This window comes from Lolium rigidum, chromosome 1, assembly GCF_022539505.1.
Source record: "Lolium rigidum isolate FL_2022 chromosome 1, APGP_CSIRO_Lrig_0.1, whole genome shotgun sequence".
NCBI classification, from domain to species: domain Eukaryota; kingdom Viridiplantae; phylum Streptophyta; class Magnoliopsida; order Poales; family Poaceae; genus Lolium; species Lolium rigidum.
This window is the reverse complement of record NC_061508.1, coordinates 221,976,577-222,047,753: the sequence shown is the minus strand read 5'-3', so window position 1 is coordinate 222,047,753 and position 71,177 is coordinate 221,976,577. Positions and strand designations below refer to the sequence as shown.

At 45.7% G+C, this 71,177-nt stretch overlaps 4 protein-coding genes across 5 annotated transcripts; 2 read left to right on the top strand and 2 right to left on the bottom strand.

Moving 5' to 3' along the window:
• Positions 1-2,644: 2,644 nt before the first annotated feature.
• Positions 2,645-4,879, bottom strand: LOC124683200 (L-type lectin-domain containing receptor kinase IX.1-like). The gene is made up of 2 exons (XM_047217762.1): positions 3,458-4,879; positions 2,645-3,356 (listed from the first exon to the last, which is right to left on the bottom strand). The coding sequence occupies exons 1-2, from the start codon at positions 4,837-4,839 to the stop codon at positions 2,645-2,647; spliced, it is 2,094 nt and encodes a 697-aa protein (XP_047073718.1). The 5' UTR covers positions 4,840-4,879.
• An 812-nt stretch (positions 4,880-5,691) lies between these two features.
• LOC124655250 (protein NONRESPONDING TO OXYLIPINS 2, mitochondrial-like) lies at positions 5,692-7,309 on the bottom strand. The gene is made up of 3 exons (XM_047194177.1): positions 7,188-7,309; positions 6,962-7,083; positions 5,692-6,049 (listed from the first exon to the last, which is right to left on the bottom strand). Exons 1-3 carry the CDS (start codon positions 7,307-7,309, stop codon positions 6,030-6,032), a joined length of 264 nt encoding a protein of 87 aa, XP_047050133.1. The 3' UTR covers positions 5,692-6,029.
• A 34,714-nt stretch (positions 7,310-42,023) lies between these two features.
• Positions 42,024-46,030, top strand: LOC124690543 (serine/threonine protein phosphatase 2A 57 kDa regulatory subunit B' theta isoform-like). Of its 2 annotated transcripts, none has more exons than XM_047223918.1 (3): positions 42,024-42,359; positions 42,447-43,730; positions 45,238-46,030. In XM_047223918.1, the coding sequence occupies exons 2-3, from the start codon at positions 42,522-42,524 to the stop codon at positions 45,571-45,573; spliced, it is 1,545 nt and encodes a 514-aa protein (XP_047079874.1). In that variant the 5' UTR covers positions 42,024-42,359; positions 42,447-42,521; the 3' UTR covers positions 45,574-46,030. The 2 variants fall into 2 exon arrangements, with proteins under 2 accessions (XP_047079874.1, XP_047079882.1); XM_047223926.1 differs by having other exon boundaries at positions 42,024-42,364.
• A 1,465-nt stretch (positions 46,031-47,495) lies between these two features.
• On the top strand, positions 47,496-49,250 carry LOC124655239 (inactive anthranilate O-methyltransferase 1-like). Its single transcript, XM_047194169.1, has 5 exons — positions 47,496-47,551; positions 47,773-47,887; positions 48,073-48,456; positions 48,546-48,812; positions 48,900-49,250. The coding sequence occupies exons 2-5, from the start codon at positions 47,813-47,815 to the stop codon at positions 49,248-49,250; spliced, it is 1,077 nt and encodes a 358-aa protein (XP_047050125.1). The 5' UTR covers positions 47,496-47,551; positions 47,773-47,812.
• Positions 49,251-71,177: the final 21,927 nt, after the last annotated feature.

The following is a 71,177-nucleotide window of genomic DNA, read 5'->3' as shown; positions in this document are numbered from 1 at the left end:
TGTTGATAATTGCTAGGTGGAGGTATCGGTGGGTCAGCTGTTTGTTTTGTGACGGCTCACTTGTGTTTCCTGAAATCTTAGGACCCGATTTCTTATTATTTGTTCCGAGACTGAGCGCTCTAACCACACATGGGTATATTTATTGGGTCTCTCTTGATCACCACCGAAATCTACAACTTTGTCCAGTGGCCACAACTAGTTTGCAATGTTTACTTTTGGTTCTTCCATGCGTGCAAGCTTGCTCCTTGTTTACTTTGGGGAAGCCCCGGTGAGCCTTGTATCCCTTGTTCTTGTACGCACCAATATGATGCGGAGCCTATGCGAAGTGGGACATCCTCCCCTGTGAGAGGTGATGGTCCACCTAGCACGTTTTGACGCACATAGCTAGTTCCGCTTCAGAGATATGGCCGGACTTCGATACAAATTTAACTTAGTTAGGTGGCTTTTTAGACATTGTTGTGGTGAAGGAGCGTGGGTGTCGTGATATCCTTCCCATGCTCGTTTCGATTGATCGTGCGTGTGAGCATATTTAGGCACCGCTGCAGGGTTAAATCTTTTTAAAAAGTCGTGTCCGTGGTTATGGACAACTTGGAGCTGTATAACTCTATCATAGACAACTTACACACTTCTTTGTTCATTAATAATAACTTGCGTAATAAATTAGCATAACCTCAATAATAAATGGTTAAAACTTATCAACTGTGTGAGGGTCCTTGCAAGTACTTTCTACAATTTTGACTTTAAATTTTTTACATTAAAATTCGTAGTTAAAAAAGACACGCTTTCTTATGATTTCTTTGAATGCGAACCCAAATGTATCGATTTTGTGCGGTCTACAAACTATTCACTGGTCAACGTTAGAGACTTGAAATGTCGACGCAAATCAACCATGGCCCATGGGAGTACTCTGGGTGAGGTAAACATGCAGCTTGCGCACGCACACACACATACGGAGGAATCCAAAACTGAGAAAAAACTTTTATTTACATGAGAGCATCTTGATTCTTGAGAGCCACCACTAGTCAATTAGTACAACCTATGCAGAAGGTAGGAAACACGAAACAATCAATTACGCGGGCGCGCAGGCGATGCAGGCGAGGTAGAAGAAGACGGCGGAGGAGCCATCACCGGCGGCGCCACCGCCGGCCAGGTAGCTCCGCTTGAACCTTCCCCGCTCTCCGGCCTCGCTGACGCTGCACCGCAGCATCTTCCTCTTGATCGCCGCGATGGCCTCTCCGCAACCTTGCCGCCGGTGCCTCCTCCTCCTCCCCTCCGTGGCGGCGGCAGCTTCATTGCCGTCACCGTGCCGGAGCCTGTGCACCATTGCTGTACTGTACGTGGAGTGGATTTGTTCGTCACCTCACCGCGTGTTGCTAGATGCTAGCTGTTCGTTGTGAAGGAGACCACCACGCGGTGCAGCTTTTATAAGCTGCCGGCGAGGCCTGCGCCGTGCGTGCCCGTGCCGTGCACCCGGTTTTGGCCGGTTAACTTAAAGATTCCTCCGGGAGGCATGTGACAGGTGACATTTGTCCCCTGCTGCTCTCCGTGCTTGCGTGCATCTGGTTTGACGTGTGAATTATTTTTACTGATTCTGCGGATTTGGCTTCTCTGAATAATTCTGGTACATCTGCAGGCAGTAGTTCCTCCTGGATCCACTGGATCAGCTCTTCTTGAAATGATGTGCTTCTAGGATTAACCTATTTGAATATGCTGTGGCAGGCTTCAGTTATCGAGGCAAAGTCGTCCCAAATCTGTTGCATCACTTGCATGTATGGATCTTGGCGTGGCAGAGAAACCGACAATTAAACTAGTAAGCAAGCACCGTGTTGACCTTCAGATCTTAACCTCGGTTTTGCTAGCCGATTTGGGTCGCTTCATCGATCACGACCAGGAAGCTTAACTAACCTCTCTTCCCGTGCATGGAGCCCTTTGTCAGAGAATTGAACGCCTCACAGGCACGACCATGCACACTCGCCGCCATTAAACCCAGGTAATAACGGGGCACGATGCCGACGGGCCGGTGCACCTTCATTGCATTGCATGCGATGGATGATGGATCTGAGATCGGAGTGCACGCGCCGACCGTGGCTGCCGTAACAGTCATTAAACATGAATCAGATGCGGCAGCGCCTGCGTGTGGCAGTGGCATCCGAGAGAGGTCACCATGGCAATGGCAGTGGCAGAGGCATCCGAGGGAAACCAGGGAGACCGAGATTGGGAAGCTCACGACGTACGGCAGATGTGTGGCCGATGGAGATCTGGGGCTTGGAATATCGAATTCTAAGAAAGCCCAAATCAAGCAGGGATAGAACTGCCATTGATGTGGGCACATTTTCGTTCGTGCTCGACATTTCAGTTCAGGGTTAAGCCATGAACAAAGGAAGAGTCATATATTTTCTTCAGTCAGTATAATATAACACAAAGAGGAGGACATTTCAGACATCCATCCCAGGAACATGGCCACCAAAAAGAGAATCATCCTAACGCAAATATTAATGTTGCAGAGCAAAACAATCAGTCCATCTGTTCTCCATCATAGTAGTTGCCGCTGCTGGCCTCGAGCAGGGCTATCTGGACGTGAAGATCCAAGAAGAACCTGACCAGCCGAAAGCCCCGACGATCTCGACATGGCCCAAGCCGGTGCTCAGGCCCTGGGCATCACGACTGGCTGTGGCCCCGTGAAGCCGCTCGTCGTTGATGATCGCGTCACGGTGGACGTCGACATCCCTGCAGAAGACGACGACGACTGCCCGTCCCACGGGGCCATTGGCGGCGCATAGGTCGGCACGGGCATCTTGGACGGCAGCAAGGGCAGCTGCTTGGCATCCTTCGAGTGCAGCGTGGCCATGGCCGTTCTGATGGATGGCCGCGCGCTCGGGTCCGGGTGCGCGCACCATAGCCCTACGACCATCACGCGCTCCGCCTCCGCTTTGTCGTAGTGGCCGTCCAGCCGTTGGTCGACAGCTTCGAGAACGCCTCCCTGGCCGTAAAGGTCCCAGACCCACTCCGCCAGCCGGAAGACGCCTCTCTTCTTGTCCAGCGTGCTCATCGGCTTCGTCCCGCACGCCACCTCCAGCAGGACCACGCCGAAGCTGTATATGTCAGACTCGGAGCTGGCACGGCTTGTGATCAGGCACTGCGGGTCCACGTAGCCCGGCGTCCCCGATACCACGGTCATCGTCTTCAGCCCGACGGTGTGGTCGATGAACCTCGCGAGCCCGAAGTCGCCTAGCTTGGCGCCGAAGGACTCGTCCAGCATCACGTTGCTCGGCTTGATGTCGCGGTGCACCACACACTGGTCCCATTCCTCGTGGAGGTAGAGCAGCGAAGAGCCAAGATCGAGCACTATCTTCATCCTGTTGCAAATTGACATCCATTCATGAGCTCGAATGTCCTACGTATATATTTGCCAAGTTCACGTTTGGTAGTACAGTGCAACTAAGATGTTCTTACGCACCTCATTGCCCATGTCAAGAAGGTGCCCTTGCCGTGGAGATGGATGTCGAGGCTGCGGTTGGGCATGAGCTCGTAGACCAGCAGGAGCTCGTCATGGTTGTCGCACCAGCCGAGGAGCTGCACCAGATTCCGGTGACGCAGACGGCTGATGACGTTGATCTCCGACGAGTACTCCTTTCTCCCTTGCATAGAAGAGTCCTTGGAGAACCGCTTTATGGCCACCGAGAGGCCAAGCTCCCTCAGGTGGCCTCTGTACACTGCACCGAAGCCACCTTGCCCGAGCTTCTCCTCTGCTGCGAAGTTCCTTGTCGCATTGACGAGTTGCCGATACGGGAACCTCTTTGGCCCCGTCCCCAGCTCCATCTCCATGACCACCTCGCCTTCCGAGTCCATATCCTTCCCCTCTGCCTCCTGCTTCTTCTTGTTCCGATGACGACGCACCAGCAAGGCTGAAACGGTGAAGAGAGCCACGAGGAAAAGTGATGCCCCAGCGGCAGCTCCCGCTATAACTCCGGAACTGGAGGTTCCCGAGGAGGCTGCTGATTGTACAGGCGGTGCTACCACCGGTGCCGTCTTAAGTTCCAGCGACGAGTTGAAGTGCCAAGAAAGAAGCTGATGCAGCTCAATGGATGCTGCCGTCGACGCCGAGAAACCAATAGAGACTTGCGCAGGCAATGCATTCTTGAGATCAACCTTGGAGCTAACGCTGTAGTTCGAATTTCGACCATCACCAAGCAATAGTGTCACAGCCATGATACTTGAGATGTTGTCATACTGGATTGTGGCGTTCATGGTCCCGTCGAGGCTGAAGCTCGGTAAGTCTGAGGTATTCACCGATATTAACGAGTTCACGTCAATGCCGATGTGATCCAAAGTTCTGTTGGGGTCTGATACCTGGGCCTCACTGAGGGTGTCGAACTCCACCGCCACGAACCGGCTGTCGCCTGTCGCTACGGCGCCGTCCCTTAGGTTGGTGAGGCCGAGGTTGTAATAAGCCGACGACACAGTCGGTAGGCTTGACGGGTAGCTTGCGAGGAAGAATGCCATGCCGCACCCCTTTTTGCTGATGTTCTTTGCCTTGATGACAAAGGAGAAGCGTGTGCTGAAGCTTGCCACTTCACCCGTTTGCTCATCCCAGAGCACCATGGGCTGTGCGCTGTACGACACACGACCTTTGCTCCCATGGATGCTACCTACTTCGTTCACGCTAATATCGAGGCGGCCGACACTGAAGGAGGCGTCACCTTCAATTCTGATGGCCCTCTGGTCATCTGAGCCGAAACTTGGGTAGTCAAAGGACAAGGGAACAACGCTAGGAAGGAGGCAACAAGCGAAGAAGATGATGAGAAGAGCATAGGTGGTTCTCGATGTGATCTCGGCCATCGCCGCTGGTGCCGGAGCACACTATTGGCAGTTTGGCAAATGGTGGAATTGGAAGGTAGCAAGTAGCGAATGTATCAACTCGCTTCTTAAGTAGTATACTGCGTCCTTGCTTCCCTAATTGGAGAAATTTGGACGCGTCATGGACTGGATGTGATGACAGGTAGGCCGGCAAAGTAACATATATACCAGACAAAGATGAGCCGGCCAAATAGAAAACAACGCATAGGACCTGGTCCAGTCTGCCAACTTAACTAAGCAAAACCACTGACATAATGATTGCAAGCCGGCAGCAAAATAATATGTCCTGTCAGCATGAGATTTCATTTTTAGGAAAAGAACAACAGATCAGGTGAAGTGTGATCAGGATGAGGAATCAAACTCAACTTTTGTCTTCATGAAGAAGAACGAAACACATTTTCAGATTAGGCAAAAGAGGCACGGTTAGTATAGTAAAAGTGACATTTCAGCCTCCTCCAGGAATTGCTACAAATTAAAAAAAGAGTGCACCCGAACACCGAGTCACCAAACAAAGTTCAGTATCTCTGTAGCTGTGGACTCGCCAAGCCGAGCATCTATAACAGGAAAACAAGATCTCTGAGTGTTGTTCCAAGTAGGATGCCCACGTCCCTTCAGTCTTTGTCACCGAGGTAGAGCAAAGTCTAATGTGTTGTTTCAAAACAAAAGAACAAAGCTAAGTGAGAAGAGAAGAAAAAGGACAAATGCTCCTTACTGAATATATCAGAAAACAGCAAATGAAGAACAGTAACCAAAAGAAACTGTAAACATGTCCACCACGGCACAACTTTGACCTGGGTTTTTGTAATATGTCGATACTTCTGTTTTGTAGGAATGGCACACTTAAGATAATCCAAAAGCACACAAACAACCCAATATACTAATACTTGCAAGGTTGGGAAATGATTAACAGTGTAGTATCATCTGGTGTTATGAAGCAAGGTGTCCACAAAACAAACACTGTTAAGAAAACTGAGATAAGTCTGTTACTGATAGAGAGAAATTAACAATAGTTCTGAATAGGTCGTGAACATATTAGTTCTTCAACTTTTTCAACAAATTTGATTAATACACAAACTGGCAGGCGCTAGTCTTTAGGCGGAAAGAAAATATCTTGAAACAGGATTACAGGAGCACGTGATCCATGCCCTTTAACATTATACTCCTAGCCATGATCAGATGCGCTTGATCAAACCTAGCAGGATGATTACCAAAACAGAAATGAGAATGGTGAAACTGCAAGTTAAAAACAAGTAATTGATCCAATATATTCAAAGCTACCCCCTCTAGTTTTTGTATCATGCTAAGATCTGCTTTTGATCATTACACAACATATACTTTTATACTCGTGTAAATAAGCAAAAATATAAGGTTAGGAAAAACATATTTCATGGTAAAAGTAAAAAAGGCAGTATGGTTTGCATACAGCCAAATTGAATAGATTTAAACATGTTGAAGCTTGAACTTCTAAAATCTAAAACACAATTTTAGAATAAAAAATGACAACAATTTTGCAATCTTGCCATCTCCAACATACAATGAAAAGCTGTACACGTTTGGTTAAGGCTCTTATGCAAGAAACAAACAAAAGTAGACAACAAAACGCTACACATATCCAGCTAAAGACAATACACCAAACACCTGTTCTTGAATCCTCAACTTGCTAACAAACAATAGTGCTTGGGCATTTGTATCTTCTCAGTTTGTTAAATACAAAAAACATAGCGCACACACAGACAGAGAGACATAAATGTTCTACAGTATTAAACATGCAATTTACCAGCAACAAGCATGACAATGCTCTCCAGAGCCAATAGAATCTATTAGAATACATAAACTGATAACCCCAAACAACTCTGCCTCAAGTTTGGACCAATGTGATGATGTTTCTTATGAACTCACGTCATATCTGTTATTTTTTTCAACGCTGGAGCATCATATCCTAGAACTTGCGATTTTAACTGACTCGTCTCTCAGCAAAAAATAGCATTACAATTCCAGCTTTAGACACTAGAAAATCAATCATTAACACAAGTACAGAGAATTAGCCTAGCATGATTGCACATTTGAACCGTAGAAAACAAAGAAGTGGCTGCAGAGGCTTCACCTTGGGAGAGGCAGCTCCAGCAGGACGAGTCGGCCGCGATGCACGAGCGCAACCGCGCGCCCGCTACCGCGCTGTGGAGAGGCATCAGCGACTCCGCGCCCGCGAGCACCTTCACCGCGGACCTGAGAGATGGAGCGAGAAAAAACCTCTCAGAACAGCTTCGCGAATCGCGAGAGACCTAGTTTAGTGGCGAGACAGCACGAGGATTTGAGTACTCTGGAGCGACCTGCGGAGCCGCGGAGCGGCGACGGGCGACCTTGTCGCCGGGAACGGATTCGTGATGCGGGATCTCGACCGGAAAGCCGCCGACCTGGCCGCGGCGGCGGCGGAGCGGCAGAAAGACGCCATCGTATCGTGGTCGTTCACTTCGATGCTAGAAATGGGCTAGTTAGAGTGTGAGCTGAGCTGTGTGGGCTACTAGGTAGGCTGGGCCGAGCACGAAAGTCTGGGCTGTACTTGAGAGGTTGAGCAAATAAAGTGTCTACTAGGCCGGAAAAATTTCCCCTAGGTTGAAAAAAATCGTGCAAGTACCCTTTTCAGTATGCTAAAAAAAAAGTACCCTTGTCAGAATAGATTAAACCTAAAATTGCAAATCTTATTTGACACTCATTGTGTCGGTTATCGATGCAACGCTCACACCCTGTTAGCGATGAGCGATCAGAGAAGAGGAAGATGACAAGTTGCAACCATTAAGACGACTAGGGCAAGGGACGAGCGACTAGCTGAGCATGCGACAGCGATGACGCTACGACGGCGACATCACATGTGAGGAAGGAACATCACAGTAGCCATCGGTGACGAGACTCTTGGGTACGAAGGTGGATGTAAGGAAGAAACTTAGGGGCTGGGTGTGAGTGCGGTGGGGTTTCTAGTGGCATGGCGACGGTGAAGAGGGAGTGTTTGAGGTGAATTGGTTTTCCCTCTTCCTCGGAAAATGGAAACAAGTTTTTTTAGGGAAACGAAGGCAGTTTTTTTTGCAAAAAGGTGAACACGTATATTATTAATCATCAACAACAGTACAAAGTAGTAAAAATTACAAATAGGTTGTTAAACCATATAGCGATGACTACAAGCGCTGAAACAAATCGAAATCGTGCCACCGCCCTCATTCCTCCATCATCGGAGCCATGCAAAGCTTGTCGTAGTAGACATACAGGAAGTCGTCCTGCTAATAACCTAAAGGCCCTGAGCACCAGATCAACAACCATCGATAAGCTGATGAGAACCGTATATGAGAAGAGCCATACCTGGAAACCATAACAATGACCATGAAAAAAAAATCTCAGAGGATCCACTGGACACACAACTTCACATGCCCTCCTTTGGAGCTAAACATACCATTGGAGCGATGATAGAGCGAGGATGACTTTATTCTGACTTTAGGATATCGTCGCCGCCTTACCACCCCAAAGAAAATACTGAAACTACAAAAAAAGACGGAAACATCCTGCCGGTGAGAGCTCGTGGCCCGCCACACCTCCAGCACCTCCAAGGGTCACCAGAGGTGGGACATACCAACTGGGAAAGAGTCACCAAAAACCTAGATCATCTTGTGCGCCTCCTCTGTGTTCCCATATAGGCGTCCAAACATTGAACGGCCAACGACCGATCTATACTATTCGAGTGCATATCCAGTGATATTGTACCTTATTTCATACAATTTATCTTTTTTTTTTGTTTCTCCTTGTATATTCCAAATTTGATTATGGAAATTCAATTCGCAAAAAAATTTATGGAAATTCTAGAAAATGTAAACTCGCATCTTGGAAACACCCACAAATTTGTTTGAATTTTTTTTTGACACTTGTAAAATGAAAATATTGTAAGGGTACATTGCCCCTATGTGTGGTTTTGGTAATTAATGACAACCTCTATGGACTAATGTTTTCATTGAGTTTATATGAAGGAATATTCCATAGGTACTACTTGCTCTCCATGTGTTGGATTCAAGTATGGATGCCATGAAGATAAAGGTATACCTTGTGTATTGGCATCAAGATCATCGTTATGAAGATATATATGTGATATGATCAAGAAGAAGAAATGAAGATGGAGTTCTTATGTGGAACTCAATATTAGCCATGCTCTATCTTATGTGAGTATGAGAAGATACAAGGTTGAGTTGGGCAAGTTCAAGATGAGCATCTTGAGTGAATCACATGCTTGAAGCTTGCCGTCCATTTGGTGATAATGGACATGTGAAGATGTGCATCAATGTGGCTTTCCCATCATAGTGTATGGGGGAGTATTTGTGAGTCTTCACGAAGCAACATTGATCAAGTAAGGCATTCCGGCTTGAGTGAAGCTTGAAGAGTTATCATCAAGATCAAGCGGGATGCGCAAGGCAAAGGTATGACCTTGATAGGTTTTCCTTTTACCGGTCTCGAGGTGGTTGATGGGAGACCGGATTATAGGATAGATAGCCGCACTATTAAGAGGGGCTTTCGGTTGGGTAACTTGATCACATCGTCTTAGGGAGCTCAATCCTTGCATGCGTTGCATATTCTTATTGCTTCTTGGTATTTCTCGGTGTGAGGTTCTTGAGCTTGTTGCTAGCTTTACAACAAGCCCAAGTTCATCGAAAACGGAGTTCACATGCATCTTCTATTGCGTTTTCGAGGTTGGGTGATTTTACTCGGTTATTCATGATATAAGGTTCTACCTTTTATATTCATGATAAAATCCCCTCCTACAGATTCTTGGTTTTTCACTTTCCATAAGATAGCATTTGTTGTTATCTTCCAAACAAAATTGGTTTCATGCGATTCGGAGTTCGGGAGCATTAGTTATTAAAGAAAAAGGAAAAAGGAAAAAGGGTAAAAGGAAAAAGAAGAAAAGTGCCAGCGGACCGGCCGGTCTGACCGGACCGGCCACCGGCCCACCCGGTCCCGACCGGACCTGGCTCCGGTGCCATCCGGGCCGCCTCCCGGGGCCTTTTGGCCCAAGTCCGGTCGCAGGCCCGGTCCGTGACCGGCTCGCCCGGCACGCGCCCGGTCCGACCGGGGCCTCGGCCGCTCGCTCGCCCGCGCGCCACTGGGCCGCTCACCGCCGCTCGGCCCACACGGCCGCCGCCGCCCGCGGCCTACCCTCCTGGCCGCACGCGCGCTTCTGGGCCGCCGCTGGCCATGCGGCCCGCTCGCCCGCCGCCTGCCTCGCCCAGCTGGGCTGCCCACCCCCGCGCGCCCCTTGCTTGTCCGCCGCCCAGCGCGGCTGCAGCCCAGTCCGGTTGCTGGGCCGGTCCGACCGGGCTGCTGACCGGCCTGGCCGGCTGCTGCTCCGGTCGACCGGCCTGGCAGCCGGCTGGGCCGTTTTTCTGGCCGTTTTTCCTACGTTTTTAATGGTTCTTTTTCCCCAACGGTTATATTTGCTCCCATGCTATAAATAGCCCTTCTTCCACCTTGAGCAAATAGTTCTTCCCATTCTCTCACCTCCATTGTTGCTATTTGAAGAACTTGCTCTCCCCCTTGATTCCTCCAACCATTCTTGCTCATATTTGAGGATTTGAGAGAGGAGATCTAGATCTACACTTCCACCAAACCGTTTCTTCTCTAAGTGAGGGAATCTCTTGGGATCTAGATCTTGGAGTCTTTGGTTGACTTTCCCCTTGTTCTTCCTCTCCAATCTCATCCTAGCATTCGTTGCTTTGGTGGGATTTGAGTGTGAAGGACTTGAACACCTCCGGTGTTCTTGCTTTGCATCATTGCATAGTGTTGAGCTCTCCACCACGATTTGTTCGAGTGAGAGACCGTGAGCTTGTTACTCTTGGAGGGTGACCTCCTAGTTGGCTTGGTGATTGGTGCTCCGGTGATCTCTTCAAGAAGATTGTGAAGAGGCCCGGGCTTCTCCTTCGTGGAGCTTGTGAAGTGGTTGTGGAGCTTGCCATCTCCGGAGCGGAGGAAAAGCTAACCATAAGGAAAGGGCCATTATCCTTCGTGGGTGTGGTTCGGAGAATAGGGTGAGCCTTCGTGGCGCGGGGAATCCTTCGTGGGACCTCCACTCCTCCAAACGTGACGTACCTTGTTGCAAAGCAAGGGAACACGGGAATACATCCTCGTCTCCGCGTGCCTCGGTTATTTCTATACCCGAGCTCTCTTTCCTTGTGATAGCCATCGTGCTTGAAGTACATATATCTTGCTATCACTTGTGCTACATATATCTTGTGCCTATCTTGCTTAGCTCTAGTTGCTATTGTTACACTTAGTTGAGCTTAGCATATTTAGGGTTTGTGCTTGTAAACTAAACGATAGTTTAATTCCGCATTCATACAAGACAAATCCGCAAGAGTTTGTAATTGCCTATTCACCCCCCCTCTAGGCGACATCTCGATCTTTCAATTGGTATCAGAGCAAGGTCTCTCCTTGTTTTAGGCTTCACCGCCTTGAGAGTAAAGATGTCGGCTAGTAATTTAGTGCACAATGACACAATTGTCTTTAATGGCACAAATTATCTTTTGTGGAGAAATTGCTTGCTTTGTAAGCTTCGGACCTTGTGTCCACATATAGAGCAATTTCTAGATGTCGGTTTTTCTCCTCCGATGGATTCTCAAAATCTATCTTTAGAGGATGAGAAAAACTTACATCTTGAAGCTCAAGTATCTAATGAGCTTTTATTCTCTTTGAGACCCGATTTTCGTAGGTTCTTGATATATATAAAGCGAAAATCGTCTCATGAGATGTGGATCAAGCTTAAGGAAATGTTTGGTGGATCCACTTCTCATTTGGTCGGTGGTAACTCCGAGGAGCTCTCTTCTTCTTCACATCATGAAGAGCTCCAAGTTGCTTCCACCTCCGGCCGTGATGAGTCATCATCTTCTTCCACTTCACCAACGTGTTGCAAGACACAAGGTAATGATATGGTGAGTGGTGAGGGAAATTGCAATGTTGATATTGTGCTCAATAGTGATGACTCTTCATCTCTATCTCATTGCAATGTTTCCTCTTTGGACTTAAACACATCTTGCATTGAAAATAATCTACATGCTTGTGTTGATAGTCCTTGCATATCATGTGTAAATTGCTTACATAGATCTCATGAGGATATGCTTGCCTTGTCTTGCTTCCATAATCAAAATGTTTCTATTTCCTCTAGTTGCTTGTTGACTAACATTGTAGAGGAAACCGAATACTCTATGGATCAAGACATGATTTCAAATGAGGATTCAAGAATATCTTCATCTTCATCCTCCGGTATGCACATGTGCCTTATGGCAAATGGACCAAAGGTATCTCCTACTTTGACTCCTAACACATCCTCTAATGATGAGAGTGATGATGATGATAATGATGAAGAACATAATATCTTGGTGCATGATATGGGAATGGTATATGCTTCTCTTCGTGGTAATAAAGAAGCTCGTGCTTATCTCGAACACTCTATGGATACCTTGAATAAATATAGGGAAACCATAGTGGAGTTGGAGTCCCATGTTGAAAATGGGGAAATGAGATTCACTCTCCTCAAGCATGAGCTAAAAGATGAGAAGCATGCTAATTTCATGCTTACACAAAAAATTGAATCCTATATGCATGAAAATGAGAAAACTATTGTTGATGCTTGTGCTACTAACTCTAATTCTTGTGAAGCATCGACCTTAAAGGAGAATGTTGAGCTAAGGGCTCAACTTGAGTTGCTAACTAGCAATTATAGGGAATTGGAAGAAAGTCATAAAAAGCTCTCAAGCTCTCATGATGATCTTCTAATTTCCTATGATGGGCTAAAGTTAGCTCATGAGGCAAGTATCACTAAGGTAACATCTTGTGAGCCTCATATGGATGTTAGCACAATCTATACTACAAATGTTACATTGCCATGTGCTAGTCCTTGTAATCCATCTAGTCAAACTAGTGATACACCTTGTGTTGGATTACTCACTTTGCCTTGTTGCTCTAACAATGAAGCTTCTACTTCCTCTAGTACTTGTATTTCTACTAACCATGTAGAGGAAATAAAAGAGCTCGAGGCTCAAGTCCTTTCTTTGAAGAAAGACTTGGAAAAGCGTCATGAAGGGAAATCCGCACTTGACAAGATGCTAAGTGTGCAACAATCCCCCAATGACAAAAGTGGACTTGGATTCAACTCCAATAACAAGAACAAGTCCAAGAGCAAGAGCAACAAGAAGAAGGGCCAAGACAAAGTCAAGGATCCGGCCAAGTTGGTTTGCTTCAAGTGCAAGGTTGAAGGGCATCATGTTAGATCATGCCCATTGAAGAAGAAAGCACTTGAGTGAGAAACAACAAGGGAAACGGCCACAAGGTCAAGGTCAAGCTCATGCTCGACCTCAAGTTGAAGATAGGGCACTTCCCAAGAAGAATCAAGATATTGTTCCCCAAGAGAAGAAATCAATAAAGAGGAGAAAGGGGAACACTTGCTACTTATGTCGTGAGAAGGGGCACTTTGCTTCTTCTTGCTTAGGTGGTACCTTATCTAACCCTATAATTGTTGATAATGATTATTCTCTAGGGAAGGATATGGATGGCAATGTGTTTGCCAAGTTTGTTGGAACTCAAAGTGGTTTCAAGAAAAGAACCATTTGGGTTGCCAAGCCTATTGTGACTAATCTCTTAGGACCCAACTTGGTTGGGGACCAACAATCTCAAACTTGATCAATAGGTACAATTGGAGGTCATTGGAGATTTGGCTACTTCATGAAGAATTAAGGGATCTTCATATATTATATTTTGACCAAGCCAAGTCATAACAATTATCATCTATATCTTATATCCAATGTTCCTCCTTGCGGTAACTTATACTTCAACTCATCATATTTATTGTAAGTTACTTGCCCCTTTGCATGTTTGGTTTTGTACCAAATATTTGTGTGTATGTGTTGTTGACAAGGGATTAACTTATCAATGCCTATGGATTGTAGGCTAGGGTTTAGTTAGAAGTAGAGGGCAAGTAGATCTCGAAGGTTTCAGCCGAAAAGTACTCGACGATTATGAAAACTAGGGTTTGCGTACAATGATTCGATGATCTCCTCGTCCCTCGACTCCCCCTTTATATAAGAGGTGGAGCCGAGGGTTTCGTTTTGTACAAGTTACGTAGTCCGGGACGGTTTCTAACTCATCCCGCCAGATTTACAAACAACACTTCCTATTACAATTCTACTTTCCTTAACATATCTTGGGCTCTCGAACCTTCTTATTCTTCGGGTAGTGGGCCTTCGATAAACCCCGGGTACTATCTTTGGCAGGCCCATTTGGGATGCCTATGTCAGTAGCCCCCGAGATTTTGCTTGAATCGTAGAATCTGGGAAAATCTCCACTGCTTATTCTTACTCCACAATGTAAACTTTTCTATATTTCTTTATATAAATTTCTATATTGTACAGGGATATTGGTAGTTGGGGCTAGTTCATCTGACGGATCAGGTACTAGTTAACTGCTCTAGTGGCAATCCGCAAAAACCTACTTCAAGATCACGTCCCCGGACATGATCTCGGGATACCGGTGCAAACTTCGACATGTGCCGCTTAAGGTCTTACCATTCCGTCGAGTCCCGACCAAATTTATCGAGTACCTAACGCGTCCGTTAGGATTTTTCTTCGTATCTCGTTGACACGGATAAAAGTAGCAGAGCGCAGTCTTCGGCGATGCCACGCCCAGCAGAATAGATCCGGGGTCTTACCTTCGCAAATTTGCGGCATTCAGAAATTGATCGCAACTTTGGCGTTCCGAGAATATATTGTCGAGTGCTTTTCCGGCTGTTGGAATGGCACATTTTATCGAGTCAAATATGACTTATATTAATCTCCCGATGGGAGTATATGTAGAGTTAATTATAACTCGAAATATACTCTCTTGTCTGTTCTATCTTTCTTTCTTTTTCCTTTTTATATTTCATCGGGCACGCGAACAGCGTTCCCGATGGGAGTAGCTCCCGAGGCTACAGCCAAGAACTTGTGCTTGGTTGTAGGCTCAACATTTTAGTCCACCTTGTCGCTATATTGCCATTATCTCCCGATATTCTTTCTCTTCTTTTTTTATCTATCGGGTGCGCGAACAGCGCTCCCGATGGGAGTAGCCCCCGAGGCTACAGCCAAGAACTTGTGCTTGGTTGTAGGCTCCCACAATTTCTATATTTGCCATAGTCGAAACTTTACTTTTTTCGAAGTAGCCCCCGAGCATTTGGGCAAAAACTTGTTTCTGACCAAAGGCTCCCGAAGTATGCAAATAACTTATCCTCGTCGCCATTCTCCTTTTATTTTTCTTGTCGACATATTTTCCCTTGTCAAATTTTCTTCAACTCTATTAATGGTCGAGTTTTTTCTGCCTTGTGGGTCCATCGTTCCCACCACGTTGACACGTCGTGCAAGTGGGGGACACACGTCCTCCGCTTTTTCTGGCGCACGTACGGTAACGCCTATCTCGAGAAAAATACTTTTTTGCCCTTGTATCTAGAAGATCTATTCTCACCACACGATTTCCTCATCCAACGGCACACTCGCTTCACCCAATTCTTATATAAACCTTTCTTCAACCTCCGTTCATCCCTCGCTTGCGCCGCTCACCTGTTCCTCTTCGCAAAACTTCCCCCGCGCCCAACTCTCTCCGATTTTCCGCACTCGAATACATTGCTCTGCCCATTGCCGTTGATGCCACCGCGCGCGCGCCTAACTCGCCACAACACTCCGGAATCCAAGATGGCCGCCGAGGATCTTGAGTGGGAGAGATCGAAAATCTCCAACCAAGATACCAACATGCGGAAGAGGCTCGGCCTTATGAAGAAGGAGGACGCCATCCGCTTTCCTAGCGAAGAAAGCTACCCCAATCCTCCAATGGAGTACCGGGTTAGTTTTGTTGACCATCTAATCCGCGGCCTTTCGCCTCCAATCCACGATTTCCTCCGCGGCCTTCTTTTCGTTTATGGGATTCAGCTGCACCATCTGACCCCCAATTCCATCCTTCATATTTCTATTTTTATCACCCTTTGCGAATGCTTCCTTGGAGTCGCTCCCAATTGGGCTCTTTGGAAGCGCATTTTCTCGCATTCGCCGCAATGGCTCCCACAACGTCACTTATAACATAGGTGGCGTTGTTATCCGTGTTCGTACCGATGCCGACTATTTCGATGTCAAGTTCCCCGATTCTGTCCAAGGATGGCGCAAAAAGTGGCTCTACATTCACGAAGAAAGCGCCAACTCCGTTGAGCACAACATAATTCCTTTCGACGGAAATGCCAAAATTCAGCGTCGCCGCTCCTGGGATGCCGAAGCTTCTGAGGAAGAGAAAAAGGCGACAGAGGCACTCATGTCTCGCATCCGTCAGCTTCAAAACACTCGAGGCAAAGAGCTGTCTGGTGTTCAAATCACTGCCTACTTCCTTAGGATTAGAGTGCAGCCTCTGCAGGCTCGCAAAAATCCCCTTTGGACGTACTCGGTAAAAATGACGCCAACAGTAATCTCCGGTGACCTTTCCACCAAGGACTTGGAGAAGTTGGTTCGAAGACTTTCTCGCCCGGGCAAAGATCCAGCTCCTTCCTCTTGTCGCGTGGAACCATACAGCTCCACCAATCCACTCCCCGAGGTATTTTGTCTTTCCGAATTTTTATCTTGTTGCGCACTTTTTTCTCGCATCTCATTGTATTGTCATCTCTTTAATTTTCCTTTGGTTTCTATTTTTTACAGGACCATCCTACTATGACTTCCCTTCCTCCTCTTCCCTGAGGGTGGAGAAGTCGAAGAACAGAGCCATCATTGCCGAAGATATTCAAGGTTCTTCTATTCCCGAAAGTGAAGTCGCGGGTTCTCACAAATCTGCGGCTTCTCATGAAAAAGAAGTTGAGTCCGAGGCCGGTGAATCGACCGAATCCCTTCCTCCTCGCTGTTTCTCCAAGGAACAAAAGGAAAAGGACCGATGCCGAGGATTCTCGGCACTTCTAAGGCTGAAGAAGTTGTTCCTTCTCATCCGAAGGCAGCTTATGATCCTTATGTTGAATCCCTCATCGCTCGTAAGTCGACTTTATCTCTCCCCTTTTTTTGTACTCGAAATATTTATCTTGTCTTGCTTTTTATACTGTCGATTTTTTGTTCAATAGTGATGAGGAAGAAGTACCAGTTACTGACGTGGCTCCTCGAACAAGCACGTCACGTACTGTACTTGTCTCAGACACGCTAGTTGAAGGAGATGAAACGTCGCCTCCTCAACAAAACGTCGTCACCACTACTCCACCATCAAGCCCCCTTGCTCCTTCACCAAAAAGGACAAGGGTTGAAAAGATTGTTGAACCTGCCCTCAGTTGGGCAGTTCGTCGACTCTTCTCCTAGATGATGTAAGCTTGTCGACATCTATATTTTCCTTATTTTGTTTTCCTACACCTTCTCTTTTTCATGCCGATGTTTCTCTTGCTATGTTCTCCTTGAACAGCCTATGATCAAGGATCTTCTCCGCATCGGTTCCCAATTTATTGGGTACCGTGAATATGCTAGTAGAGCCGAAGGTAACGACTTTTACACTTGCCGTTTTTCCTTGATTTTTTACTTCGTTGCTTGTCGCGATTTTTAATCTTTATTCGCTCTCTTTTTCATATCTCGACAGAGAAACTTGCCGAGGCCAACAAACGCGCCGACACTCTTGCTCGAAAACTTGAGCAAAGTGAGGCGGCTCGCAAGAAAGCCGACCTCGCTGCTAGCAAAGCCCAGGCCGAAGCTGACGAAGCTAAGGCAAAAGCCGCTGGTGTCGAGGAATTGCAGAGAAAACTTGAGGATGCTACAACTGCCTTAGATGAGCACAAGGCTGCGCAAGCTTCTCGTGAAGAAGGAATCCTCAAGCGCCTGAAAACTCGTAGTCGCCGCACTTTCGCAAGTTTGCCGATCTCTTCGTTTTTATGGGAATCGTTGAATTCTTGTCTTTTCACTAATGCTTTGTTTCCTTGACAGCCCAAACAAACCAGGATTTTGATCTGACGAATCTCGTCAATGACCCCGTCCTTGACGCACTTTCCTATCTGGAGCTTCATGGGTCCGAGATTCGCGAAGGTGTGTCGAATGCTAACGCAGTGTTGTCTGCATTGTTCCCCTACTTCTTCCCGAAGAAAGAGGAGCCTGCAACTTTCCTCAACCTTGCCAAGATGTTCAATACATCGGAAGACCTTGGACTGAAGGTGCGCCACGAAAATATGAAGGTTGCCGTTGAGAACACTGTCGCGTTGGTTGCTGATAGTCAACAGACTATTGACTGGATGAAAGTTGGCGACACCGAGCAAATAGAACAAACAAGGTGGAAGTCGCTGATTAAGGCGGCCAAGCCCAACACGAAGAAGATCTTGGCGTATCTCGGGATCAGGCCAGCTTCGACTCCTAGCTCCTCGAGGCCGGAGGTCTAGTTGCATGCCTCCTTGTTTCTTTTTCTGTTTCTTTTGCTCTTGTCGCCATTTTTAGCCTTGGCGACAATTATTCACTTAGTCCTCCTGGAGAACTTTCTTTTGTAATACCCGTGTAAATTTTCTAGCAAGTAATGAAATTTCCCTTCGTGCTTTTCATTGATCCTGGGCCTTTCTTTTCCAGTTAATATTTGATAACTACTCGACTCCTCCTTGTTCTCGCCGCTGCTTCACCTCGCATCTTCCTTCTCGAAGAAAATACTAGTCGACCATAATCTCCTCGAGAGTTCATCAAGCGGACATTTGTCGGAAGATTTGCAAGAACTTCGACAACAACTTCAATCTATGAAGAAACAAACTTTGGCCATGATGGAACAATCTCGGAAAGCCTCTGAAGGAGAAAAACTTGCTCTTCATCAAGCCAAAGAAGCTATGGCTGCTAGGGATGCCGCTGTACTGGAAGCAAAGGGAGCCACAACCCGAGAAAATAGTATGCTTGAGCTAATGCTGGAAGCTAGCACAGATATGCTAGGTACGTTTTTGCTTTCTTTTGATGCCTCTTCTTTATCTTGCTGTGCCTTTCTTCCAATTTCTTGCCCCGTCGCTTTTAACAGGCTCGGCTCTTGATTCTGCCGCCGAAGATCGTAGAGTGAATGAGAGGACAAATCTTCTTGTTAATCTCTCCCTTAATCATGGGTGTTTGTTCTGGGCCACTCCTGAACGAACCCAACAAATTGTTAGGTTCCAAGATCGTGCTTGCCAAGTGCGCGATTTTCTCAGCTTTTGCACGTCGACATTAACCCTTGTCTATAGGAATCTATTTCCGCGAAACGAGGTTCCAAAAACTCTTCCCGAATTATTGGAGGTATTCCGAGATGCTCCTCGCATTCATAACTTTGTGCGGGCTCAACTCACTGCTGGAGCGAGATTTGCCATGATTATGATAAACATTTGTTATCCAAAGTTGGACCTGACGAAGATTGTTGCTGGTTGCCTGGCCAAGAAAACGCGTCGGAAAAATGATATTGACTCAATCGATGCAATGGTAGCCCCCGTAGCTGAATCGATGATAGATGAACTTCTTCGGATGGACTCGGAGTTTTTTACCAAGGGTTCTTATGCTGAACATAAGACAACCAGGGGCTTGTCCGTAGATACTATCTTGGGATTTAACTGACTTGTATTATATTGGAAACCTTGTATCTCGCTCTTTTTTGTTTTCCCTCCTCTTTTTATATTTCCGAAGGAATTTGTTGTATATTGCTGAGGTCCTTTATATTGTTGAAGCCCCCGAGCCTAACCGAGCGAAGGTTGCACTATTTTCCCTCCTTGAAATCTATCTTTTCTCGTTGTAATAAGATATCCTTGTTTGTCCTTTGGATGGATTGCCAATCTTCGAGTATCTTTGATGTCGAAGTTCTATATTTACATGGCGAGGTTTTTAAACCAAGGCACTTACGATTTTTGATGTGTACACTATATTTATGATTGCTGGCTCTCGATTTTGTTATATTTAGCGAGGTATTAATGTACCAAGGCGAAATACTGCATGTATTTTGGGACTTGGGCGTTGAGCCCCCGAGCGTGTCGAAAAAAATAAGAAGTATATCTCCACTATTTTTATTATATTGCAGCACCACGAGCCCGCCTCATTAAAAACCTTTCCCGGCCCCACTCGGTGCCCCGAAAAAGGAAAAGAGTGCGTCTGAAAACTCGTGGGCGTTTCAATACATTGAAGTTTTTACAAGGACTATATTTTAGCTCTAGGCGTAGAACCGCCTGAGTTGCGCCACGTTCCAGGGGTTTTGCTCCTCCACCCCCGTCTTCTTGTCCTTTATCCCGTATGCTCCTCCTCCAATTACTTCCGTGACGATATAGGGACCAAGCCATGGTGACTCGAGTTTTTCATGACTTTTTTGCGTGAGCCGAAGAACTAAGTCCCCCACTTGAAAAGATCTTGGCCGCAAACGTCGACTGTGGTAATTCTTCAAGTCCTGTTGATATTTGGTGACCCTTGATAATACTTCGTCTCGAGCTTCGTCGAGTGCATCTACGTCATCTTCCAATGCTTTCCTTGACGCTTCTTCATCATATGCTGTGACTCTAGGGGAGTCGTGCTCTATTTCTATTGGAAGTACTGCCTCCGCGCCATGGACCGAAAAAACGGTGTTTCTTGTGTCGCCGTATTTGGTGTTGTTCGGATGCTCCACAACACACTTGGTAATTCTTCGAGCCAGGTGTGTCGAGCTTTTTCTAGTGGTCCCAACAGACGTTTCTTGATGCCATTGCAGATAATGCCATTGGCTTTCTCGACCTGCCCGTTGGTTTGAGGATGTGCAACTGACGCAAAGTGCAGCTTGATACCCACTTCCTTGCAGTAATCTTTGAATTCGTTGGATGTAAAGTTACTGCCATTGTCCGTGACGATGCTATGAGGCACTCCAAATCTGAAGACGAGGCCTTTTATGAATTTTACTGCGGATGCTCCATCCGGCGAATTTATCGGCTTCGCTTCTATCCACTTTGTAAATTTGTCGACAGCCTACTAGCATGTATTCCTTTCCTCCCGGCCATGATTTGTGTAACTTGCCTACCATATCGAGTCCCCATTGTGCAAAGGGCCACGACAAAGGTATTGGTGCTAGTTCTCGCTGCCGGAGAGTGAGGTTTTGCGGCGAACCTTTGACACGCATCACAAGTCCTTACTATTTCTTTGGCGTCCTCGATTGCTCGTCAACCAGCAGAAACCTGCCCGAAAGACCTTGGCCGCGATAGCTCGACTACTCGCGTGGTGGCCGCATATTCCTTCGTGCACGTCCTTCGAATTACTCTTCCTTCTTCGGGTGTTACACACCTTTGCGTAACACCTGAAATACTTCGCTTGTATAGTTCTCCTTTGACCACCGTGAAGGCTTTAGACCGTCGAATTACTCGCCTTGCTTCAACCGGATCGTCGGGTATTTCTTTCCTGAGGATGTATGATACATATGCTTGCATCCCAGGAACCCGTACCATCATCACGAGCTCTTGTTCATCTTCATCCTCCGTGGTTTCTGCGAGGGGTGTCGAAGTTTTTCCTTTTCTCTCGCATCTTTTTTGACTTTGTAGATCTCTCCGATATTTCTTCCCAAAACACTCCGGCGGGACCGGGAGACACCGTGACCCGATGTTTGCGAGGACGTCGGCTTCATCGTTGCTCAATCTACCGATGTGGTTTACCTCGCATCCATCGAATAACTTCTCAAGTTCATTGTACACCTCCTTGTATGCTACCATGCTATCATTGACCGCATCACATTGGTTCATAACTTGCCGGGCCACCAATTGTGAGTCGCCAAAGATTTTTAGTCGAGTTGCGCCGCATGCTTTTGCCATCTTCATCCCGTGTATAAGGGCTTCATATTCCGCTTCATTGTTAGATGCGTTAGGGAACGTCATCCGAAGGATATACTTCAATTTGTCGCCTTCAGGTGATATAAGTATGACTCCTGCTCCAGCTCCTTCTATTCTTTTGGACCCGTCAAAATTCATGGTCCAAGTTCTCGACAGGTCTGGGGGTCCTGTGTTCTGCAGCTCCATCCACTCTGCGATGAAGTCCGGCAAAACTTGCGACTTGATTGCTTTTCTTTTTTCGTACGTGATGTCCCGAGGGGAAAGCTCTATTCCCCAAAGGGAGACACGACCCGTAGCTTCTGGATTGTTCAATATATTTGACAAAGGAGCCTCATTGACCACTATGATCGGGTGTGCCGAAAAATAATGGCGCAATTTTCGTGCTGTTGTGAACACTCCATATGCTAACTTCTGATACTGAGGATACCTTTGTTTTGACGGCGATAAAACTTCGCTGACGAAGTAGACTGGCCTCTGTACTCCGTGGAGTTTTCCTTCTTCTTCTCTTTCGACAACCAATGCTGTGCTCACCACTTGGGGCGTGGCTGCGATATATAACAGGAGAGGTTCCTTTTCCTTCGGTGCCACCAAGATTGGTGGTGTCGAGATTTTGCGCTTCAAATCTTCGAAAGCTCGTCGGCTTCTTCGTTCCACCGGAACTTATCTCCTTGTTTTATCAAAGCGTAAAATGGTAACGCTTTTTCTCCTAACCTCGGCGACGAACCTCGCTTAAAGCCGCGACTCGCCCAGCTAACTCGTTGTATCTCTTTCAACTTTGTTGGCTTTCTCATTGTTACAATAGCTTGTATTTTATCGGGATTTGCTTCAATCCCTCTTGCTGAGACTAGAAACCCCAAGAGTTCTCCCGCTCGGGACACCAAAGGAACACTTCGTCGGGTTCAACTTCGAGCAGTAACTTGTTGAGGTTGTCGAACGTTTCCTTGAGGTCCTCTATCAGCGTTGATCCTTCTTTTGATGTGATGACGACGTCGTCGATGTATACTTGCACGTTTTTCCCAATCTGTGTCGCCAAGCACTTTTGCATCATCCTCTGATATGTTGCTCCCGCATTTTTTAGACCAAAGGGCATTGTTCTGTAACAAAACACGCCATAAGGTGTAATGAACGCGGTCTTTACTTCATCTTCTTCTTTTAACCTGATCTGGTTGTAACCAGAATACGCATCCAGGAAGGAGAGACGTTCGCATCCAGCCGTGGAGTCGATAATTTGATCGATCCTCGGGAGGGGAAAGTGATCCTTTGGACAATGTTTGTTGAGACACGTAAAGTCGACGCACATGCGAAGGACCTTAGTGTTTTTCTTTGGCACCATCACGGGATTTGCTACCCATGTGGCTTCGTGAATATCTCTTTGATGAAACCAGCTTCTTGTAGTCGATTTATTTCTGACAAGATAGCTTTGCGGTTTGGTTCCGAAAACGCCGCAAAGGTTGTTTGATTGGTCTCGCCGTTGGATCCAAATTTAGGTGGTGCTCGGCAAGTTCCCCGGGTACTCCCGGCATGTCACTCGGACACCATGCGAAGATTTCCCAATTCTCACGGAGGAACTCGACGAGCGCGCTTTCCTATGCGATATCCATGTTGTTTGCAATGGATGTCGTCTTTTTTGGATCCGTCGGGTGAATCCGCACCTCCTTAGAATTTTTCTCTCGTGTTGAAAGTTGATTCTTTGTTTGGCCTTCCAACGTCCGGCAAGTACGTCGTAATCAGTCATGCTTTTCGACGCCAAGTATTCAGCTTGCATCCCGAAGGTTTCTGATAACCGATGGAAATCTTTGTCGCACTTATCAGCTAAGGCGAAACTCCCTTTGACCGTGATTGGTCCCTTGGGTCCAGGCAATCTCCATAACAGGTATGTATAGTGTGGTACTGCCATAAATCTAGCATATGCTGGTCGTCCCAACAAAGCGTGGTATCGTGATGGAAAATCCACGACTTCAAACTCCAGCTTCTCGATTCTATAATTTTCTCGGGTTCCAAACCGAACGTCGAGGTTGATCTTCCCCAATGGGTAACTTGGTTTCTCCGGTGTGATGCCGTGGAACCTTGTGTCCGTTGGCTTCAGTGTTTGCTAAGGATATGTTCATCTTCCTCAATGTATCCGCATACATAAGGTTTAAGCTGCTGCCACCATCTATGAATACTCGAGAAACATCAAAACCCGCGATAACCGCCGGCGGAATTAGTGCCGACCGCCCCGGTCGAGGAACTTGCTGCGGGTGGTCCGCTATGGTGAAGCCGATGTCTTGCCCCGACCAATTGAGGTACTCAACCGTTGGTGGAGGCATTTTCTCTCGCCATGAACACTTGTCTCGAGATTACTTTTTGAGTTCCGTTGGACGGCCTTCCTTTCGAATCATCGACACCGCTCCGTTTGAGTTGGGATCAACGTAAGGTGGTGGTGGAGGTGCTGCCGCTATTCCGAGCCGATGCCGATTGTCGTCCGTAATCGCGGGAGGTGGCGGTAGGTGAACTTCGCTCCCGGGCTCCCGAGGATTTCTCTCGTGCTGCTCGAGCGTGAGCATTTTCTCGCGTATCCGAACATTGCTCGAAAATTTCGACAGCTCTTTCTGCAGGTGCCCTGACTGTCTTTTTCCGTTGCTGTCGAGGAAGAAGTGCATCTGGCACGGTCCGTTCAGCATTTCTTCGGGGACACAAAAGGTCTTGGAAACCTCGGCCCACTATTTTGTCTGTTGCGGGAGTCGTCCCTATTATCGCTTCGCTGTTCATTGCTTCTCTGATAATCATCTCTCGTTGTTTCCTCCTGCGCTGGCTCGGAATCCAGCTGAAATTTGCCCTGGAGCGTCGTAGTTCTGGTACTGCCGAGGAAATCGTCGCCTCGATTGATAGTTTCGACCACGGTCCTCCTCTGGCGACCTGTGTCGTTTATTGTGGACAGCGTCTTCTCCGTCTGCCCATCTATTTGCTATCTCCATCAACGCAGATACTCGTTTTTGGATTGGTTCTTCCCAAGTCCTCGACAAAATCTCCACGCCTAATTCCCGCGACAAACGCATCTATTGCTCTCTCGTCGATATATTTTCTCGCCGAGTTTTTTATGATGTTCCACCTTTGGATATATTTTCTCATTGACTCATCTGGCTTTTGTCGACACGCCCTCAGCTCTTCTAACGACGCAGGTTTTTTGCACGTGGACCTGAAGTTCTTGACGAATACGTCCTCGAAACTTTCCCAGCTGTCGATGGATCCTGGCGGAAGTTTTTTGATCCAAGATCGTGCGGCTCCACTTAAGTGCACCTGAATACTTTGCATGGCTGTTGCCCTAGTTCCTCCAGTTAGCTTCACCGTCTCGAGGTAATCAATTAGCCAATCTTCTGGATCTTGCAAACCGTCGAATTTTTTGAAGTGATCGGGTAACTTGAATCCTGAGGGGACTCGAGTTTTTCGGACTCTTCTCGTGAAGCACGGTAGACCGCACATATCCTCGTCATTAAGCTCCGGGGACTGCCGATGATCCCTTCTGCTTTGCCTCGCTCTATCGACCCTTGCTTGTGCTCCCGTATCTCTTGCTCCACTTGGTCCTTCGAGAGCTGCCGCCGTTGCCGCCGCAGGTCGTGGACTATTTTGCCTTGCCGCTCCTTCGGGAGGCGTTGCTACGAACGCCGTCCCCATAGCTCCAACCCTCGCTAACGCCATGTTGTATAATGTTTCCCTTGGATCTCCTGGGGGTGGCCTGGATGCAAGGATGTAAGCTTGTGTCGCCATATACCCAGCTTCTGGTGTCTTAGGGATAATATTTCCTCTTGTATCTATCGACATAAAAGACATGTCGAGGTTTTGAACCAAGTGCTCTCTTTCTCGCTTCGGGTATGTGTTGTAACCTTGATCTTCCTCTCGTTCCGAGCCTCCCCGTGGCTATCACCCGAAACTCTAGATTGTCCACTTAGATCTGCCCTTCTCCCGCCGGATGCGTAAGCTGCCTCCTTTCTCCCGTTCAACTCAGCTCGTCTCGTTTTTCTATTTCTCGGCAGTTCGTGCGAGCCTATATTGATAAGCTTGCAGCTCTTGAGCTGTGGCTGTCGTCGTCATTGGCTCCGAACCATCTAGGGCTTTTGCCGCTCTATCCCAAGCTGCCTCGTGGAAGTTGAACTCTGACGCGTGGTGTGGGCCCGACATATTTAGTGCCCATACCTCTCCTTAGATCTGAGGGATCGACAAAAGGATTTCCCAACTCGTCGAAAGCCTCCGATGTTTCCTCTTGATTTTCGATAGCATAAATCTGATGATATTTGGTACTCAGATCTATGTTGGGTTTGGTGACATCATTGTTGAGATTGATGAAGACCTTGCCCACCGTGATGGATTTGTCGATGAAGTCGTAATCGTCGACATCGCTTGAGCCATCGCTTATATATGAGTCCGCAGATGACTCAAACGATGTGTCACCGAAGATCTTGGCGAGTTTCTCTCTTGTTCCGATGCCGACGTAACGTGTTGCCGAAGTTTCTTCTTCCGACTCGCTTGACGATGCATAGCTTGAAAAATCAGAATCGACCGCCGACGATCCCGACGAAATCGGAATTTCGACACGATCCGATCCTTCCTTCTCGACGCGAAAGTGGAACCTTCCGAACGTCATCTCCAAGGGCTCCGCCAGATACGCATATGCATCCAAACGGGAGGGTGGGTGAGGAACAAAATCAACAAGACCAGCAGCGATCCGTTTACCTCGATCCATAGTGTTGCTTCCGGTTGACGATGTCGAAGATCTTGAACGTGCCATCGAGATCAGATCCTTACGCCTCTAATTCCCACGTACGGCGCCAATTGACAAGGGATTAACTTATCAATGCCTATGGATTGTAGGCTAGGGTTTAGTTAGAAGTAGAGGGCAAGTAGATCTCGAAGGTTTCAGCCGAAAAGTACTCGACGATTATGAAAACTAGGGTTTGCGTACAATGATTCGATGATCTCCTCGTCCCTCGACTCCCCCTTTATATAAGAGGTGGAGCCGAGGGTTTCGTTTTGTACAAGTTACGTAGTCCGGGACGGTTTCTAACTCATCCCGCCAGTATTTACAAACAACACTTCCTATTACAATTCTACTTTCCTTAACATATCTTGGGCTCTCGAACCTTCTTATTCTTCGGGTAGTGGGCCTTCGATAAACCCCGGGTACTATCTTTGGCAGGCCCATTTGGGATGCCTATGTCAGTTGTGTCTTACTTACCTATCTTGTGTATTCAAGTATGTTTGTTTGACTCATCATATACTTATGTATTGTTTTGGAGCCTAATGCATCTTGATGATATCTTATTTGGCTCTCTTTGAAGTGATTAATGGAACATCCCATTTTGGGGGAGTGATATGCTTTGTGCATCTCTCTTTAAAATATGTGTACATGGATACCACCACTTAGTATTGATATTGCAAGATTATCTAGTCACTATGTGGTGTGTCATACTCATGAGAAATTCAAATTCTAAATATCCATTAATCATCTCTAGTTGAATTTTAGTTGCCTCTTATTTAAAAGAAATGTTTTATCACATTATGGGGGAGTAATATGTTTTGTACATATCACAAGCCTAGAAAATGTGAACATATGAGGTTATGCCACTTAGAGTTGATGCTCTTAATTATCTTGCTCCTAGGTGGCATGTTTGCTCAAACAAGCTCCATTCCTAATAAAAATATTTTATTACTCATCTTGTGGGCTCTTGTTTGAATATGAAATTCTTGGTGCGGTTTTTCCTCAAATACATATCTCTATATCTTATTTGGGACACCGTTTGCTTCAAGTTATTCTAATCATTGCCGTGCGTGATTGTGTGACTAGTTGAAGTTATCAAGAATCTTCATCCGTGCATAGTGCATAATTCTATATACTTACCCTATGCCTTTTATTGTGAAGTTGATCCTTACTATCATTGTCAATACTCCACCGGAAATTATTTCCAATATACTCATTGTCTTTGACAATTGATAACCTTGTATGTGGTTGAATTTTTGGATCATCCTCACCTTGGATTGTTTCTTACTTCCTTATTTTATTCCAAGAAATCTTTATAACTCCCATGTGTCTTCCTTGTCCCTTTGAAAAATCTTTTGATAAATTCTCTTGATTCATATCAAGTGTTTGTTTTGGAAGACAAACCTTTTCCTTACGGTACATTGTGCCATTGTGAAAAGTGTATAGGGTTTGGTTTATTTTGTTTGAACCTTGCTCTTTTGGGGAGTTTGCTATCTCATTCTTTCTTACATGATTTATTTGCTTGAATGAGATAAATCTTTGAGCATGTTTGCTTTATTTCATCCTCTATGCTCAATGGTTTCTTCTTAGTTCATTTGTTGAACTTTGTTGAACAAATCTTTTGAGATTTGCTTCTTAGATATAACTTGGACAACAAATTTGTTTTGTGGCACCTCTATGCCTTATCTAATTCTTTTGGTGTTTTGTCCAAAGTATATCTTTCTTGGATCTTTAAAGGTTTTGGTGCATGCTTATATGTAATTTGTTTATACTTGTAGCATGCTTGCTTTCTTTTGATCCATTATGTAGGATATACTCCATCAAATCCTAAATGGCTAAGATGTGCATGAAATTCAAACTTCATCTAAATATGCACATGTTTATGTGGAGTGTGTCCTATATATTGTGGTTAGTCTAACCATGTTGGACCCAATAAGTTTGGGGACCAAGATGTACTTGAATGATGTTTTAGGTACATTGGAGATGCAATGGAGGCTTGTCTCATCTATAAGGAAGGTGTTGTCACCATATGAGGATTGGAGTCAAGCTAGGATGATCGATGAACTCTTATCCACTACATCAAGCCATTGCCATCTCGGTAACAAGTATCTTATTCATGCACTCTCATATAGCATCCAACCTCTTGTAGGTTGTATCTTGGCATGAAATTATTTATTTCGAAAATATTGCGGTTCTTGAAAAACCCTTTTAAAGTAAAACTTCTTATTGAACACTTGAGTAATTTGAGAAGATGCATATGATAGGTTATATATATATATATCATATTTTATGATTCACCTATCACAAATATGCCCTCTAGCAATTTATTGCATATCAATTCCTCAAAGAGCTCTTGTGTACAATATTGATGAAATTGTGAAATAAATCCGTATTTGTGATACTTGTTGCCTCTCTCAAAACATTCCAACTAGCTTTACTTCCCTTATTGTTAGTTGTGATGTTTTTGAGATTTTCTTGGTTGAAGCTCATTCATATACCACAAGTGTGTAAATTGGAGCCATAGGCTATATATGCTTTTTAAGCAAACATCCTTGGTATATTTTATGACTTCATCTTGGATATCATGTCTTATTTATTTTGTTAACCTCTTGTGTGTGCATGTTTCTTTATGGATCACTATATCCACTTTAGAAACTTATATACATGAGAGCGTTAATCCATCAACTTGATATCCTTGTTCCTTGCCAATCATCTTTTACCCTTTTGCTTTTAGTGGTGTTGGTAAAGAAGATTTATGAGTGCTTGGTTTACTTGTTTTTCTTCATGCACTCATATCTCGTAATTGTTGGACTCAAGTTATTCTTGATAAGCATTTTATTTTTATCTTAGGTATGTTCTAAATAATATAGAGGGAGTGAGGATTCCATGTTTGTGCATATTGTATTCAAATGCAAACATTATAAATTGTGCACGAACCTTGGGGAGCTTTCTTATTTTATTAAGAGCACTATATCTCTCTTATCATGATATCTTTGTTTGTCCAATTGGATCTTTGATTGCTTGCTTTACTTGTTGAAGCTCACTTCACCATGTTATCTTTATGCAATCTTTGATCCTCAATATAGTTTGATTTCCTTCAAGTATTCATCATTGGATATGTGCACTTGATTCCACTCAAATTATGAGAAGTGCACACTTTGGGGAGGAACTCACATTATATTGGCCTTCTAAATTTTTCACCCATTTTGACAATCGATGCCAATGGGGGAGAAGTTTAGAGGGTTTAAGGGAATGGTTTTATACTTAAGTTTGGTTTGTGCTTAAGTGTTTTGCCTCTCATGCATTCCATATTTATATGTCTTGCATGGTTGTATATATATAGTGGAAACTATCCCAAAGGTTAATCTTGACAATGTATGCAATGAATTCATGTTCATCACACGTGCATACATTGTGGGGGAGTTTTCTCTATATATATTGGTTCTACTCACATCCATTGCATTTGTTGTAGTTGTGTGAGTAGAGCCGGTTTTGATATGGGCTAGTAGCTTTGTGTTACTTGACCATATCAAATACAACCTCTTGTATACAACTTATTCTCGGATAAGTTGCGTACTTGTCACTAATATTCATTATATAAACCCTCTTATTGTGGTTGTCATCAATTACCAAAATGGGGGAGATTGTAAGGGTACATTGCCCCTATGTGTGGTTTTGGTAATTAATGACAACCCCTATGGACTAATGTTTTCATTGAGTTTATATGAAGGAATATTCCATAGGTACTACTTGCTCTCCATGTGTTGGATTCAAGTATGGATGCCATGAAGATAAAGGTATACCTTGTGTATTGGCATCAAGATCATCGGTATGAAGATATATATGTGATATGATCAAGAAGAAGAAATGAAGATGGAGTTCTTATGTGGAACTCAATATTAGCCATGCTCTATCTTATGTGAGTATGAGAAGATACAAGGTTGAGTTGGGCAAGTTCAAGATGAGCATCTTGAGTGAATCACATGCTTGAAGCTTGCCGTCCATTTGGTGATAATGGACATGTGAAGATGTGCATCAATGAAGCTTTCCCATCATAGTGTATGGGGGAGTATTTGTGAGTCTTCACGAAGCAACATTGATCAAGTAAGGCATTCCGGCTTGAGTGAAGCTTGAAGAGTTATCATCAAGATCAAGCGGGATGCGCAAGGCAAAGGTATGACCTTGATAGGTTTTCCTTTTACCGGTCTCGAGGTGGTTGATGGGAGACCGGATTATAGGATAGATAGCCGCACTATTAAGAGGGGCTTTCGGTTGGGTAACTTGATCACATCGTCTTAGGGAGCTCAATCCTTGCATGCGTTGCATATTCTTATTGCTTCTTGGTATTTCTCGGTGTGAGGTTCTTGAGCTTGTTGCTAGCTTTACAACAAGCCCAAGTTCATCGAAAACGGAGTTCACATGCATCTTCTATTGCGTTTTCGAGGTTGGGTGATTTTACCGGTTATTCATGATATAAGGTTCTACCTTTTATATTCATGATAAAATCCCCTCCTACAGATTCTTGGTTTTTCACTTTCCATAAGATAGCATTTGTTGTTATCTTCCAAACAAAATTGGTTTCATGCGATTCGGAGTTCGGGAGCATTAGTTATTAAAGAAAAAGGAAAAAGGAAAAAGAGTAAAAAGAAAAAGAAGAAAAGGAGCCAGCCGGACCGGCCGGTCTGACCGGACCGGCCACCGGCCCACCCGGTCCCGACCGGACCTGGCTCCGGTGCCTTCCGGGCCACATCCAGTGGCGTTTGGCCCATGACCGGTCTAAGGCCCGGTCCCTGACCGGCCAGCCTGGCGCGTTCCCCGGCCCGACCGGGGCCTCGCCGGCCTGCTCGCCGCGCGCCGCCGGGCCGCTCACCGCCGCTCGGCCCACGCGGCCGCCGCCGCCCGCGGCCTACGCCTCCCGGCCGCACGCGCGCTCCGCGCCGCCGGCCGGCCATGCGGCCGCTCGCCGCCGCCGCCTCGCCCACGCGGCCGCTCACCCCCGCGCGCCCTTGCTTGTCCGCCGCCCGCGCGCGGCCGCGGCCCCGTCCGGTTGCTGGGCCGGTCCGACCGGGCTGGCCGACCGGCCTGGCCGGCCGCCGCTCCGGTCGACCGGCCCGGCAGCCGGCTGGGCCGTTTTCTGGCTCGTTTTTCCTACGTTTTTACTGGTTCTTTTTCCCCAACGGTTATATTTGCTCCCTATGCTATAAATAGCCCTTCTTCCACCTTGAGCAAATAGTTCTTCCCATTCTCTCACCTCCATTGTTGCTATTTGAAGAACTTGCTCTCCCCTTGATTCCTCCAACCATTCTTGCTCATATTTGAGGATTTGAGAGAGGAGATCTAGATCTACACTTCCACCAAACCGTTTCTTCTCTAAGTGAGGGAATCTCTTGGGATCTAGATCTTGGAGTCTTTGGTTGACTTTCCCCTTGTTCTTCCTCTCCAATCTCATCCTAGCATTCGTTGCTTTGGTGGGATTTGAGTGTGAAGGACTTGAACACCTCCGGTGTTCTTGCTTTGCATCATTGCATAGTGTTGAGCTCTCCACCACGATTTGTTCGAGTGAGAGACCGTGAGCTTGTTACTCTTGGAGGGTGACCTCCTAGTTGGCTTGGTGATTGGTGCTCCGGTGATCTCTTCAAGAAGATTGTGAAGAGGCCCGGGCTTCTCCTTCGTGGAGCTTGTGAAGTGGTTGTGGAGCTTGCCATCTCCGGAGCGGAGGAAAAGCTAACCATAAGGAAAGGGCCATTATCCTTCGTGGGTGTGGTTCGGAGAATAGGGTGAGCCTTCGTGGCGCGGGGAATCCTTCGTGGGACCTCCACTCCTCCAAACGTGACGTACCTTGTTGCAAAGCAAGGGAACACGGGAATACATCCTCGTCTCCGCGTGCCTCGGTTATTTCTATACCCGAGCTCTCTTTCCTTGTGATAGCCATCGTGCTTGAAGTACATATATCTTGCTATCACTTGTGCTACATATATCTTGTGCCTATCTTGCTTAGCTCTAGTTGCTATTGTTACACTTAGTTGAGCTTAGCATATTTAGGGTTTGTGCTTGTAAACTAAACGATAGTTTAATTCCGCATTCATACAAGACAAATCCGCAAGAGTTTGTAATTGCCTATTCACCCCCCCCCCCTCTAGGCGACATCTCGATCTTTTAAATATGAAAAGTGATATCATGTGAGGTATCAGTAGAAAATTTCCCGCACCTATTGGTACCCATATCGAAAAAACGGTAGAAGTGTCCACGACATTCTTTTGATGTAACCATATATTTCATTAGACAATCTGTTTATAGAGATTACACATATGGTCACCACACAAGACAAACATTTGCATCAAGCAACTTTGCACAAGAAAACTCACAAGAAGTAAAACTACAAGTTCACCCTTGGAGAAAACTGTGCCTCGCCGAAACATCGTCCATCTTCCTCCATTGCCACCATGGTAGCGCTGGAAAAAAAGGCGAACAACCACCACACCTAGATCTGGGAGAGCACCATCGCATTCAATGATGCTTTTTGAGCCGATGAACTGGGTCGTCGCAGAGGACGAGCCCGAGACTTTGTGGCACGTCGGCCGGGGATCTTCCCCATGGTCACCAGATCCCAACACCGTCATCATCTCCAGACTCAGTCGAAGAAGACAAACGCTGCCGCCTGCCGTCATCCTCACACCCAACTGCAAGACGCCAGACATAACTGCAGCAGCCAACGCAACCGTCACCCGCGAGAGTGCCGAACGCCAACCGCCAGACACGAATCTTACCAGATCCGAAGACCGGCAAGAAGACCAGGCCACCTGCCCTCCGACGTCACCGGTTAGAGCGACGCCGAGATGGAGAAAGAGCAGAGGCAAATTATTCCGACGCGACGCAATCTTCTCCATAGAACGGCACCCCAAGAAAAGGCCGGAGCCGATACTCCGGGGTCCCCACCCCCTCCCGTCGCCGGAACGGCCGACGGAGGAGGCAGGGACCGGCAGCTGGCCGGTGTAGTTTGCCGGCAGATCGCCGCGACGGAGCGGTTCCTGTTTGTGGGAGCGGTTCCTCTCGCGGGGCGTTTTTCACCCAGTTTAATCCTCCACGACATTCTGATGTAGCTTTCGTACTCACAAAAAATGGACAGGACAGTTGGACACCATGATACTACATCGCACAGATACTATTTTGCAAAGTCGCGGTTACAAATTGGCAATGAAACAGTGGAGTGGATAAAAGCAAAAACACGGCCATGAACAGTCACGACAAGGAGAGATCATCATCGTACATAAATAGACGGACACATCTTCTCGAAACAGAAGAGAATGGTATAGAACGTGTACTGTACAGAAACGGCCGGGTCGGATAAATATGCCACCACTACGTACGTGAAACACGTTGTCTTTCTGTAGCTGGCTGTATCCATCTGGATCCTCTCGCTGCTTAATTTGACTCGTCCCGGCTGCCACGATGACGACGCCAGCTTTGACACGGCTGGGATGAGACCGAAACTTTCACTTCATCGTGCCGAGAAAAGAACGTGCGTGCAGTGCAGTTGACACCGATGTGGTAACCGTAAGAGCATCTCCACTCGTCCCCCGAACAGGCCCCAGCGAGCGTTTTTTCCATCCGAACGGCGTAATTCGGCCCCAGTCGCGCCCCCGGTTCCTCGTTTTCGTCCGGATTTGGGCCTAAATTCATCCGGCGATCCCACGCCATCCCCGGCCCCCCGGGGAGCGCTCGAGGACTCCGGACGAAACGAAAGCGCGGGAAATACCGAGAAAACTTTGCCGCGCGTCTGGTGGCCCCAACTTATCGGCGAGAGAAACCGATCGTCGTCCTCATCGCATCGTCTTCCGCGCGCTGTAAAAGCCTGCCGCCGGTCTGCATTCGCCGGCCACGCGGCGAGTTAATGTCGTCGTCTTCCGCGCACGCATCGTCTTCCGCGCGCACTAAAGGCTGCCGCCGGTCAGCTCGCCGCGGACGCTTCGCATTACACGCGGCATTTAATCCCCCGCGCCAGCCACGGCTATATACGCCGCTCCGCTCGCCGCGAGGCGTACCCCGTGCTCCACTCTCCCTCCACTCTCCCTCCACTCTCCCGATGGCGTTCTACGACGACGACGGCGCAGCCAACAACGGCTTCCCCCGCCGGTCGCTCCACGCGTGGGAGGGGCACCTCCTCCACCAGGCGGGGTACCCCTGCCCGCCGGACACGAGGCCTCCCGGAGGCGGCCGGCGGCTAAGTGCCGGCGGCGTACCAATCCCGCCGCCGCCGCGGGGCCACGCCCTCGACGTCGCCATCGAGGAGGCGAGGATGACCATGACCGACGAGGAGCGCGCCGACCCGCGCCACCACCCCGACAACTACACGCGGTGGAACTCCTACTTCCTCCGGCGGTGGGAGCGGGAGCTGGCGGCCTACGACGGTCCGCCGCCTCCGCCTCCGCGCAACAACGCCGCGGGCCGCCGACGGTGGTGGAGCGCGCCGGAAAGGACGCTGGCGAACGTCCTCGCGCACATCGAGGGCGGCAACTTCCCGGTGCTCACGATGCCCCTCCATCGGCATCGAGGGCATCGGCGAGCCGCCGTCGGGGAAACGTCTGGCAGCCACGGCGCATGGCTGCCGGCTCGTCGTCTTCCGGATCGGCGTCGAGGTCATCCTTGGCGCCGGTGAAGAGGGAGGAGGCGACGTCGCCTTCGACGCCGGTGCGCGTCAAGAAGGAGCCGGCGTCTCCGCCGACGACCAGAGGGCGCAGCAGCGGCGCCCTCGTCATCCGCGACCAGCCTTCCGCGCCGCACAGCGGCCGGAAGAAGACGAAGAAAGAGGCCGCCGCAAGCCGGCTCGCCGAGGAGGAGGCGAAGCGCGCGGAGGACGCCGCGATGGCGGAGGCGATCGCCGGGTCGCCGCATGACATGGAGGAGGAGAAGCGCGCGGACGACGCCGCACCGGGCTCGGGCCGGGCGCGACGGGAGCGCCGAGGAGGCGGAGCGGCAGCCGGCGGCTGCGCCGGACCTAGCCGCCGCACGCCAACTCGCCGCCCGCGCCGCTCCAACCGCCAACGACGATGTCGCGCGGTACCGCCGTCCTGCGACACCTCCATCCGGCGTCGCTGTCCCCGTCGTCGACCTCGAGTCCTCCGACGACGACGCGGTACAAGCCATCCCCGGGCTGGGGAGACGCCGGCCGGGCAGCAGCAGCCAGAGCCGCGCAGCCGAAGGCCAACGACGACGGCTCCGACGACGACGGCGGCGACTACACGGTGTTCTACCGCCATTTCGGCATGTAGAACGCCGTGTTTTAAAATTAGCGTTTGAATTCCCCTAGCCGAATTCAAAATATAGTCGAATTCGGCCTCTATGTATGAACTCCGCCCGTAATATAATAAATATTATTAAATTTAGTCTATATTCACCCGTTTTTAGCCGTAGTTTGTCAAGTTTCCGTTTTTTAAATTCGCATCGTCAACTTCGTCTGGGCACGCGGCTGGGAAACTACTACTCCCCACGCCAAATCTTCCTCCAATCCGGACGAAAATTTCGCCGGATTTGAGCGTGGGGAACGCCAACGAGTGGGGATGCTCTAACCAAGTGTAGAATAATGTTCGAGCTAGGGAGGGAGGTTCCACATGCATGCAAATTCCATTGTTGATCGTGCAATGGATGCTGTGTGCTATCATCCGTTCCTTCATTTCGTACCGTCCGCCGATCGGGTTCCACTAGATTTATGCGGACCGCCTAATCGGTGCCAACGTACGATTCATAGCGACCGATAGCTACTGGCGCCGTGCGTATCAGGCAATCAGGCTCGTGAGTCCTCACGCGTGCACACCCACCCGATCGACCGTCCATCCCAAATTAACTAGACGGCGGACCGAAGCCGAGCGCGCGCATATATACGGTCGACCAAGATATGTACTTTGTCTCATTGACCCATTTTTTTATATACTCCCTCCGTTCCACGAAATAAGTTGAAGGTTAGTTAAATTTTAGATATATTTAGACACTAAATAGTAGTATGTACATTCAAATTTTGATAAACTTTCGATATGTTTTATGGGACGGAGGGAGTATATAAGAAAGCTAGTCATGAGAAGTACAAAGCGCCCAAACAAACAAATAAAAAACACCAAGATCCTTAGACCACCTAACGACCACCACTGCCGACGCATCGCTATCGCCGCTTTCCTACCGAAGCTGGCCTTAGGTTGTTGTGCACGTGCCCCTAAGAATCAACGTCTAGAGCTCAAGTTCTCCTCATTGAACACTTGAATTAATCCAAATCCTCTGGCACTAAACATGTAACACACATAGATTGAACGATATCCACCACTTTGTGGGAGCAGCGACAAGACGATTCTTTTTGCCCTCCTCCACGCCACCAGATATAGATTGAACGAGGAGACGAACATACCTAATTCTTATCCAACGCAGCGTCGTCATAGCCACGATAAAGTCGTTGCCGGTTAACCAAACTCTAAGGCCTTACTACAACGCCGAGAGTAGGTTCGACATCCCACAATGGAGGCAGGGAGGATACGGGGCATATAGCGGCGCACGGCTAGGGTTGGAACCCTGTATCATCGCCTTTTTCTTGTGTAATCGCTGACTAGCCTACATATTGTAGAATTACGCAGTGGCACCTAGGTTTAACGGAACCCGAATATTGTAGCACCCCAAAATCCATATTTTCGAACCTCAAAAAATTCGAAATAAAAGTTTTGCATGTATGTATGTGCGCGCCAATTTTTATACCCAAATTCGAAAATATGCATCTTAGGCAAAAAAATCAAAACTTTCAGATGAATAGTCTAAGGAAACTCCTCCCCCACGAATTCTTTTTGGAACTTAATGGTCGGGAAACTATATAACTTAATGCTTGACTAAATTTAATCGGGTTCCGTAATAACCAGATTTTGAAAATTCCCTTTATATATTGAGTGTAGCTGGTTGGATACATTGAATTATGCATTTACCCAGTTAAACTTTTTTGCTTGCACAACTTAGATAGTTTCCCTAGAATATTCTTTCTTTTTTATCCCTAGCTAGAAAGACAGACAAAAATTTGCTTCAGGGTACAGTAAGGACACGGATTAGGTTTGCAAAAGCAGTTGGGCACGCAGGTACGGTAGCTAGATAGCCGGGCAAGGCGCTCAACACAGGCCTTTGCTTTATCGCATCGCCGTGAAGGTGACCTGGATATCTTCCCCTGTCTTTTCTTTTCCTCCGGCCATCTGTTCGTAATAGTGACACCAGAGGCAGGTTATCCATACTATCTAACCACTTCTTCTGCTAAACTTTCCCCTCACTCACCGTCTCCATCCGTCTCTCTGTTGCTAACCGATCGCCATTTTCCAGCATATATCCACTATATATGTTGCTCTTTGTTTATTTTTATTTTTTAGTACAAGTGCTAATGAACAAATCCAGCGGTTTAATCAGCAGCTGGAACAACATCGAAACCTTCAGAGCCTTTTGATTTGAGGGAAGTTTTAAGAGAGGGACAGAGAGATTTGACCATCCATAATGGTGCCCCATCATTTGTTTCGGATGAAGTGACACAACATAGAAGTATTCATTTGGCCACCTCCGGTCTTTCGGTCGTTCAGGCTAGTTGTAGGCGTGCAGTGCTGGGCCAGTGCCGCATCATTAGTGCGATCTAATCGTAGATTAGAGCAATTCCAATAGTATAGCCAACTGTTGGCTATAACAAGATGTCATATCATTTGTAGTCATCATATAGCTAACATGTACAATAGTTGGCTATAAGAATGTAGTACTTTACTAAGAGCATCTCCAGCAGACGCGCTATATCGCGGCGCGCTAAAACCAAGAATCCGCGCGCGGTAAACAGATATCGCGCGCTGTGACGTTTTTTCCTCCGCCGGACGCGCCATTTTGCAGCGCGCGTTGGCGCGGTAAAATAGCACCTCCGCCGGACGCGCCATTTTGCAGCGCGCGGACGCGGCGCAAACAGCAAACACACACAAATATGCATCCAAGAAGATCAAACAATATATAAAAATTCATAAATATATTGTACCATCCAAATACAATACATTGTTCACAACAATACTTCACACCAAATACAACACATACAACAATACAACACATACAACAATACAACATGGTTTTGAGACAATACAACACATAATTTTCAAACAAATACAACAAATATGGAACTATTGTTGTCCATTCCAATTCCACCATTCTTCCATGAGATCTTTTGAAGATCATCATGTGTGTCGTTGCACCGAATGGCATGGTATGAGGCAATGAATTGGGCAATCCTATGTGCGGACCTCGTCACTTGCACGGGAACCCCCATCAAGTCGTAGTGGGTATGATCCACATCTTTTCCGCGATCATCCTCTATAATCATGTTGTGCATGATTACACACGCGGTCATGATATACCAAAGGCATTCTTGATCCCAAAATCTAGCCGGTCCTCTAACTATGGCAAATTGGGCTTGCAAAATCCCAAATGCTCTCTCTACATCTTTCCTAGCCGCCGCTTGTGCATTGTGGAATTGAGTTTGCTTTTTACCTCTTGGTTGAATAATTGGCTTCACAAATGTTTGCCACCTTGGGTATATGCCGTCGGCGAGGAAGTAGCCATAGTTGTACTTGCGGCCATTTGCTTCAAACTCCACCAATGGACCTTCCCGCATTGCAAGTCTTGTCATTAGTGGTGACCGTTGAAGAACATTGATGTCATTGCAAGATCCGGGCATTCCAAAGAAAGCATGCCATATCCAAGTCTCTTGGTCGGCCACCGCTTCAAGTACTATGGTGGCATCCTTCTTGTAGCCTTTGAATTGTCCATGCCATGCCGCTGGACAATTCTTCCAACTCCAATGCATACAATCAATGGAACCAAGCATACCGGGAAATCCCCGGTTGGCGTTGATCTCCAAAAGCCTTGCCGTGTCTTGAGCATTGGGGGCTCTCAAGTATGTGGAGCCAAAGACATTGACAATTGCAACGACAAAGCGCTTCACACACAAGATAGAAGTGCTCTCTCCCATGGCCAAATGATCATCAATAAGATCTGCCGGTATACCATATGCCAACATACGCAAGGCGGCGGTCACCTTTTGATATGTGCTATGGCCAAGTTCTCCGGCGGCATTCCTCCTTTGCTCAAAGAAGCGATCATATTTGGTGACCTCCGCCGCAATGTGCTTGAACAAGTTGAGACTCATCCGGAAACGCCGCCGAAAATAGCTTTCGGGGAATATCGGATTCTCATTGAAATACGACCGCATCAATTTCTCATGCCCTTCAATCCTTTCTCTCCACAACTTCTGTCTACCAAACACCGATCCACCAAATTTTGGCCTCTTAACGGCGCGGTATGCTAATAGTATCGATATGTTCTCCTCTTCTTCTTGGTCGAACTCGTCATCCGATGAATCATATGAGGAACTCTACAAACATATGTATCATATTAATTCACTATAAACTATTGTAGCTACTTGACGAGTAGAGGCCGGCCGGCGGAGGTTCATACCTTGCGAGCAAATGGGCGAGCACCATGGGCGCGCCAAGTTGCAAGCAAGCTGCTCGAGGACGACGAGGACGACATGTCGACGCTCGCGTGGAGGAGAACGCGACGGCGGCGCGAAGGGGGCGGCGGAGAAGGACCGCCGGCCGCAACTCGTCGGCCGACGGCCGCGCGAGCGACACGCGCGCGGCGGAGCGTCCGCCGCCGCCGGGAGGAGGTGCGGGCGACGCGGATCTACGACGCGGCGGCGCGCGAAGCGGGGGCGGCGGCGGAGTCGACCGGCGGCGGCCGGATTTCGCGCCGGCGGTAGGCGGGGAAATGAGGGCGCGGGCGCGGGGAGGAAATTTCCGGCCCGTTGGCTTTTTCGCGCTTGGACGAGCGATGCCGCGCGCGTAGCCAACGCGCCGGATATGCCGCTCCGGATTGTGCAAAAAGCCGCGCGCCCTAAAAATTTACAGCGCCGCGCCGTTTACCGCGCCTGCTGGAGCGCCTGATTCTGTCCCGCGCGCGCTATATCGGACGTTTTTATGCCGCGCGGCCTATATAGCGCGTCTGTTGGAGATGCTCTAATATATGACCCACTTTCACTCTCACAAGGTGCCTAGGAGCACGTGCAAGAGCTGGCTATTGCATAGTAGCCCACCTCCCTTCTCTCTCCTCTTCTCTCTCCTCCAACTCATCTAAAATATATTATTTAATGTCTTATAGTCAGCTGACTGGACTCTATTGTACCTGCTCTTATCCGCATGTGTTATCCATTTTAAGGAGTTTTTTTTTGTCACTTGTTCTTTTGGGTACCCGCTAAGAGTACACCAAAATGACCACACATGTTTTTTACTCATCATCTTGGCGCCCATACTTATAATCTTTTTCTCAATGGTGCGTCTTCACATATTTAGGTTGTCAAAATGGTCAAATATACAAGTCAATTTTTCATATTTTTTATGTCCTTTCATAGTAATAATAATAATCTGCCGGACGGACGCTACAAATTCACCACAACTAACATGACTATTTTCGCCGAGTAATATCCCTATTCTTGCAAATACACCAGTGGTGGACCCAAAAACATTTTTGAGAATGGGCACATCAAAAGCCAAAGTTCTTATAATATGTTAATTATTTATGTGAATCATTGAAATATATGACACGAAGTATGTTGTCGCACGAACCGGGCAAGTCTGAACAACTGTCCGGGTAGGAGGGACACTACATCCACCATGGATATATAGAACGTCATCTCTCTATGGATCAAGTTACTTAAAGTACACCAAATTTCTTCGGAATCATCACCTATATCACCATCTTTTGTAGTCTTATCTTAAAGTATGTGGAGAAGAAAATACAAAAGACCACAAATGTATAAACTGAACTAATTTTATTTGTCTTCCTATGCTGCATGAGCTTCCCACATTAAACATATTGTGGCTAGGGCATCATCCCCTTGCAAGGCAGACTACCAAACTACTTCTTGAATGCCTTATTGTCGGGCGATCGGGAGCACACAAAAATGAAGAAACCCAAACTTAACAACATAGCCTAGGACTGCCCAAAGCATCGAATGACAACCTGCTAGATCTAGAGCCAACTTCGGTTTCCGCTAGGCTAACCATGTACATGACATGAATAAATCATAAATATTTTTATTCCTTGCAGTATGTGATGCCTCCGCAGTCGAGGCCTCGCCGCTACCAGCTAAACCTAAAATCGAAAAACTTAGACAACACCATAATCCTTGCCCCTCCTTGGCCTCCCGAAGCCACCACTGATTATAGGGAATTTAGCGAGAGTAACATGAAAAAACCAAGCAAATGGCTCATCTCACCGGCGTTTCGAGTTTTCCCGATATCTTGGTGATCAACCATTTATGTTCAGAGAAAATGAACACATTTGGATCAACTCAAGTAATGAAGAATATTTTAAGCAGCCTACAAATTAGCAATCCGCCATATTGAATAGTGGTGTAAACTTTATTTTGTGCAGATGAATTTTGTGTTGAGTTGGGTCTTGGGTGCAACCTAAAATGTGCACCAGAATATTTACCAGCCACCGACCGAAGCTACCCATCTTGGATTTAGTCCAATAATTTTTCTTTTCTCTTTAATAATTTTCTCTCCCATTCTGGCTCCGCTTCGCCCACCGAGTGCCTTCCTCCTCCCACTGTTCCCCCAAGAAGCGACCCGAACGAACCCGACCGGCGACGCCTCCACCACCACCACCTCCTCCTCCTCCACCACGAATTCCCCACAGGTTTCTGCAGGAATCCATCCAGTTTGTGCCCTCTCCTTTCCGCCCGGGGCCAATTCGCGTGGAATTTTGGGGGTAAAAGGCGCGATTTTTTCGCCTTTTGCTTTACCCTCTGAGCCCCATCTTCCCTTTTGACCCCCGCGCGGCTCTTCTTTTTATCGGTTATCGCCGATCGGAAAGGCGCGGTTTCGGCTCCGGAGGCTTCGATTTGATCTGGTGAGGTTCGGTTTTACCCTATCCTTCCCGTGCGATGCGTGGATTTCCTTTTTTTTCGATGCTTCTCACGGTGCCTGCTTTGATCAGGTGGAGAGATGATGGATTTGGACGGAGTTTTGTAGCGCGGTCTGATCGGGGGACGACTTGTTTCGTCAATCCGTTATGATCAAGCAAATCCTGGGCAGGCTCCCCAAGAAGCCGGCCAAGTCCGGCGAGAAGGATTTCGCCGGAGCAAGCTCCTCGCTGTCTAGTCCGACGTCTGATGCAAGAACCACGACAGATTTGACCATGTCTAGTAGGATTGGCAATCCGAACAATTACGCGGCCGCGGGCGCGAATCCTGGCCAGAGTTACAGCAACAGGAACGCTGGTGTTGGTGCGGGTGCCAGCAATGGTTTTATGGCCCCGCCTGTTTATGAGGCGCTTCCGAGCTTCAGGGATGTGCCACCTTCGGAGAAACCTGGCCTGTTCCTCAGGAAGCTCGCCATGTGCTGCGTGGTGTTCGACTTCACGGATCCAACAAAGGATGTGAAAGAAAAGGAGATCAAGAGGCAAACATTGCTTGAGCTCGTGGATTATGTCACCTCTGCCACCGGGAAATTCCCAGAGCCTGTCGTGCAAGAGGTCGTCAACATGGTATCCACAAACTTGTTCCGGGCCCCGAATCCTGCGCCAAGGGAGAACAAGGCACTTGAGTCATTTGATTTGGAGGAGGAAGAGCCTGTCATGGACCCGGCTTGGCCTCACCTGCAGATTATCTTTGAACTGTTCTTAAGATTTGTTCAGTCTCCTGAGACAGATGCAAAGATGGCCAAGAGATATGTCGATCAGAGTTTCATTCTCAAGCTGCTTGATCTCTTCGACTCGGAGGATCCGAGAGAGAGGGAGTATTTGAAGACAATACTTCACAGGATATATGGGAAGTTTATGGTGCACCGCCCATTCATCAGGAAGGCGATTAATAATATATTCTACAGATTTATATTTGAGACAGAAAAGCATTATGGGATTGCAGAGCTGTTAGAGATTTTGGGTAGTATAATCAATGGTTTTGCTTTGCCACTCAAGGAAGAGCATAAATCGTTTCTAGTCCGAGCACTGATACCTCTCCACAAACCAAAATGTGTTAGCATGTATCATCAGCAGCTCTCATACTGTGTCACTCAGTTCGTTGAGAAAGATTGCAAGCTTGCTGATACTGTTATAAGGGGTTTACTCAAGTATTGGCCCATCACAAATAGTTCAAAGGAGGTGATGTTTTTGGGCGAGTTAGAGGAGGTATTGGAAGCTACCCAGACAGCAGAATTCCAGAGATGCATGGTGCCGCTTTTCCGACAGATTGCCCGGTGTTTAAGTAGTTCGCATTTCCAGGTAAAATATACTCCCTCTGTTCTCTTTTAGTCTACATTCTACAAATTTTTAAGACCAATTAGAAAGTCATTTGATACTACTACTTTGATATGTGAACAACCAATCCAAGCTACATGAAAATTAATGACATCCAATAGAGAGAGTAGGACTGCTTTGTTTTCTGTGTTGTTGATTACAAAACTAAAATTTAGACTGGAACAAAATTTTAGTCTAAGATGTAGACTAAAAGAGAACGGAGGGAGTAAGTGCAGAGTGCCAACCAAACCGTACACATACGATATTTACTTGTTAATAGCTCATGGAAGTTCTCATCTCAAAACTATTGTTAGTATTGTGACAGTGTTTGCTTGTGTCATCACTTTATATAACTATAATCATGGCAAGTGAACTGACCTGTAGCAAATGATAGGTATAAAGTGTGCACTAGTTCTGTTCATGTTGGAACGGGAATATTTATATTAGCCATTTCCTGATCAATGTAATTACTTCATGATTAACTCCTTGCCAGGAGCTTGTTGATTTTAACTCGGCCCTGAATAAGTATTGTTTTTTTGCTACTTCAAACTTATCTAAGTCTCAAAGTTCTCAACTATCTATATCTGGAGAGGTTGAGGTGGGATAATGGTCCATGAGAAAATATTGCAGGAGTTGGGTTTACTGAATCAATTCATGCCACGTTTCCCTTATGAACACTTACATCAAGAACTGTGATATCAGTATTAGGAAGCATACATCAACTTTATCACATTACTCTGCTATGTAACTGTAGCTGACAAATATTGAATCTAGATTGATGGTGCTTTGTATCGACAATTAAGTCTGCCAGTATTGAATTATCATATTCGTGTGTTCATCGTTCTAATAGCACTACCGCCGTTACGTCATTTTCAGATAAGAACCTAGATATGATTAGTTTCACAGCTTCATAGTGCACCCATTTACCCTTTATATTGTAAAAATATAATCACTTCTACTGATAGCCAGTCACCACTTCGCCGGAGTAAGATTGTCAAAACTTTATGGTCTCTTATGGATCTTGTTATTTCGTGACATATTAATGTATAATTTTTGTTGATGGGGTAGCTGAAGAAACTGTTATGTCCAAACTGGTTTCTATGTATTTCATATTGTCATATCATGATTCATAAGGCACTCTTTCTGTTGGGTTGTTGGATCCATGGTATATTATGTTCATGAACAAGCTGATTTCATTATGTTCCCAATACAATAGATCCTCAAATTATCATACATACTATTAACTTTCTAGGAAGTCCTGGAAGGTAGACTTCTGTATTGGTATTTGGCTGCTTACGATGTGTCATTGAATGCATTTTGTAGGCAGCATTGAAAATAATCATCTGTACTTAGTCTTTTACCCCATGATCTAAAATTTGGTGATGTTCAGGCAGTAGGACTGTAGGATAAATCATGCTATGTTCCCTTATGATTCAGTGCTACTTGTTCAGTATATAAGGTAATGATGCATCCATTCTTCTTTATTTTACAGGTGGCAGAGAGGGCTTTGTTTCTATGGAACAATGACCATATTGAGGGTTTGATCAAACAAAACAGTAGGGTGCTACTGCCCATAATCCTTCCTGCGTTAGAACGAAATACAAAAGGTCATTGGAACCAGGCAGTTCAAAGCTTGAGTCTTAATGTTCGCAAAATATTCTTGGACCATGACCCTGCACTGTTTGAGGAGTGCCTAAAGAAGTTTCAGGACGACGAAGCTCAGGGAGCTGCGGTGAGATCAAAACGTGAGGCTACATGGAAGCGCCTGGAGGAAATTGGATTGTCAAATCTGCAAGCAACGAGGCCAGAGGCAATTGTCCACCAGTAGAGTTCTTCTACCTAACTTGCCTTCTGACTTGCATGTGAGCCGCTCTTTCGCAGGATGGAGTTAAATCGCTGACATGAATGCGCACGGATGAGTGCTTGCCTCTGTTACCTGTTCCTGAACATCTTACAGGCTGACATGTAAATACAACCTAGACGGTGAACTGCGAAGCTTTGGCGCTGCTCTTATGTTCCATCTGTTGTTGCGAGATTGTCAATTCGGGTCCACCACTGTGGAACAAAGGAAAGGAGGCAAATTACCTGTCCTGGATTACATGAGCTGTATTTTCTGCATCAGGTCAATGTGGTGCTTGCACTTGCTTGTTGAAGGTTATTTTGCTGAAATGTAATGCGTTATGTATGAGCAACTTCTAGTTTTGTCTTGGTAATATGAACTGGTGTACATGTTTCTGTTTCAGTAGATGTAACACAAAATTTGGAAGCGCTTTCTTTTTACTTAACATAATTGTGCTTCTGATTAATGGCTTGCATCATGAGATCATCCTTGGATGACCATCATAAAAATAGTCTTGGTAATATGAACTGGTGTACATGTTTCTGTTAACACAAAATTTGGAAATGTTTTTTTTTGTTTTGACTTAACAGAATTGTGCTTCTGATTAATGGCTTGCATCATGAGATCATCCTTGGATGACCATCATAAAAATACAGATTGTTGAGGGTTTAGGTTCTCAAATTGATCATAACATGTTTGTAAAATATGACACAGATGATCAAAGATCAAACAAATTCAGTTTCTCTGATTGCTTGAGGATGTTGTGGGTGTGGACGTCAGGGACAGCTGAAGATGAGATATTGGAGGAAACCAAATCCTGCGCCACAACAGCTAGCTAAAGATTTGGTTCCGTCCAAATCTCACATTCAGCTTCCGAGGTTCTTGCAAGTTGCAACATTTGGTGTCTGACACATGAACATGAGATATTGGAGGAAACCAAATCTTGTCTCACTCTGCAGTCTGCAGCAAAGATTTGGTCCCATCCAACACTCAAATTCATCTGCCAAATTATCTGATGTGGCTAGCCTGTGTAGACAGCTATGAAGATGAGATGTTGGTGGGAACTGAACTCCTAAAGAAATGTCTCGGACATGGAAGAGTTCAGTTTCCTACAACTCTTACTTTCAGAGCTATCTCATATGTTTTGGCTTGGAAAACTCAGAGGTATGGCTGGCCTTTTATAGACCAGATCAACATCAGTTTACTGCTCTGCTCCATTCTAATATTCCTCAGCATGAGCTCTGCATGCTCAGGTAAACGGTTTCTGAAAAGTGGCTCTGCTTTCCAACAAACTCTGACCAGGATTATCCTTGCTATGCCCTTGCATTTCAGATACTTTTACTCCCTGCAAACTGAGACCAGCTAATTACATGTACAAGGTATTGTAACACAGATTTGTTTCTGAAGATTCAATTCAATGAGGAGAATAAGAATGGGACTGAATCACACAGATTGCTCGAGGCCATGTTAGCGTGGATCTGAACTACTATATGGAGTAATTCGTATGAAGAGTATGTTACATGGTACGGGGATAGAATAAGGCGATACAGAAAACGGCATTTTCTCCATGTAATAATAGGCCCGTACGTATCCTTAGGTACTCCCTCTCTCACAGTTTATTAGGCGTGCTCGTATTTCTAGGTCGCAAATTTGATCAAATTAGTATTAGTTATATGTTATAATTATATTATTAGAAAATTTAGATGTTCTATTTCTAATAATATAAATTTTACATTATATAATTTAAATTATATAGGCAAATTGGCGACCTACAGATACATGGAAGACTAGTAAACTGAGGCGGAGGGAGTTCCCGGCCGTTTTCTAATTTATTTTCTTTATTGTAATTCGGAAAAAGAGATACTTGGGGATATGCATATCCCATGCGTATTCTTGCCTATCCCCGTCGTGGTGTAGTATCTTTCACCGATTTGGCACTTATGCGCCTTATCCCTGCATCATAATGGTAAGATATGCTTAGAGGTTCCAACGTATTTTGGGATTTTCCAACTTATTTTCAATAAGGGTATTGATGATGGTGGAAATAGCTGGAAATAGCCCCGAAGATGGCACTAAATCCATGGGTCTGGATTTTGTCTGACCTGAGCCTTTACCATTAGATTCAGTAGGCCAATAGCCAACAAGTCTTATTTGGGACTCATTGCCTTGCTACCCTCGTGTTTGTAGATCTAGAGGCTAGCCTTAGCTTGCTGCAAGCAAATAAGCCATGGCCTCCAAGCAGATGGTGTTTATGAATCATGGAGAAGGCGAAACAAGCTATGCTCGCAACTCCAGCGCCCAGGTATGTCGATTCTCCCATCTTGAATAATTCATTAGTCTACGGCGATCCGCCCTTTGACGCTTGGCTTCTCATACTCGTTTCAACACGATTTTTTATATATAAGAAAGCATTTTATTACTGAGACATAAACAAATAATTGCGGAAGAATAGAAGAGTTTTTCTGAAGAATTACAACTCGGTTCTAGGGTGGTCTGCAGAAGAGGATGAAGCCCCTGATAGAAGCAGCAATAACGGACTTATGCACCTTGTACCCCAAAAAGATGGTGATCGCGGACTTGGGATGCTCCTCTGGCCCAAACGCGATAGCACTGGTATCGTTCGCCGTCGAGGCCATTAACAACCACTGCGTTCAGCTCGAACAACCACCGCCGGAAGTGTGCGTGCTCCTCAATGACCTGCCTGGCAACGACTTCAACGCGGTGGTGAAGGGTCTAGTCACGCTCTCTGAAAGCAGCAAGCCTGGATTAGTGACCGTGGGGATCATACCAGGATCATTCTACGAGAGGCTCTTCACTAGTGGCTCAGTGCATCTTTTCTGCTCGTCCAACTGCCAGAATTGGCTCTCAGAGGTGTGAGCTTGATACTGCTCAATCGACCGATTTTATTTGAATTAACTCGTTGATTTGTAAGCAAACATCTATCATATATCCTTATATAGGCTCCTGAAGATCTAACGAGGAACTTGGTCCCTGCGTACGATGTTGATGAGCATGCTAGGCATGAAAGACTCCACATGGTCAGTGAGGCTTATGCCCGTCAGTTCAGGAAAGATTTCACACTTTTCCTAGAGCTGAGAGCCAAGGAATTAGTCCAAGGAGGCCGGATGGTTGTTTCTCTGGTAGGGAAGAGTTCTGATGATCGCACTTCCCAGTTCCTTCACTTGTGGGAAATGTTTGCTAAGATTCTATGTGTCATGGCCTCAGAGGTACCTTTCCAGTTTAGCATATCAATCTATTGTTTTTAAATGAACACACTTATTTGAAGTCATGATGTGTTAAGCCATGATTGACAGGGCGTGATCGACAGAGCAAAGTTTAATTCTTTCTACGTGCCTCTGTATGGACCTTCCGACAAAGAGCTGAGGGAGATCATCCAAGAAGAGGGCTCCTTTTCGATCAGTGACATGCGGGTGCACGACCGTTCAAGCAGTCTGAACAATCCTAACACCACTGCAAGCTGGGTCGCCAACCAACTGAGAGCCGCGTTTGAGCCCATAGTTGTGCAGCACTTTGGAGAAGTGATGGATGAATTTGTGAGGACCGCCGAGAGACGCTGGAGCGTGGAGGGAAGCTTGGAGGAGGAGCTGGCGAGATACCCGCGGGCACAGCTGGTCGTGTCGCTGGCCAAGAACAAGAAGGCATGATGATGTGCCAAGAAAGACATTGCTTTTAAGGGAACAATGTATGTCAAATATATGTGCCCTGGATGTTCAAATATATTGCACAAGCAATTTCGAATGAAACTATCATTAATAATGATTAGTATCCCAATGTTGCCCATGAACTTGCTCGGCAGTTGTGAGTTCTTACTTGGATATACTAAAACAGAAACAGATCATCAGTTGGTTTTGGCTGCATGTTTTCAGGGTCATAATGCGAGTCCTTAACCTTGCCCCAACAACGGTAAAACAAGAGTTTAGTACGGTGATTCTTTTGAGGACCACATTTGACTGTTAGCCTTTGAAGTAGGGGCTAGCTTTAGTCCCTTGATCAAACAAAGTGGAGTACAAATTCAAGAGTATCCGAAACCAGGAAAAACAAGTTATGTATACATGAACCATGTTGACAGCATGAATGGTAGGGTTATACTTCAGTCTTGTGTTGTCAGTAAATGTGTCGAGGCGACTGTACAGCTCGATTATATTCAAGTGCCAGCAGACGGCTTTCAGGTGCAGATATATGGTGTATAGGCTTCATGGAGAAGTGCCGACACTCCCTCTGTTTTGTAGGATGTGGTATCTGTTCAAGTCTACTGGTCAACCATGTCCCATAGAAACCGTCGAGCTGGTTTGAAAAATAGTGCTACAGAACCAGAAGTATGTCGATAGGTAGCACAGGACAGGGTTTAGTTTATCAAATTGAACAGAACATGTTAGTAAAATATGGCCAAAGACCAAAGAAATGCAGGTTCACTTATTTGTTGACTGGGAAGGATGGTGTAGTGTAGGTGCGAACATCAGGGACAGCTGAAGATGAGATATTGGAGGAAACCAAATCTTGCGCCATTGCTAGCTAAAGATTTGGTTCCATCCAAATCTCACATTCAGCTTCCAAAGACTCTTCTCAGGTGTTACCCAACTCTCACTACTTGCAACATTCGGTGGTGTCTTGCCTGACACATGAATATCAGATATTGAACTAAAAGAATTCTTGTCTCGCTCTACAGTAAGATTTCGTCCCATCCAACACCCTAATTCATCTGGCAAATTTCTCTGTGACGCTAGGCTAGCTAACACATAGCTGTGAAGATAAGAGGTTGGAGGAATTTAAACTCCTGAATAAATGTCCCAGACATAGAAGAGTTTAACTTCCTACAAACTCTTACTTCCAGAGCTAACGCAGATGTTTTGGATTGAATTTTTTTTAGAGCTATGGGCTATGGCTGCCCTTTTATAGACCAGATCAACACCAAGTTCCGGCTCTGCTGAATTCTGATATTCTCTAGCATGAGCTCTGCATGCTCAGGAAAAGGGTTTCCGAAAAGTGGTTCTGCTTTCCAACAAACTCTGACCAGGACTATCCTTGCTATGCTCTTGCATTTCAGATGCTTTTTACTCCCTGCAGAACAGGAATGCCATTTTTTTTTTGATTTCAACAGGAATGCCATGAATGTTCATGAATCTAGTATGCTGAAGAAAATGAATTCTTACCACTTGATCTCCTATGCTGAAAAAAATGAATTCTTACCCATGTGCCTTGCATTATAGTACTGTACAAAGAAAAAGGTCAACAAGTTGCAGGAACATCTTACTGCAGCCAATGAAGTATTTGTTGCCACGACATTGTCTTTTTAATTTTTTTTATAGTAGCGTCCTTTTTGGATAATGCAAGTCCTTAACCTTGCCCCAACAAGGGTTAAACAAGAGTTAAATGCGGCGGCCCTTTAAAGGGGACTCAGCTTGACGTGCTAGTCATAATTCAATGGGAGACTTAGTCCCAATCTCAGCCACCCATTGCAGATCCAACGACCTGAAGAGACCAAAGGCTAAATGACTACAAATAGCCATTTTCAATTACGAGTACTTTTCTGTCTGAAACTTCAGATTACGTTTATTCACAAACCATATGTCGAAACACAACAAAAATTTCTCAGAATACATAACTTGATAGATGTGATTCACTGGAATGTTTTCAACATTTTCTGGGAAATTCGAATTTTGAGTTCAAAATTTAGGATAGAACTTGAAATGCTCTCGGTTCACAAACCGTATATGTCAAAATTCATTGAAATTTTCCCAGAATACATAACTCAATAGATGTGATTTACTGGATTTAAAAAAAAAATCTTGGAAGTCCAAATTTTGAGTTTAAATTTTAGGACAGAACTTGAAATGCTCTTGGTTCACAAACTGTATGTCAAAATTCATTGAAATTTTCCCAGAACACATAACTCAATAGGCTTGATTTACTGGATTTTTTTTGAAATTTTCTGGAAAGTTCAAATTCTGACCAACAGTTAGCATCATGCAACTATAACAATGGAAAATCCATCTACTAGTAAAACCAAGAAAGCATTGTAGAGTTCACATCACAAACACTTAATTTGGTTGTACCATATCATTTAAATTCGGTGGCAACAAGTACTACTGATGAAACAACAATTGTTAGCTCCCCAAAATACATTTAGGGCTCCCTGGTTGTGTTTGACCTCAAAAGACTGTAGTTAACCCCCAAATTATATACCCAAAAGACTATAGTTAGCTCCGGAAGTACCGTGTAACCAACATCTAGACACTTGTACAGATTTTCACCATAAATACTATCATCAACACAAGTAGCAGGAGCTGTGAAGAGTTGGGTAAAACTCTCGATGACATTGTAGTTTTCACGCTTCACATTGGATTCCTTCTTCTGGCCATCATCCTTCAATTCTACTTCAGGTTGTACATCATCTTTTTTCTTTTGTTGGTGCCAATAAAAGTTTAATTAGTTAGTTTATTAATAGATGACGACATTTTTTATTCATGTCAATATTAGAACATACCTTTGCTCCTTTTATGGTTGAAACAGGATGGTTTAGTTGCCTTCCGCTTGCCCTTACACAACTTATCAAGCCAAGTTTTCTTTCTTTTCAATTTTTTGATTGAACTTCTTTTCTCTTCAGTCGTGTGAAAGGATCGTATGCCGCACCTAGAGGGGGGGGGGTGAATAGGTGCTAACCAATTTTTAGTTCTTTTTCAATTTAGGCTTGACACGAAAGGTAAATTCTCTAGATATGCAACTATGTGAATTTACCTATATGACAAGGATATCAACTAAGCAAGGTATAGCAACGCAATAGTAGATAGAGTGGGATAGAGGTAACCGAGAGTGTAGCACGCGATGACACGGAGATGATTCCCGTAGTTCCCTTCCTTTGCAAGAAGGTACGTCTACGTTTGGAGGAGTGTGGTTGCTACGCAAGCCAAACCAACAGCCCACGAAGGCTTCACTCGGATCTCCCGTGAGCAACGCCACAAAGGCCTAGCCCACTTCCACTAAGGGATTTCCTCGAGGCGGAAACCGGGCCTTTACAAAGTTCTTGGGGCACACATCCACAACCAAATTGGAGGCTCCCAAATCTGTAACAACACAACAAATCAACAAGCATACATCAACAACAACAACTAGGGATCCAAAGAGGAACACTAGCAAGGGGGCCCTCAAGCATAAGAGGGGGAAATGAAGAACGCTTCGGTGAGGATGTAGATCGGGGTCTTCTCCTTCGATTCTCCAAAGCACAAGTGATTTGGTTGGTTGAGGGAGGAGATCTGGCGATTTTGGTGTTCTTGGTGGCTCAGCAATGGAGGATGAAGTTCTTAGGGTTTGAGCAACCTTCCAAGGTAAGTGAAGGGGGGTATAAATACCCCACCTACTTTTCTGCCCGTTGGAGAGAAGAAACGCCGGCAGTGCCGGCCTAGGGACGCCGGCAGCAGCCGGCCACTCCGCAGCAGTGCCGGCCTTGAGACGCCGAGCAGTGCCGGCCACTTTTCCGATGCAGCTGATCGACATACAGGCCGGCAGTGCCGGGCCAAAGATGCCGGCAGTGCCGGGTGTGCACACCGGCAGCTGCCGGCCCGGAGTTGCCGGCAGTGCCGGCCACGGCCGAGAGACAGCCTTCATCCTTCTTTTCTTTTCTTCCTTTTTGAGTGGGTCGAGATTTTCCGTGGTATCTTTTCCCTAACCGTAAACCACTTAGCACACGTTTAAATTGTCACCGGTGTTGTTAACAAACACACAAAACTCGGAGATCATGAAATGTTCTTTCAATCTCCCCTTTTTGGTGTTTGATGACAATACCGGGATTTTGCAAAGAATAGAGCAAGAATATCTATATGTTTGGCAGCAGAGAGAAACTCCCCTAGATGTGTGCATGCGAGAAATTTAGTGCAAGAATATATATATGCACACATTAGGTATAGAGCAACTTCAACTACCAAGATAGAAAGCACAATGCTCATAAGACATAAAGCATAAAATGTATGGGAAAAGATAGAAGATGACAAGTTAAGATCATACCTTTTCATATTGACATCCTTAACATTTCAAGACAATAGCCTCAATATCATGAACAAGAATCCCATAATCACATCAAGTATCAATTTTGAGGTAGATCCATAGACAATATGAGATATAAGATGATCATACCAATCCATGACAATACTCTCAACCATATAGAATACCGACAAACATAGCAATAGTTCACCACACATAGTTCACCACACATAGGACACATAAGACATAAGATAAGGTTCAACATAATATAGAAGATAAAAGGAGGACACAAGCTTTAACGGAATGATAAAAAGCAAATGCTTGTGCCCTCAAACCTCCCTAGCAAATCCCGTGCAAGTCCTACTAGACCTTCTTCTCCCCTTTGGCATCAAAGACACCAAAAAGGAGAAAAGAAGCGATGCTACAACGTCCCATGAGAGCTCACTCACTCTCCGTCTCTTCATCGTCCTCCGACTCTTCATCTTCTTCAGACTCGGCGGGCTCAACATCATCACTAGGAGGGCGCCGACGGCGAGAGGGACCGGGAAGACCAAGCTGTTCGAACTCGGCTCACATTGCCATGCTTGGAGAGCCATTCTTCTTCGGGAGTGATGACCTCCTCAGATCCACTTTCAACAGGAATATCCAACTTGCGCATGATGAGCTTTGTGTTCCTCCTGTCCATTTTCCGCTCCCTATGAGCCTGATACTGACGCCTGTTGATGTCAGACTTGAGGCAGAACATCTTGGCCAACTTGGCCTCTATGCGAGCAAACCAGCCATTGTCAGTATGAGGTGCGAGCTCAAAATCGCAGTCTTCTTCTTCGGCAGAATCCTCATCATTGGGAAGACGAGGAGGATTGTTGTGAGTCTTGACCTTGAGATCCTTAGCCTTGTGAGGTAGAAGGTTAACCTCATCGATGAGCTTGCCATATCCAAGCACTTTCCCAACGAGAGCAAATGAAGAACATGAAGTAGGGAGCAAACACAGGGGCCTTGCGAGCCATAATGCAAGCCCAAAACTCATGCCACAGAAAATCCATCACATCAAGCTGCATACCAGTGTCACGGTGCTGGTGAGAAAGGAGCAACAAGTTCCCAAGGTATCCATAGATCTGATCAACGCAGCCAACCTTGGGATTAAGGACCTCTCGGTAAATGCGGAGAAGAATGTCATACACCGGGCGGAGAAATTTCTGAGAACCATATACCACTTCTCCTTCAAGATAAAGATCAGCAAGGAGAGCCTTCTCAACGGGCTTGGGAGTGTGGTGGGCTCTAAAGTATCCATCTTCATTGCCAGTGAGCACAGGATAACCAAGACAAGCTGCAAATTGATCCCAAGTGCCATGCAACATGCGACCTTCTGTCATCCAAGTCATAGTCTTGGCATCATCATTGTCAACATAAACTGTGGCAAAGAATTGCCCAATCACCTCCACACAGTAAGGGTGCTGAAACTCCATCAGAGGAATAAGACCAAACTCGCTCACAAATATTGCGAGCTTCAAAGAAAGTAGTTGGCGTGTTTATCCATGTGAGCAAAGTTGATGTGATGCATAGGAGCGACTTTATAAGTGGCGTTTGCATAGAGATCATCAAAAGTCTTCTCTTGATACTTAGTCCGGAACGAGCAGCAGCAATTGGTGCCCTTGGGAGAGGTGTAGGCGTTGGATCGGCGCAACCGAGCATACTCATTATCGGGCCACTTCACAATAGGCATGCCTCTCAACCTCCCGGAGAACGTTAGCACGAGGTTCAGCCGGAGCGGAATCCCTCTCCCGACGAGATGATTTCTTCAGAGAAGGAATTTCGGCGTCAAAGTCACTAGGTATCGCCCGTTTGCCCGAACTTGAGCGATGAGAACCACCTGCACCTGTGAGAGCAAAGGATAGGGATAGCATATGATAAGGTACACTAAAACACAACAAATTATGATAATCAAAGCATGGTGAATGAAGTGTTTAAGATTCAACAAGGAAAAGGCTAGAGACGATCTGGGCACAGCTTCACCGGCAGCATGCCGGGAGGTACGGGCGGCGAGCAGCGGCCCGACCGGCAGCTGCCGGTGAGACATGGGCGGCAGTGCCGGCCTAACCGGCAAGCTGCTGGTGGTGAGGGGCGGCAGTGTCGGCCAACAGTGGAAAAGCATCGGATCTGCTCTAGACTCAAACATTGTTTCTCAAACTTTCACACAACCATGCACAAGGTTATCCACCTCTCTGGCAAAACTTACAGCTAGAATCATCCACCCATCTTTCTTCTAGATAGGTCAACCCAATCTAGAGAGGGAGAGAGAGGAGGAAGACTAACCGGAGGAGGAAGCCATGGAGGGGAGGGAGGCCCTGCCCGGATGAACCACCCAGAGGAGGGAGGAGAGCCCGGGGCGGCGGCCGGAGGGCAGGGGCGACGGCGGCGGCGGCTGGAGTCGGGTGGGAGGAGGAGACACGCGCTGGGGAAGAGAAAAAAAGGGCAGTTGCCCTAACCCCTCCCGCGGGTCCACTACTTATCCCACGCCAACGCCGGCAGTGCCGCTCAGCTGAGGCCGGCAGTGCCGGCCCCACCGGCAGTGCCGGTGAGGGCACGCCGGCAGTGCCGCCGAAGCTGCCCACTGCCCAAAAACCCTCGAAAATATGCGGAGTTTTAGAGTATGGAGATAGATATGGTTTCTTTAGGAAAGATGAGGCTTAGGATAGATATGCCAAACTGTGAGATGGTACATGATCACTCATTTTTGCAAATAAATCAAATGAGGGCCAAAAATGAGTGATTTCCCATAAACAAGGAGATGTCAAAAAGATCCAATGAAAATCCAAACAACTCCAACTCTTCACAAAGAAGAGTGTGGTGGCCTAGACCACCATATATGAGTGTTGTGGCATGGCACCGCGAAGATATATCTTGGGTCCAAGCCACTACTCATCATTGAAGCTCACATATCAACATATGATATAAAGAGAATGATTTCTTAATGTTGGCATTATGGGGGGAGGGATAGCTCAATAATTTAAACCGCACTCCCCTATTTCCATGCCCACATCTAAACCAAATAAAGTTTTGAGACGTAAGTGTGTTTGCAAGATGGTCAAGCTATACTCCTTGAATCAATGATATTTAGCTCATTCCTCAAATAAGAGAACCTTGCTTCATCAAGAGGCTTCGTGAATATATCGGCAAGTTGATCTTTGGTAGGAACATAGATAAGCTCAATATCACCCCGGGCAACATGATCCCTAATGAAATGATTCCGGATCTCAATATGCTTCGTTCTTGAATGTTGCACCGGATTATAGGCAATCTTGATGGCACTTTCATTGTCACATAATAGAGGCACTTTGTCACAAATGACACCGTATTCCTTTAAAGTTTGCCTCATCCATAACAATTGAGTGCATCCACTTGCGGCGGCAACATATTCGGCTTCGGCGGTGGAGAGAGATATACAATTTTGCTTCTTAGAAGACCAACACACCAAGGACCTACCAAGGAATTGGCAAGCCCCGGAAGTTGATTTCCTATCATCCTTATCACCCGCCCAATCCGCATCGGTATAACCATTGAGAATAAAACTTGAGCCTTTGGGGTACCAAATACCATATCTTGGGGTATCAACCAAATATCGAAAGATTCTTTTGAGAGCCATCATGTGGCTCTCTTTAGGAGAAGCTTGATACCTTGCACACACACCAACACTCAACACTATGTCCGGTCTAGATGCACAAAGGTAAAGCAAGGATCCAATCATGGAGCGATATACCTTTTGATCCACCTCTTTACCATTGGGATCTAGTGCAAGATGACATTTGGTAACCATAGGAGTGGCCACACCCTTCATCTCGGTCATCTTGAACCTCTTGAGCATGTCTTGGAGATATTTTGCTTGGTTGATGAAGGTTCCTTCCCTCAATTGCTTGATCTCAAAACCAAGGAAGAACTTCATCTCTCCCATCATAGACATCTCAAACCTATCGGTCATAAGCTTTGAAAATTCATCATTGAAAGCTTTGTTAGTAGATCCAAATATAATATCATCAACATATAATTGGCAAACGAAAAGCTCCCCATTGACCCTCTTAGTAAAAAGAGTGGGGTCGATTAGCCCAACATCAAACCCACGGTCTACCAACAATTCCTTAAGGTGCTCGTACCAAGCTCTAGGAGCTTGTTTGAGACCATAAAGTGCTTTATCAAGCTTGTAGACATGGTTAGGAAAGTTGAGATCCTCGAACCCTGGGGGTTGCTTAACATAAACCTCTTCATGTAAAGGACCATTAAGAAAAGCACTTTTCACATCCATTTGTTGTAACTTAAAGTTATGATGCGAAGCATAAGCAAGAAGGATACGGATGGACTCAAGGCGAGCCACGGGAGCATAGGTTTCTCCAAAGTCAATACCCTCAACTTGAGAGAACCCTTGAGCCACCAATCTTGCCTTGTTCCTCACAACATTTCCAAACTCATCTTGCTTGTTCTTGAAAATCCATTTAGTGCCTATAACATTGCGGCACTCCTTTGGCTTCTTTACTAAAGTCCACACTTTGTTGCGCTTGAAGTTGTTGAGTTCTTCATGCATAGCTTCCAACCAATCCGAATCTTCAAGGGCTTCAAATACTTTCTTGGGTTCCACTAAGGAGATATAAGCATGATGATGGCTAAAGTTCGCCAATTGCCTTCTTGTGGAAACCTTTGCCCTTACATCACCAAGAACCTTGTCATTAGTGTGTCCAAGACGCTCAAGTTGCCTTTCTCTTCTTGCTAGTCGACGGGTCTCGATCTCCTCCTTGGTTCTTCTTGGCCTTGGAGGTGTCACTTGATCAACTTGATCATTTGGGTCCCCGTCTTGACCTTCAACTTGAGCTTCCTCAATTACTTGGGGTTGCTCAACATCATGTGCTTGATCTTGGACATCATTTGGTGCGGAGCAAATATCAAATGGATACTCATCGGAACCATCATGAATTCTTGGTTGATCTTGACCTTGATCTTGCACACTAGAGGGAGGGTTTTGTTCTTGTTCTTGGGTTGGTGCATCATTTGCTTCACTTGATGGGGTTTGTTGATGTTGAGAAGATGAGGGCTCCACCGTGGTAGAGCATAGTCCTTCCCGAGACGCCACACCGTGTCCCTCAATGGGGCGGAAAAATCCCACACCCATTCTTACTATGGCATCTTGAGGTATTTCATCACCCGCACAAACATCAACTTGCCCCACTTGGGAGCCATCATTTTCTTCGAACTTCACACTACAAGATTCAATGATAATCCCGGAGGATACATCAAAGATTCTATAAGTGTGAGATTCGGCACCGTAACCAACAAATATACCCTCCAAAGCTTTAGGAGCAAATTTAGACAAACGAACTCCTTTGATTTTGTAGAAACACTTACACCCGAACACCTTGAAGTATGAGATATTAGGCTTGTTCCCGGTGAGTATTTCATATGGAGTCTTGTTCAAGCCCTTGCGGAGATAGAGCCGGTTGGAGGAGTGACAAGCGGTGGAGATGGCTTCGGCCCAAAAGTTATAGCGGGATTTATACTCCGCCATCATAGACCTTGCCATATCCATAAGAGTCCGGTTCTTCCTCTCCGCAACACCATTTTGTTGAGGGGTGTAAGCAGCGGAATATTGATGACGAATCCCCTCATCACTAAGAAAATCATTGAGTGTGTAGTTCTTGAACTCGGAGCCGTTGTCACTTCTTATTGCCATAATGAGGAGGTTGTGTTGGCGTTGCACCTCGGTAGCAAAGTCAATGAATATTTGTTGAGTCTCATCTTTCGTCTTGAGAAAGTAGACCCAAGTGTATCTTGAGTAATCATCAACAATCACCAAGCAATGTTTCTTCGCACCAAGACTTGCATGAGTAACGGGACCAAAGAGATCCACATGAAGGAGCTCCAAGATCCTCTTGGAAGAGATGATGGTCTTGCTTGGATGCGGAGAGTCATGCATTTTGCCTTCAACACAAGCCCTACAAACACGATCTTTGGCAAAAGACACATTTTCCATTAGTCCCACAATATGGTTCCCCTTGTGAAGACTTTGCAAAGTTCTCATGTTGACATGGGCTAGGCGGCGATGCCACAACCAACCCACGTCCGCCTTTCCGAATAGGCACATCGCACTTGACGTGGTGGTCCCCAAAAAGTCCACCACATACAAGTTGTGTTCGCGATACCCAACGAATGCGACTTTTAGAGTCTTGCTCCACAAGAGGACCACAATATCATTATCAATAAAGACGGCGAAACCCATCTTGCCAAGGGCGGAAACGGAAAGCAAATTGTAACCAAGGGTTTTGACAAGCATGACATCCACAAGAGTAATGTTGTGTGCAACCACAACCTTGCCAAAACCCAATACCTCGGATGTAGAATTATCGCCAAAGGAGACGGTGATATCATTAATGTTAGGCCTCAACTCCTTGACGAGGTTCTTGCCGCCGGTCATATGACTTGTACATCCACTATCAAGTACCCATTTTGAACCTCCGGCGGCATAGTCCTACATGAGATCAATTCTTGGATTTAGGTACCCATTTTGCAATGGGTCCTCTTTTGTTAGCAACAAGGGTCTTTGGGACCCAAATAGACCAAGCAATATAACCATCATATGGGCCAACATATTTAGCATAAACATCACCATAATAATCTTTAAATAAAACATAGTGAGGGTTAGCAATTCCCGCATCATCATCATTCATGGTTTTGCCCTTGGAGGCTTCACCATTAGTGACGACTTTCTTCTTTTCTTGTGCGGGCTTGGCCTTTTGCTTGTTTGCCTTCTTTGCCTTGGCATTAAAACCAAGGCCCTCCTTCCCATTGTTTGATCTTTGCTTACTCAAAAGATCATCCAAAGAAAGTTTACTTTGGGGAGAGGAAGCCTTAGCAAGTTCATCCTTCAACCTAGCATTTTCCTCAACAATGTTTGCATGATCACATAGAGGAGTAGAGGAACTAGGCACATCATATGAAGCAAGCCTAATTTGAAGTTGCTCAAACGACTTGGATAGGAGAGTGTATTCACTCTTCAAAGCTTTGTGAGCTTTGTCTAGTTCATCTAGATCCTTCACAAGTTTCTCATGATCAACCCCAAATTGGGCCTTTTCCTTTGTAAACACTTTATTCTTAGCCCTAGCAAGATCTCTAGCTTTAGTGAGCTTGTTAATTTTATCTTGAGGCTCTTCAATATTTTCTAACCTCTCTTCAAGAGAAGATATGGTTTCTTGACATTCCTCAAGAGCATTTTTAAGAGCATGGATTTCGAGAGAGTCTTCTCTCTCTATTTGACCCTTTTTCTCAAGCATAGCACTTTGTTGAGCTAAACGAATCATGAGGTTTGAAACATGCTTTTTAGTGTTACCTTGTAGGTTGAGAATGAAATCATCAAAATCTAGCATTTCTTGTTTCACTTTTAGACTAGCATCATCAACCCCTAGTTCACTAGATATGTTAGGGATAGAGGGGTTAGGAGATGATACCTCTGAGGATTTAGCCATGAGGCAACTTTCTTCCTCCATAAGGATGACCTCATTGGGGGATTCACTTGGTGATGAAGAGTTAGTGGAGAGGGAGGCAAGAGCAACCAATCCATTGGTGGAGGCATCTTCTTCATCATCATCATCATCTCCGGAGGTATACTCTTCTTGAGTTGATAGCACGATAGATGTGTCCAAGGAGGACCTTGCCATGAAGCAATGTGCATTCTTGATAGGAGGGTTCTCATTGGGAGATTCAAAGAGAGATGAAGAGGGTATGTTGGTGGTGACAATGGCGGCCAATTCCTTTGAGCTTTCTTCATCTTCATCACCACTAGAACTTTCAACTTCATCGGAAGAATATTCTTCCCTTGTTACTAGCACAACTCTTGAGGGCCTCTTGCCCTTCTTGGTCTTGTTGTTGTAGAACTTCTTGTTGGGGGCTTTTGAATACTTGCCCTTGGTGTCCTTGCTCTTGTCCTTGGGAATGAGCCTTCCATTATGAAGCTCTCTATTTTCATAGGGGCATTCGGCAATGAAGTGGCGCTTGTCATCACAATTGTAGCAAGATCTTGTCTTTGGACCAAAGCTAGTGAAACCACTTTTGTTGTTCCTCTTGATGTTGTCTTCCTTGGCCTTGGAGGGATCAACCCAAAAGGATTTTGCATGGAAGGCCATGTGATCATGGTAGTGGCATTGCAAATCTTCCGGATAGGACATACTCCAAGATGCCCTATAAGATTCTTGAGGAATCACTTCTTCACCGGAGTTGACCACCAAGGCAAGATTGGAACCTTTTGCCATTCCAAGAGCACGATTGCGAGAATCATGAGAGGTTTCTTCAAGCACCTTGAGAGCTTGCATCTCGTGCACGACTTGTTGAGAAGTAAGAGAGGAATAGCATTCCCTTCCCACAAGAGTCTTGACATCAATGGGAACAAATGGCATCATGCATTCAATGTACTTCTCCTTGATCCAAGAGTCATTGATGTGGGTGGCACCAATAAGCCGGAAGGCATTGGCAACGGTGAGAAGTCTTCCATACATGAGTTCATGATCTTCATCCGGTAGCCTCAAGAATCCTTCGGCTTTATTCTTAAGAGCATTATACTTGTTCCTCCTTGTGCTCTCACTTCCAATGCAACTAGCGGCCAAGCCGTCCCAAGCTTCCTTGGCGGTGGTGAAGTCTCGGACCCGATGCAATTCCGGAGTCCCCACACTAGTTTGAATCATGTGAAGGGCGGTGTTGTTGAGTTGACTATCAACGACTTCTCTTCTAGTCAACTTGTCGGGGTTGTATGGCTTGAAGCCCTCCATGATGATTCTCCATAGTTCATTTGAGGCACTACAAACATGAGAGCGGAACTCAAATTGCCAAGTATCGAAATTATCAACGGAAAACTTAGGTGGGTCACCCCTAATGTTCAAATGAGGCATGGGAACCGGTATATCGAGTGATTGGAAAGGTGGAGGTACTCGATTGTAGCTCTCACTTTCACTAGTTCCCTTGGGAGATGCACTTGTAGCTTTGATAGTGTTTAAGTTGTCACCTTCCACGGGTTTGGTAGATGAGGGTAAGTCCGAAGCCTCTCCATCATCTAACGCACCCGTGTCTTTTACCTCTACACTAGGTGCCTTGGGTAGGGCCGGAGCCAAAAGCTCGGCAATCATCTTTTTCATGCTTTCCATTTGGGCTTCCATGGAGGACTTCAATGAATTGAAGTCTTCCACGGAGACCGTCTCGGGCGGCCCCTACCGAGGGCACCTCGTCCGGCATACTCTTAGGCGGTTAAGCCCGAAATAAGAGCCGAGGCTCTGATACCAATTGAAAGGATCGTATGCCGCACCTAGAGGGGGGGGTGAATAGGTGCTAACCAATTTTTAGTTCTTTTTCAATTTAGGCTTGACACGAAAGGTAAATTCTCTAGATATGCAACTATGTGAATTTACCTATATGACAAGGATATCAACTAAGCAAGGTATAGCAACGCAATAGTAGATAGAGTGGGATAGAGGTAACCGAGAGTGTAGCACGCGATGACACGGAGATGATTCCCGTAGTTCCCTTCCTTTGCAAGAAGGTACGTCTACGTTTGGAGGAGTGTGGTTGCTACGCAAGCCAAACCAACAGCCACGAAGGCTTCACTCGGATCTCCCGTGAGCAACGCCACAAAGGCCTAGCCCACTTCCACTAAGGGATTTCCTCGAGGCGGAAACCGGGCCTTTACAAAGTTCTTGGGGCACACATCCACAACCAAATTGGAGGCTCCCAAATCTGTAACAACACAACAAATCAACAAGCATACATCAACAACAACAACTAGGGATCCAAAGAGGAACACTAGCAAGGGGGCCCTCAAGCATAAGAGGGGAAATGAAGAACGCTTCGGTGAGGATGTAGATCGGGGTCTTCTCCTTCGATTCTCCAAAGCACAAGTGATTTGGTTGGTTGAGGGAGGAGATCCGGCGATTTTGGTGTTCTTGGTGGCTCAAGCAATGGAGGATGAAGTTCTTAGGGTTTGAGCAACCTTCCAAGGTAAGTGAAGGGGGGTATAAATACCCCACCTACTTTTCTGCCCGTTGGAGAGAAGAAACGCCGGCAGTGCCGGCCTAGGGACGCCGGCAGTGCCGGCCACTCCGGCAGTGCCGGCCTTGAGACGCCGGCAGTGCCGGCCACTTTTCTGATGCAGCTGATCGACATACAGGCCGGCAGTGCCGGGCCAAAGATGCCGGCAGGTGCCGGGGTGTGCACACCGGCGGTGCCGGCCCGGAGCTGCCGGCAGTGCCGGCCACGGCCGGAGACAGACTTCATCCTTCTTTTCTTTTCTTCCTTTTTGAGTGGGTCGAGATTTTCCGTGGTATCTTTTCCCTAACTGTAAACCACTTAGCACACGTTTAAATTGTCACCGGTGTTGTTAACAAACACACAAAACTCAGAGATCATGAAATGTTCTTTCATCGTGCAACTCATCATTCCTTCTTTAAGTCCATGTTTATCATATCTAGAACTTTAAGTCCATGTTCACACAATAATCGCGTCCTTTCAAACTACCAATAGTAAGGGATCATCCTCAAAAGTTAAATCACCAAGCAATAGTAATGTGTTAACATATAGTTGTTTAGTTTAGAGGATCACCTATCACTAAGGGCTCATCCTCAAAAGTTAAATCACCATGCAAACTACCAATAGTAACAATATATTTATTTCCATCCAATACTTTAATGCACGCAGCCATTGATCTTTCAAACTCACTTTGGAAAGCTCCAATACTTTAATGCGGCTGCCGGTGGCTGCGAGGAGCCAGCGGAACCGTGGCTGGCGGGCAGCGGCTAGGGTTGGAAGCTGCGATGCCGAAGCCCTCTCCCTCCTTCCGCTACTCAGTCGTAGCTCGCCTCTCCTCCGTGCTTTAGAACCCATGAAACACAATTTATTTATGCAGCTTATTAGTTAAATTTGTGATGAAAATCCTCGCCGGAATAAAGCATTATGTGTGAGTTTAATTTTTGATCAATATTATTAGGAATATATATTAAGAATAATTCTTGAGAGTGCTTAAATCAAACACATGGTACATTAATTCTCTTATAAAGGAAACATGTGGTATCACATGTGTCAAAAAAAAAACCATTTTCCTAAGCCATAGCGCCGCCATCTGTTGCGAAAGCATACGCCCATCTCCACTATGTCGCTCCCAATAGGCAAGCGAAGGGTCCCTTCATCCTCCGCCCGCCATGTCGACAACAAGAGGGGTCAAGAGCTGGGATCTGAGTTGTGGCCCCGTATTTAGGTCTCTTGGGGTTATGTTTTGGTCAACCATTGGTGGCAGCATTGTGTGGGTTAAGAATAAAGTTTCCCCGACTCCCCGTCTACCTCATTGACGGCACTGTGGACGGTGGAGGTGAGGAGGGCGGTAGATTGTATACTGTTTTTCTTATGGATTGGTGGATCTTCTTGTATCTTTGTGTTTGCACGTAGTATTTGTGTCTTCGTCCGATTGTTCCATCTCTGACCGGCGAGGTTCGGCCAACTTTGGCTTCGTCGCAGACCTAGAGAGGTCAGATCTCCTAAATCAAAGTCTTGGGTGTCGTCCAACCCTCTTTGTTATGTTCTCCTTCGGGGGGATGGTTTGCTTCGCATATCACTCTCGTCAAATTCTCCCAACTACCTCATCAACAATCCTGAATGCCTAGGAGAAAGATGATGTCGATTTTCCCTAGGGACCCATGTCAGGGTGGGTTGACTTTTACTATATGACGCTTGACCTCTTCCCAAAAAATATATGGAGTCGTGAAAGCGTCCAATCAAATAAATAGGATATACTAGTAAAATAAAGGGAAGAAAAAACGGATTTGCTGGAAATCAGGCGCCTTATACTTAATAAGTTTCAGTCGAGCGCTTGAAGATTCGTATTTTATGCTTGTAGATTCGTGCACTGACTTTTGGGCTGTTTGTGTGTGTTTATGTTGTTGTTGGCCCGACGTGTAAGCGGGCTGACTTGTTTTTTGCGGGCTTTGTGAAGTGTGACGGTTCCTATCTATAAGGCGTCTTTCTCTCTCCCATGGAACAGCTTACCGCGCATTCCAGTTGCGCGTGTGTTGCAAACGACATATTTCCAGTTGCACGTGGGTTACAACTGAGGCTTTTTTCGGTTACATGTGAGTTGTAACTGATTTTGTTTTTCCAATTGCATGAGCGTTGCAACTGAGATTTTTCTAGTTGCGCATATGTTGCAACTAAGAATTTCCACAATACACGTGGGTTGCAACTGAGAATTTTTCCAGTTACGCCCACGTCGTAACTAAGAATTTCCACTTACATGTGAGTTGCAACTGATATTTTTTTTCCAATTGCATGAGCGTTGCAACTGAGATTTTTCCAGTTACGCAAATGTTGGAACTAAGAATTTCCACGTACATGTGGGTTGCAATTGAGATTTTTCCAGTTACGCATGCGTCACAACTCGCAACTAAGAATTTCCACTTACATGTGGATTGCAACTGAGTTTTTTCCAGTTACACGTAAATTGCTGCTAAGATTTTTCTTATGTCTTAAATGGTTGCACAGATTATTTTTTCTAGTGAAAAATGCGAACGCACAAAACTGGACGTCAAAATTAAAATAGTACACGGCTTAATAAGCTACTGATGTCAGCGACTTAGACTTATTAAGTCTCAGGCGACTGATCTCTAGACGCTCCCAAGAAAAAAAAGGATTTAATAGTTGGTGGAACGCCAAAAGAACTATTCTTTGCCTAGTATAAAAAAAAACTCGGCAAAAGCAAAAAAAGAAAATCGGCAAAGACAACACGGTAAATATTCCGTCGGTAAATTGATCAACTCAGGAGGCACTAACCCATCGTAGAGTTCAATTATCACAACATTTTGATGGAAGAGCCACAGTCCTTCCTTCCCCAAAACAATTGCATTGGACATTATGTAAACAGGTTCGCTTCGAGAGGTTCGATTTTGATCTCCTTGGCAGGGCTCCAAGCTACCTTCATGTGTTGTTCGAAGGTTTGCGGGCTGGAAAAGTTTTTGGTATGAATCCTAGCCAAAGCCAGCCACTTGATCCCTCCATTTGGAACTTCAGGCTCATCCTCAAAAATAAGATCGTCAATCTCATCTTCGTCTATCCCAAGTCGTCGCTTGAGCATATCATCTAGCGCCCCAGATTTCTTTACCCCCGACCCTCCAGCCTGATTTGACGAGTTCTCGGACGTAGTCGCCATCAGAGGCACATGCATGATCCTTGCATGCCCATCTCAAGCGGTGCAATCACGGTTTATATCAGCTAGAGGCCTAGAGCAGATGCAGAACCGCGATCCGGGAGAGATACAGAGATCTTTTCTGGGAACAACGAGAACTCCACATCAGGGAAGGATCCTAGCGATGGAGGCGGTAAAATTAAACCCTAGTAGCCCTGGCGGCTAGGTCTTGTGCAGAAGGATTTGAGAGTTGGTGGAACACCAAAACATATGTTCTTCGCCTAGCATAAGAAAATAGACAAAAGCCAAAACAAAGGAAAAAAAGGTAAAGACTACACGGTAAATATACCGTCGGCAAAGGAACTGAGTGTATTTCTGGCAGACTCAAAAATTAAAAATGTTAGACTTGGACACTGATGGTCCTAATAAATAGGAATTGAGATTTGTTTTTGACAATAGGATTTGAGAGTTGGTGGAACGGAATAGAAACCCTAAACTCCCTTTTTCTTTAGATATGGGAGCATAGCCCCGGCCTCTGCATCAATCGATGCACACAACAATTTATTAAATAAAACGTCGATGTCAAGTACTTATTACATAAAGAAAGACTGGTAGTGATACGTCTCCAACGTATCGATAATTTCTTGTGTTCCATGCCACATTATTGATATTATCTACATGTTTTATGCACACTTTATGTCATATTCGTGCATTTTCTGGAACTAACCTATTAACAAGATGCCGAAGTGCCGATTCTGCTGTTTTCTGCTGTTTTTGGTTTCAGAAATCCTAGTAAAGAAATATTCTCGGAATTGGACGAAATAAAAGCCCGGAGGCCTATTTTCTCACGAAGCTTCCGGAAGACCGAAGACGAGACGAAGAGGGGCCACGGGGTGGCCAAACCCTAGGGCGGCGCGGCCCCCCTGGCCGCGCGGCCCTGTGGTGTGGGCCCCCGTGCCGCCTCTTGACTTGCCCTTCCGCCTACAAATAGCCTCCGTGACGAAACCCCCGATGCGAGAGCCACGATACGAAAAACATTGCCGAGACGCCGTCGCCGCCGATCCCATCTCGGGGGATCCTGGAGATCGCCTCCGGCACCCTGCCGGAGAGGGAAATCATCTCCCGGAGGACTCTACACCGCCATGGTCGCCTCCGGAGTGATGAGTGAGTAGTCTACCCCTGGACTATGGGTCCATAGCAGTAGCTAGATGGTTGTCTTCTCCCCATTGTGCTATCATTGTCGGATCTTGTGAGCTGCCTAACATGATCAAGATCATCTATATGTAATTCTATATGTTGCGTTTGTTGGGATCCGATGAATAGAGAATACTTGTTATGTTGATTATCAAAGTTATGCTTATGTGTTGTTTATGATCTTGCATGCTCTCCGTTATTAGTAGATGCTCTGGCCAAGTAGATGCTTTTAACTCCAAGAGGGAGTACTTATGCTCGATAGTGGGTTCATGCCTGCATTGACACCGGGACAGATGACGAGAAAGTTCTAAGGTTGTGTTGTGCTTGTTGCCACTAGGGATAAAACATTGATGCTATGTCTAAGGATGTAGTTGTTGATTACATTACGCACCATACTTAATGCAATTGTCTGTTGTTTAGCAACTTAATACTGGAGGGGTTCGGATGATAACCTGAAGGTGGACTTTTTAGGCATAGATGCGGTTGGATGGCGGTCTATGTACTTTGTCGTAATGCCCAATTAAATCTCACTATACTCATCATGATATGTATGTGCATGGTCATGCTCTCTTTATTTGTCAATTGCCCAACTGTAATTTGTTCACCCAACATGCTGTTCGTCTTATGGGAGAGACACCTCTAGTGAACTGTGGACCCCGGTCCAATTCTCTTTACTCGAAATACAATCCACTTGCAATACTTGTTTCTACTGTTTTCTCTGCAAACAATCATCATCCACACAATACGGTTAATCCTTTGTTACAGCAAGCCGGTGAGATTGACAACCTCATCTGTTTCGTTGGGGCAAAGTAGCTTGGTTGTGTTGTGCAGGTTCCACGTTGGCGCCGGAATCTCCGGTGTTGCGCCGCACTACATCCCGCCGCCATCAACCTTCAACGTGCTTCTTGGCTCCTCCTGGTTCGATAAACCTTGGTTTCTTTTCGAGGGAAAACTTGCTGCTGTGCGCATCATACCTTCCTCTTGGGGTTGCCCAACGAACGTGTGAAATACACGCCATCAAGCTCTTTTTACGGCGCCGTTGCCGGGGAGATCAAGACACGCTGCAAGGGGAGTCTCCACTTCTCAATCTCTTTACTTTGTTTTTGTCTTGCTTTATTTTATTTACTACTTTGTTTGCTGCACTAAATCAAAACACAAAAAAATTAGTTGCTAGTTTTACTTTATTTACTTGTCTTGCACTCTATATCAAAAACACAAAAAAATTAGTTTACTTGCATTTACTTTATCTAGTTTGCTTTATTTACTATTGCTAAAATGGCCAACCCTGAAAATACTAAGTTGTGTGACTTCACTAGCACAAATAATAATGATTTCTTATGCACACCTATTGCTCCACCTGCTACTACGGCAGAATTCTTTGAAATTAAACCCGCTTTACTTGAATCTTGTCATGAACCATCAATTTTCCGGTGTTAGTTCCGATGATGCTGCTGCCCATCTTAATAATTTTGTTGAACTATGTGAAATGCAAAAATATAAAGATGTAGATGGTGATATTATTAAACTAAAATTGTTCCCTTTCTCATTAAGAGGAAGAGCTAAAGATTGGTTGCTATCTCTGCCTAAGAATAGTATTGATTCATGGACTAAATGCAAGGATGCTTTTATTGGTAGATATTATCCCCCTGCTAAAATTATATCTTTGAGGAGTAGCATAATGAATTTTAAACAATTAGATACTGAACATGTTGCTCAAGCTTGGGAAAGAATGAAATCTCTGGTTAAAAATTGCCCAACCCATGGACTGACTACTTGGATGATCATCCAAACCTTCTATGCAGGACTAAATTTTTCTTCGCGGAATTTATTGGACTCAGCTGCTGGAGGTACCTTTATGTCCATCACTCTTGGTGAAGCAACAAAGCTTCTTGATAATATGATGATCAACTACTCTGAATGGCACACGGAAAGAGCTCCACAAGGTAAGAAGGTAAATTCTGTTGAAGAATCCTCTTCCTTGAATGATAAGGTTGATGCTATTATGTCTATGCTTGCGAATGATAGGACTAATGTTGATCCTAATAATGTTCCGTTAGCCTCATTGGTTGCACAAGAAGAACATGTTGATGTAAACTTCATTAAAAATAATAATTTCAACAACAATGCTTATCGGAACAATTCTAGTAATAACTATAGGCCATATCCTTATAATAATGGCAACGGCTATGGTAATTCTTATGGAAATTCTTACAACAATAATAGGAATTCACCCCCTGGACTTGAAGCCATGCTTAAAGAATTTATTAGTACACAAACTGCCTTTAACAAATCTGTTGAGGAAAAGCTCAATAAAATTGATATTCTTGTTTCTAGAGTTGATAGTCTTGCCTCTGATGTTGATCTTTTGAAATCAAAAGTTATGCCTAATAGGGATATTGAAAATAAAATTGTTACTACAGCAAATGCCATTCAAGTTAGAATTAATGAGAATACAAGATTAATGGCTGAACTGCGTGCTAGGTGGGATAGAGAAGAAAATGAAAAACTAGCTAAAGAGAAGAATATAGCTAAAGTTTGGACTATTACCACCACTAGTAATGCTAATGCTACACATATTGCTGCACCTCCTACTCATACTAATAAAAGAATTGGTGTTAGCAATGTTTCCACTTCTAATGCAAAGCGCGAAAAACTGCTCCGAAACTGCTAAAACTGCTGAAACTGCACTGTGATAAAGCTGCTGAAATTTTTTCCAACATTGGGGATGATGATCCCATTGCTTTAGATTATAATGGTTTGAATTTTGATGATTGCCACATCTCTGAAGTTATAAAGTTCTTGCAAAAACTTGCTAAAAGTCCTAATGCTAGTGCTATAAATTTGGCTTTCACGCATCATATTACAAATGCTCTCATAAAAGCTAGAGAAGAGAAACTAGAGCGCGAAGCCTCTATTCCTAAAAAGCTAGAAGATGGTTGGGAGCCCATCATTAAGATGAAGGTTAAAGATTTTGATTGTAATGCTTTATGTGATCTTGGTGCAAGTATTTCTGTTATGCCGAAGAAAATTTATAATATGCTTGACTTGCCACCGCTGAAAAATTGTTATTTGGATGTTAATCTTGCTGATCATTCTACAAAGAAACCTTTGGGTAAAGTTGATAATGTTCGCATTACCGTTAACAATAATCTTGTTCCCGTTGATTTTGTTGTCTTGGATATTGAATGCAATGCATCTTGTCCAATTATATTGGGAA

Excerpts from the sequence above, each read along its gene's own strand:
- LOC124683200 (XM_047217762.1), bottom strand. The coding sequence starts at position 4,839 with ATGGCCGAGATCACATCGAGAACCACCTATGCTCTTCTCATCATCTTC. Across the intron at positions 3,357-3,457 it reads TTCTTGACATGGGCAATGAG|GATGAAGATAGTGCTCGATC; the intron begins GTGCGTAAGAAC and ends AATTTGCAACAG.
- LOC124655239 (XM_047194169.1), top strand. The coding sequence starts at position 47,813 with ATGGCCTCCAAGCAGATGGTGTTTATGAATCATGGAGAAGGCGAAACA. Across the intron at positions 47,888-48,072 it reads CTCGCAACTCCAGCGCCCAG|GGTGGTCTGCAGAAGAGGAT; the intron begins GTATGTCGATTC and ends ACTCGGTTCTAG. Across the intron at positions 48,457-48,545 it reads GCCAGAATTGGCTCTCAGAG|GCTCCTGAAGATCTAACGAG; the intron begins GTGTGAGCTTGA and ends ATCCTTATATAG.
- LOC124655250 (XM_047194177.1), bottom strand. The coding sequence starts at position 7,309 with ATGGCGTCTTTCTGCCGCTCCGCCGCCGCCGCGGCCAGGTCGGCGGCT. Across the intron at positions 7,084-7,187 it reads GCCGCTCCGCGGCTCCGCAG|GTCCGCGGTGAAGGTGCTCG; the intron begins GTCGCTCCAGAG and ends TCCATCTCTCAG. Across the intron at positions 6,050-6,961 it reads CTGGAGCTGCCTCTCCCAAG|GTTTGATCAAGCGCATCTGA; the intron begins GTGAAGCCTCTG and ends TCATCCTGCTAG.
- LOC124690543 (XM_047223918.1), top strand. The coding sequence starts at position 42,522 with ATGATCAAGCAAATCCTGGGCAGGCTCCCCAAGAAGCCGGCCAAGTCC. Across the intron at positions 43,731-45,237 it reads TAAGTAGTTCGCATTTCCAG|GTGGCAGAGAGGGCTTTGTT; the intron begins GTAAAATATACT and ends TTTATTTTACAG.